Raw genomic sequence first — 72,089 nt, 5'->3', positions numbered from 1 at the left:
TTTTCTGGTGCTGTTGGCCGTAGTCAGGATTCTCGCTTAGCTCGTTGAATCAGGTGAGAGGACCAAAATGGAATCCTTGCTGGAAGTCAAATCCATCGCAGGTTTCCCAGCCCACTCCTCCTAGTGAGACCAGGTTCTCGCCCAGAAATGGCGATCACATGATCAGGCCTCATTAGTGAGATGTGAATGGAATGTTACGGCCTCCTGGAGGCTTCCAACCAGCGTCCACCCCACCCCCAAGTTGGATGTCCTGTGGGAGCAATTCGGCAATTCAAATCCATCGCAGGTTTCCCAGCTCCTGAGCAGTCCCACACAACAGTGAAACACCTGGTTAAAGGGTTAGAGGATGTGGAAAACCTATAATGATGATGTTCTGGTCTGGGAAGCTACATGAGAAAAACAAAACCACAGACTGAAGAAGGTGGTGACAAGAGCGAGAGAGAGGAACTTAAAGCTGAAGAAGGAAAAGTGCAAAATGAATCTTCAGGAAAACAAGTATTTGGGACATGCCCTAACATGTAAAGCTGGACCAGGGTCAAATTGAAGTTGCTGTGAACATTTTGCCCCCAGAATGTAAGAAAGACTGGGAGAGGTTTTTGGGAATGGTGACATATCTTGGGAAATTTATTCCGAACGTGTCAGACCTGACAGCACCTCTCAGTGAACTTCGACAAAATGATGTGGAATGGCTCCGGGAACAAGGTCACCAAAACGCCTTGATCCATCTGAAGAGAAAACTGACCCAGCCACCTGTGTTAACATATTACAATGTCTGTCAGCCTGTTAAAATTTCAGGCAAAACCTGAGAGTCCTGATAAATATTTAAGGGGTGAAAATGACACAAAGATGGGTAAGGTCCCTTGTCCTTCTGTCACCATGTGGAAAAATTGTGAAATTGTGAAAAAACAGAAGGGACAATTTTCTGGTGCTGTTGGCCGTAGTCAGGATTCTCGCTTAGCTCGTTGAATCAGGTGAGAGGACCAAAATGGAATCCTTGCTGGAAGTCAAATCCATCGCAGGTTTCCCAGCCCACTCCTCCTAGTGAGACCAGGTTCTCGCCCAGAAATGGCGATCACATGATCAGGCCTCATTAGTGAGATGTGAATGGAATGTTACGGCCTCCTGGAGGCTTCCAACCAGCGTCCACCCCACCCCCAAGTTGGATGTCCTGTGGGAGCAATTCGGCACTGATCCCTAAAAGCAGGGACGAGGTGCTAGGGAAACCGAAGAGTGAGCATCTTTTCTACACTTACCTCCAGGGTGCCAAGGGGCCTCCTTCAGGGTTGGGGGGACTGTTTGGGCTGGGCTAGAGTGGTACAGTTCAGGGGTCTTTCCCAACATGGGAGTCGCTTGGCAAGTCTTCCCTCTGTGGCCTTGAAAGCCTTTGAAATTGACATGCTGGGAGAGAGTTGTCATAATATACACAAAAGTATATGATGATGCACAGACAGACAGTGAGTGCCACAAAGGATGACCAATGAACATACAGAACACAGCAGCCAATCACCAGAAAGGACTCGGCCACTATATAACCAGGGGGCACTAGTTTTCCTGCTCTCTTGGGATGCAGCCTCTGAGACATTCAGAGCCTGTGAGCAACAACTAGAACATCCACCATGTAGTAGTAAAATAGTCTGGTCAGGTTAGCCTCAGGTCTCCAGTCAACTCAGCATCGTATCAACCCACAGATCAAGCATGTCAAATAGTTAAGAGTTTAATAAAATAGTGCTGCATTTCTTCAAGTGTTGGAAGCCTGTCTTTCTCTCTGCTACAGTAAACGCAGTCCTCACAGACCCAGCTTACCCAACACATCATGGTACCAGTGAGTTATGTTTGAGTTTGACGGACCCACCTTGAGATAGTCTGCCTTTGACCAGCGATCAGCCATCCGGTAGCATGGACAGCGTCCGCCCTCCCCCGCAGCTCCACATCGCCGGCAACCTCGGTGCGAACTGGAAGATTTTTAAGCAGAAGTTTCAGCTGTATCTTGAAGTCATCGACCTCGAGGCCACATTGGATAGCAGAAAGATTGCCCACTTCCTCTCTACAGCCGGGGACCACGCTATCCACATTTTTAACTCCCTCACCTTTGCTGAAGGTGAGGACAAGACAAAGTTCAAAACAGGCCTGCTGAAGTTCGACAGCCACTGTGACATCGAAGTCAACGAGAGCTTTGAACGCTTTGTGTTCCAGCAGAGGCTTCAGGGTAGGGATGAACCTTTTCAGTCCTTCTTAACCCATCTCCTTATCCTCGCGCAATCCTGCAATTACGGCTCCACTTCCGACTCCATGATCCGCGATCAGATCGCTTTCGGGGTCCATTCATAGAATCATAGAATTTACAGTGCAGAAGGAGGCTATTCGGCCCATCGAGTCTGCACCGGCTCTTGGAAAGAGCACCCTACCCAAGGCCAACACCGCCACCCTATCCCCATAACCCAGTAACCCCAACCAACACTAAGGGCAATTTTGGACACTAAGGGCAATTTATCATGGCCAATCCACCTAACCTGCACATCTTTGGACTGTGGGAGGAAACCGGAGCACCCGGAGGAAACCCACGCACACACGGGGAGGATGTGCAGACTCCGCGCAGACAGTGACCCAAGCTGGAATCGAACCTGGGACCCTGGAGCTGTGAAGCAATTGTGCTATCCACAAGGCTACCGTGCTGCCGTGCATTCCGATCCCCTTTGCCAGCAACTCCTCAAAGTCAAGCAGCTCACCCTCACCTTCGCCATCGAAACCTGCGTCCTACATGAGCACGCGAATAACCGGTACTCCCATATCAAGGCGGCAGAGATGTCGCAGCAATGCCCCCACGATGCGGAGTGGGTGCAAGCCGTAAAACAGCTCCACGGCCTGAGTCTGGATGAGGGCAGCCATTTCGCACGCTTTTCCCGGGCTCCTGCGCTTGCGCGCCACGACCGAGGGGATGGCGAAGCCGAGGATCGAACTGCGCAGGTGCGCACATCTTTCGACCACACCGCGCATGCGTGGTGGCACACGGAACGTCCTGATGTCGGCGTCATGACGTGCAACAACTGTGGGTCCGCCCACTTAAAGCGGCAATGTCCCGCGAAATCTCGACGCCAGTGTGGCAAGCTTGGCCACTACGCAGCCCTGTGCAGATCTGCTCAACTGCCCAGTACACAGCAATCCCAGCCACAGCACAGGAACGTCCGGTCAGTGCAGTAACCCGTTGCAGACTCCGACTCCGACTTGGTTCCAGATCCCGACACTGAGGATCTCACATCCCCATTCCGGGTGGGCATCATCACCAAGCATACGATGCTTTCCAACAAAAAGGCTAACCCACTCCCAGTGCTGAGCATTGGTCCGGACGACGAGTGGTGTGCCACCCTTACAGTCAACGAATCTCGCATACGCTTCAGGCTGGACACCGGCGCTTCAGTGAACCTCATTTTGAAGTCTGACCTGGATACCATCGACGTCAAGCCGAGCATTCTTCCATCGGCCTGCCAGCTTATCGACTACAATGGCAATGCCATTGCTGCCAGTGGCTCATGCCAGCTTGTGGTTTCTCATCGTTCCTCAGGAGCTACCCTGCGCTTTGAAATAGTAGCGTCCAACAACGTTTCCTTGCCAAGTGCTCAGGCCTGCAAAATCCTGAATCTTGTGCAGCAGGTTCACTCCATGTCACCCAGCCTCACCAGATGCCAACTTTCAAACCCAATTAGATGACATCATAGCACGATACCACATCGTCTTCGAGGGTATGGGCACACTCCCCTACACATACAAGATATTTCTGAAACCGAATGCCACACCCATGGTTCATGCACCGCGTCGGGTGCCAGCCTCCCTTAAGGACCGCCTCAAGCGGCAGCTGCAAGATCTCCAGGACCAGGGCGTCATTTCTAAGGTCACGGAACCCATGGACTGGGTTAGCTCCATGGTTTGGGTCAAAAAACCGTCAGGGGAACTTCGCATTTGTATCGACCCCAAAGATTTGAATCGTAACATCATGAAGGAACACTACCCCATCCCTAAGCGAGAAGATCTCACTAGCGAAATGGTTCACGCCAAGTTATTTACGAAACTGGATGCCTCCAAGAGGTTTTGGCAGATACAGCTAGATGCATCCAGTCGAAAGTTCTGCACTTTTAACACCCCTTTTGGTCGTTACTGTTACAACCGGATGCCCTTTGGCATCATCGCCGCCTTGGAGGTGTTCCACCGAATAATGGAGCAAATGATGGAGGGCATCGAGGGGGTGCGAGTGTACATCGATGACAACATTGTCTGTTCCACAACTCCTCAGGAACACATCGATCGCCTCAAGCAAGTGTTCCATAGGATCCACGAGCATGGCCTCCGACTCAACAGAGCCAAGTGATCGTTCAGTCAACCAGAATTCGTCGTCCGCCACAGAGACTGAACTTATAGACTGAATGTTGCATTGCCTTGTGCTTCATTTACACATCTGTACAGATTGTTTCTTCCTAATTTGTTGAATGCACTCTATCTGCACTAGACACCTTCCCATGTAAATACGTGCACGTATTTTGCATATAGTTCAGCTCCTACTCATGTAAATACTCTCACATACTTTGTACATAGTCAGGCTCATACACACACCCACTATTTATTGACACATACACACATTTTTTGAAAGGGGGGACATGTCATAATATACACACAAGTATATGATGGTGCACAGACAGACAGTGAGTGACACAAAGGATGAACATACAGAACACAGCAGCCAATCACCAGACAGTTGGCTGTGGGCGGGGTGTGGTGTGCTGCGTCAAGCATGACGTGGTGTGCGTGGTTCGACTGTGTTCCATAAACCTTCAGCTGGTTTATATGAAACCACGCAGTCTTACCATTGGGGTACTTTATTTTGTAAACGGAAGGGCTTACTTTATCCGCAATGGAATACGGACCCGAGTATTTAGGTGACAGAAATGTGCTGGGGTTATATACAGAAAGCAGACTTGCTGTCCGATATCGTACTCAGTTGCATGCACTGTCTTGTCGAAACAAGCCTCGCTCTGTTTCTTTCTGGTGCCGAATTTTACTGCGGCTGCTAACTGAGCCGTTTTAACATTTGCAACTAATTGCTCCACAGCTTTCTCGTGTGTGAGGGCCGTGACTTCGAGGCTGGTCAGGTCTAAACCTAATAAATATTCTGTGCCTTTCGTGGGGCGTCCGGTCATGAGAGTGTGCTGGGTGTAACCTGTGGATGTAGAAATAGTGTTATGCAAAAACATCAGCGCAAAAGGGAGGACTGAGTCCCAAGTGGTGTTGTTCTGCTGGATCATTTTTTTGAGGTTGGTTTTTAGGGTCCGATTCATGCGCTCCACGATACCACTCGACTGTGGGTGGTATGTTATGTGGAATTTTTGGGTGATGCCAAATATCGTGAGGACGTTCTGCATGACGCGTCCCGTAAAATGGGAACCTTGGTCAGACTCAATGCTGCGGGGGAGTCCCCATCTTGTAAAGATGTGGTGGGTTAAAATCTTGGCTGTGGTTTTTGCAGTGTTTGTGCGGGCTGCAAATGCTTCCACCCATTTTGTAAATGTGTCTATGACCACAAGTACATATTTATAGCCATTCCTGAAAGGGGGCAATGGACCTATAAAATCAATCTGGAGGTTAGTCCAGGGGCCATTAACGGGTCGGGTGTGGCTGAGTTGGGCCTTTTAGGCATATCTGTCGGGGTTATTCTGCGCACAGATAAGACAATTTTCTATGTAATGGCTTACATCTTCCTTTAAATTTGGCCACCAACAAAGCTGTTTGAGATGGTCTGCAGTGGGATTGATTCCCCGATGTCCATGACCGTCATGGAACAAACAAATCAATTGGTTCCTGTCCTGTTCAGGAACCACATAAAGGGTGTCCTTTAACACCACACCGTCATGTGTGGTCAGTGTATTTCTAAACCTCTCGTAGGAGGTGGGATACTTCCCTTTTACAATCTCTGTGACATTGCTGTCCTGCTTCTGGGCCTCCACTAGATCCTCGATTCTAGTCTGTGTGACCTGAACTGCACTCACTGGCGCGCTTTCCAAAAATACCCATGTCTGGAACCTGCCTTAGCCAGTGCGTCGGCTTTTGCATTTCCAGGGGGGGAGGAACGATGGTGGCTGCGGACTTTGATGATCCCAAAAGTCCTGTTCTGGGCTTTTTCTAAAATATGGTGGAGCAATGGGGCTGAGAGGAGGGGTTTTCCATCTGCGGAAACAAATCCTCTTGCTTCCCACAGGGGCAGAAATTCCGTAAGCTGTTACAGACATAGAGGCTGTCCGAGTATATGTCTGCTGGGCTGGGGAAGGAATCTGGGTGCTCAACTATATATGCAATGGCCGCAAGCTCTGCTGCCTGCGCGCTAAGTACCCGGGTAGTTTCAATGATATTTCCTCAAGGGCGCGTCCCTGCGCATCCTCGACATAGATCCCGCAACCTGTTATGCGCTTCCCATCCAAGACTGTGGAAGATCCATCCACATAAATCTTTATGGGCTCACACGTGTCCGTGTGCGGGGGGCTCGGAGTTGAATTGCCTATCTTTCTGGGGGGGGGTTTTAGCAATAAAGGGGCCTGTGTTGTGGTGTGGAGAGATAATCTCACATTCATGGGGGGTTCAGGGGTACTGTAAATTGTCGGTTAAGTAGGTGTGTGTCTTTGTCCTTTTCACAGTGATGTCCCGTCCCTGCAAGAGAAGGGTCTACCTGGCTGCTCTTATTTGGCTTACTGTGCCGTCCTTGAATCGTCCGTCCAGTAAAAGTTGGGTGGGGGTGTGTTCGGTCAGAATTGTGATGGGGTTCAGTCCGGTAATATACGAGAAGTACTGGACTGCCCAGAAAACTGCGAGCAGGTGCCTCTCACAGGCTGAAAATCCCTGCTCCACAGCATCTAAAAGTCAGGAGGCGTAAGCTACGGGTCGTAACTCGTCGTGCCGTTCCTGGAGGAGCACGGCTGAAAGGGTGCGGTCTGTGGTCGCTACCTCTATGGCGTAAGGGGGAAACGGGTCTGGAACTTGTAGTACGGGGCTGCTATGAGTGCCTGTTTTAAAGAGTCCACCGCATCCGTATGCTGCAGAAGCCATTCCCAGGGGGCTCCCTTCTTTAGGAGGTCTGAGAGGGGCCTGCTGGCGAAACCGTCAATGTGGTTTTGGCAGTAGTCAATCAGTCCTAAAAACGACCGGAGGGCTGAAACGTTCTGGGGAAGGGGCAATTTAGCAATCGAGTCAATCCTTTTATGCTTGATCTCCCGTTTACGGTGCGGGAGAATTGTTCCCAAATATACCACTTTTTCTTCCAAAATCTGGGCCTTTATGGAGTTGACTTTACAACCAATTGAATGTAATAGTTCTAGGAGTTCGGACAGAAGCTCAATGTGCTCTTCCTTGGTGTCTGTCTGCAGTAGTAGGTCGTCTACATACTGGACCAGACATTCGGGGCAAGAGAATTTTGCTAGTCCACTTGCCAGCTGTCGGTGGAAAATGGAGGGGGAGTTGTGGAAGCCTTGTGGCAGGCATGTCCATGTGTACTGATGTGCTTTAAAGGTGAAGGCAAATTTGTACTGGCACGCCTTTGCCAATGGAATGGACCAGAATCCATTACTGATGTCCAAAACCGTGAAGTAGCGGGAATTGAGTCCCTGCTTGAGCATGGTCTCGGGACTTGTTGCTACGGTGGGGGCTGCTGCGGGGGTGACTTTGCTGAGTTCCCGATAATCGATGGTCGGTCGCCATGATCCATCGGGCTTTCTCACTGGCCAAATTGGGGCATTATTAGTGGAGGCTACTGATCTAAGTACGCCCTGCTCTAATAAGCTCTCTATTACTTTTGAGATTTCTCCCTCTGCCTCTTGGGGAAATCCGTACTGTTTTTGGGGTCTAGGGTCAGGTCTTGTTACTTGTACGGAGCCAGTCATCTGTCCACAGTCGTGCTTGTGGGTCCCGAATGCTGCCCTGTTCTTTTGCAGGACTGCCCTAACCTGCTTGTCCGTACTAAGCGTGGTCGGGTTGAACCAAAATTCGCCTACAGCCCAAATTTTGTTCATATATTCGCCTATGTTGAGCGTTGCGGGGGCTCTAGCGGATTTCGCCATCTTCCAGACACACTGGTTGACTGGATTGAATGATAAGTTGTGGGAATTGATGAAATCAATTCCCAGAATGTGTTCTGCTGTGTGGGGCAGGTCAACTAAAACCACGGGGTGTTTGGTGGTGATGGTTCCGATTTGAATGGGTACAGGGGCTGTGATGTGTCCCTGCTGTGAGTGGCCTGTAAAGCCGCTGAGGGTGATAGTGGCTGTAGTGGGCCACGTGTCCTTTTGAAATAGGGTGGAGGAATTTATGGTGGTGCGGGACCCTCCTGTGACCCAAAGAAATTCGATAGGCTGTCCCCGAATTTTCGCTGCAACTACGGGTCGTCCTGACCTATCCCAAAGGGTGTCGCAGACCCAGCTGGGGGAGCCCGTACACCGTCAGTCCGTTCCGGTCAAGATCGTCTAATCTGAACGTGCGCTAATGCTGTGGATGGGCTCTGTTTTTTTCTTAATCAGAGTGCCTGTCTGTTGGGCTCTCTGTGGCTTTTTAGGGGCATTGCACACCTTCACGAAATGTTCCAACTGTCCGCAGTTGTATCACTCTAGTGACTTGGGTGGGGGGCTGTTCTTTCCCTCATTCACCCATGCGGGGTTCTGGTGTGTTGTTTTTACTGCCTGCATATCTTTTTCCTCGCTATTTTTAACGGTGGGTTTGCTCTGAACAAATTGCTCCCAAACGCGGGACAATCTTTTCACTACCCACTTCTCGTTATGGGCCTCCTCTGAGGGATCATAACTCGCGCAGGCTTTCTGTCCTGCATCTGTGGCATGGGAGATAAGGGTGCGGGTCCATTTGGCCATGTTGTCTGGGGACAAATGGGCACGGTCTACGTCTCCAAAGACTTCTGTGAAGTGAATCCACAGGCGTCCAGCGAACACTGTGGGGTGCTCAGATTTCTTCTGCCTACATTTATTGAGGCCATCTACGGGGTCACCCCGGTAATACCCGATCGCATCCAGGATCGCGTTATGCATTTCTGCAAGGGTGCCTCCTCCTACATTCTGTGGGTCGGGAAGGGCTGCTGCTATCGACGGATCTAAACTTAAAACCATGAGTTTTACATGCTTTCTCTCGTCCAGGCCGTACATGGTCGCCTGATGTTTAACTGTGGCAAAGAAATGGTGGGGGTCTGAGGTGGGGAGGAACGGTGTGATCTTATCGCACGCGTCCCGTAATTGGGTCACTGTTAAGGGGGTGGAATATCAATATTCCACATCGTCTGATGTGGCTGTGCGGTGGGTGGTTACAGGGTTCATTGGAGCCTGAACTATCTGCTGTGTGGGATTTGGGGTGCTTTTCTCTTTTGGGGCTTTCCCTGCACACATGTTCCCTGAACATATCTCTGCGCTGTTTTGTGTAACTATCACCAATCAGGGCCGCCTTCCTGGTCTAACTTTTCCCCAAAGGTTTCCTGAAAACCTTTTTGAACAGAAAGCAGTGATTGCAGCTCTGTAATCTGCTCCCGGCACTTTGCGTGATCTAAGGTGCTTTGTCTTTGTTCTGTGGTGGCAGCGTGGAGTGTTCTTAGTGCTGCCTTGAGATCACTACACTGTTTCTGTAATACCTCTACTTGTTTTTCTGTCTCTTCTCTTACCAGGACTGCACGTTGCGTGTCCTGATAGGCCTTTTCATATTGCGACTGGAGCTGCTTAAATGCGCCAGACAAGACTGGTGAGCCCGTTTGGCGTCAGCCACCTCTCCATCCTTTGCTGCCAATTTCCTCCTTAATTCTAAATTCTCTTTTTCAACTTCGCTTACATCGACTTTACTCATCCGATGTATGCCCTCAACTTCTTTGCGGAGCGTCTTGACGACCTCCTCTGTGCCTCGCAATTGTGCCAAACAGGACACGATTGCCATCAACTTGCGAGCTTTTCCCAAGCTCTTTTTGTGTATCTCGCTCAGGTTCCCCCACCAAGTATGCCCTGTCCTTCCGGGACATGATTCCTCATTATCGCAGAAATCATTCCACAGGGGCCATCCTTTGCTCTTGAAATATTTCCGGATTTCCTCCTCCCAAATGGGACACTGTCCCACTCTACTGCTGCTGGTCACTGCGACCGCAAATTCCTCAGAGTTCATGAGGCGCTGCATTGCCTGCATGGCCATCTTTCCTATCTGACTGCTTCTTCTAAATTTGGAACAGGGGAGCTAAGGCGGTGTTGTAAATGCAGGTACGGCTTTCGCTACTTTCCGAAAATACAGACTTCCGACAGTTTTGACGCAACAAAAATCTATCAGTTTTACCTTATAGCCCTGTTAGTTATGCATGCATACACACACTTCCGAATTATGACTATTGATCAGAACTGCTTGAACACTTGTGGTTTCCTGTTTCCAATTGGGTTTCTAATTCAAATTTGTTGGGTTCTCCCGGAGTGGTTTTCCACTTCTAGATCGGGCCCCATCAGGATGTCGCCAAAATGTTGCTCGTTTTAGCCTTAGTATAATTGCTCTTGTTCTATCACCTTTGCTCTTGAGTCGCCAGGTATCTTTCTGATACCGCGACGTAGTTCAAGTCCGAGTAATGATCAATAATCCAACACACCGCTTAGTAAGAGTTAAATCAACGCACATTTATTATATACAGAAGTCAATACTTATACATTAATTCTACTTCTAAGCTACTTCCTACAACTAACAGGCCAATACTTAACTTTGGAAATGGCCCACCAGGTCAGGGAAACGAATGGCCTTTCGTTTGGGTTCTGAGCCTGCGGGATTCAAAGCTGGTACAGGTCGATAGTCAGGAGTGCCTATCTCGTAGTGAGCGTTGGAGTAAGACTTACTGTTTCTTGCGGCTGTTGTAGAGGGTCAGCAGAAGGGTCTCGAAGGGTGCGGAGAGGAGAAGAAGGGTCGATTTGAACTTGGCCCCTATTCTTATAGTCCCCAGGGGCTTCCCGCCTCTCGGGGCGAGCCTTGTACCTGGTTCCAAGTGATTGGACTTGGTCCCAATCACTTGGTTCGATATTCTCCAATGCTGGAGCGATTCCTTGATCGATGGGCGGTTTTGAGATGTTCATTCACCTCTCTTTGTGTAAGCTTCTGCTGGCGCCGAAAAGTCTGGGTTGGCTTTGTGTGTCTAATTTGTAGCATATTGTTCCTGGGGATTGCTAATTAGTATGCAGATGGCTGGTGTGTTGTTATGTTGATGGCTGCAGGTATTGATTCTGTCTGGCCTCCCCAGAGGCGAATACACAGTTTTGCCTGCAGCTGCCTGTTTGAGTCCTGTTGGCTGATTTTCCCATCAGCCTCTTCCGTTTGCCATTTTAAATCGAGGTTTGGCCATTCTAATCGGGAGTTAGCTATTTTAACCGGCTACACCTCGCAGACCCAGCTTACCCAACACATCAAGAGTTACTTTGCATCAATCTTCACGGTGGAAGACACCAGTGGGATGCCAGAGCTGCAGGAGAACCAGGGGGCAGAGGTGAGTGCAGTAACCATTACTAAGGAGAAGGTTCTGGGGAAACGGAAAGGTCTGAAGGTGGATAAGCCACCTGGACCGTGATGGACTACACCCCAGGTTCCTAAAAGAGATAGCCAAGGAAATTGTGGAGGCATTAATGATGATCATTCAGGAATCACTGGAGGCAGGAAGGGTCCCAGAGGACTGGAAGGTGGCTAATGTAACACCAATGTTTAAGAAGGGAGGGAGGCAGAAGTTGGGCCATTATAGGCCGGTTAGCCTGACTTCGGTCATTGGTAAGATTTTAGTGTCTTTTATTAAAGATGAGATCGCGAAGCACTTGGAAGTGCATGGTAAAATAGGACTGAGTCAGCACGGCTTTGTCAAAGGGAGGTGGTGTCTGACAAATCTGTTAGAATTCTTTGAGGAGGTAACAAGCAAGGTAGACAAAGGAGAACCAGTGGACGTGATTTATTTAGATTTCCAGAAGGCCTTTGACATGGTGCCGCATAGGAGATTGTTAAATAAGTTAAGAGCTCATGGAGTTCAGGGTAAGATGCTGGCATGGATAAAGGATTGGCTGACTGGCAGAAGGCAGAAAGTGGGGATAAAGGGGTATTTTTCAGGATGGCAACTGGTGACTAGTGGTGTGCCTCAGGGGTCTGTGCTGGGATCACAACTTTTAACAATATACATTAATGATCTAGAAGAAGGTATTGAAGGCACTGTTGCTAACTTTGCAGATGATACAAAGATCTGTAGAGGGACAGGTAGTATTGAGGAAGCAAGGGGGCTGCAGAAGGACTTGGACAAGCTAGGAGAGTGGGCAATGAAGTGGCAGATGAAATACAATGTGGAAAAGTGTGAGGTTATGCACTTTGGAAGGAGGAATTTGGGCATGGACTCTTTTCTAAATGGGAAATGCTTCGGAAAGCAGAAGCACTAAGGGACTTGGGAGTCCTTGTTCACGATTCTCTTAAGGTTAATGTGCAGGTTCAGTCAGCAGTTAAGAAGTTAGCATTCATGTCAAGAGGGCTAGAATACAAGACCAGGGATGTACTTCTGAGGCTGTATAAGGCTCTGATCTTACCCCATTTGGAGTATTGTGAGCAGTTTTGGGCCCCATATCTAAGGAAGGATGTGCTGGCCTTGGAAAGGGTCCAGAGGAGGTTCACAAGAATGATCCCTGGAATGAAGAACTTGTTGTATGAGGAACGTTTGAGGACTCTGGGTCCGTACTCGTTGGAGTTTAGAAGGATGAAAGGGGATCTGATTGAAACTTACAAGATACTGCGAGGCCTGGGTAGAGTGGACGTTGAGTGGATGTTTCCACTTGCAGGAAAACATAGAACCAGAGGACACCAAAGATCTGTCGGCTGAAGGTGAAGTCTTCTCTTTGTAGCCCTCAAATCTTTGATGTATCATCCAGCATGACAAGTTCAAAGGTCTGTTAGATGATTGTAAAAGCTTATCCTTTGATGGGTTGGAAAGCTTTTAAGTGCTTTATTCACATTTAATTTCATTCTCCTTTAATGTTTTCAAGCCTCTGGGCTTGCTGAGAAGCCTAAAAGCTTTGAACTGCATTTTCTATATTCAATGGTCAATTACATTTTCCAAGTCTATTCATTGACAGGTCAAAATTATTTCAAAGGAGGTAGTAACTTTGTTTTTGTAGCTCTTCGCAGTCCATTAACTCTAAAGTACTTTATCTTTTGAGCAGATGTTGTTTATAACCACATTTAGAGGCATTGACTTTGTTCTGAAATGCTTCCTTGAAATAGCTGGTGCTCTGTCTGAGTGATGCCCCCTGCCTCAGTGTCAATCTGGCCAACTGAGAGAGAATATCTGCTCTTCCTAGGAAAGATTTCAGAACAAAGATACAGCCTCTTTAACTGCAGTTAGAAACAATACCTGGTCTCTCTAGGAAGCACTTCAGAACAAAGAAAAAATATTTTTCAAAAAAAGTTGGCACTGCCAAAGAATGGCGGCTGAATGGAGGGGGACTGGGGGGCTGAATGGGGAGGGGTCTGAAGTGGGGGGCCTGATGAGGGGGCATTTGACAAGCTCATAACAGGGTGGCTCACTTGGGGTGGATTGCTAGCGATTGGGGTGGCCTTGCCAGAAAATGAGGAGGGCCTTGTCAGCGATTGGATATGTTGCTATCTTTTGGTTGGTTCAATTGGCTCTGTTTTATAACCTTTGCTCTAGAGTCGCCAGGTATCTTTATGATACCGCCACAAGGTTCAAGTTCAAGTAATGATCAATAACTCAACACACCAATTAGTAAGGTTCAAATCAAAACGCAGTTATTATACAGAGTCAACCGCTACTCATGCATAAATTCTACTTAATAAACTATCTCTATAACTAACAGGCCTATACTTAGCTTTGGACTGGCCCACCAGGTCAGGGGAACAAATGGTCTTTCATTCAGGTCCTGAGTCTACGGGATTCAAAAGCTGGCATGGACTGGTAGCTAGGAGCGCCTATCTCGTAGCGAGCGTTGACTTGAGACTTACTTGCTTGGAGGCAGCTTGGACAGTTCACTCTCAAGGGTTGATTCGCTGCTGAGTGACCCTGCCAAGAAGGACGATTTGAACTTGTGGGCTTTACTTTGTAGTCCCCAGGGGCTTCCCGCCCTTCGGGGCGGAACCCGTACCTGGTTTCAAGTGATTGGACTTCGTTCCAATCACTTGGTTCGATTTCTCCAATGCTGGAACGGTTCCCTGATCGTTGGGTGGTCTTTAAGTGTCCATTAGCCTCTTTTGTGTTGGCTCCTGCTGGCGCCGAGGAGTCTGGCTTGGCTTTGTTTACCTGAAAATGTTTCGATTGTTCCCGGGGATCGCTCATTAATATGTAGATGACTGCGACATTCTTATGCAGATGGCTGCTGGTTTCAGTGCTATCTGGGTTCCTTACAGGTCTTAATACACATGATTTCTGTATTTGCTAGTCTTTGCCTGTGTTGGCTGAATTTCCCTTCAGCCTTTGCGGTTCTCCATTTTAAGTCGGGAAGTGGCCACCTCAGGTGGCTACTGGCCAAAGCAGGTTCCAGACACGGATATTTTTGGACACCCCCCGAAAGCGCACCAGTGAATGCAGTTCAGGTCTCGCAGACTAATATCGCGGATTTAGTGCAGGCCCAGAAGCAGAATAACAATCTCAGGGAGATTTTGAAAGGAACATTTACGGCACCTTACGATAGATTTAAAAATGCACTGACCACACATGACGGTGTGGTGTTAAAAGACACCCTTTATGTGGTTCCTGAACAGGACAGGAATCAGCTCATGTGTTTATTCCATGACAGTCATGGACATCAGGGAATTGATCCCACCTCAGGCAGCTCTGTTGGTGGCCAAGCTTAAAAGAAGACATAACACACTACGTTGAGAATTGCCTTATCTGTGCCCAGAACAATCTGGAAAGATACGCCAAGAAAGCTCAACTTAGTCACATCCGCCCAGTTAATGGCCCCTGGACTTACCTCCAGATTGATTTCATAGGACCATTGCCCCCTTGCAGGAATGGTTCTGAGTATGTACTTGTTGTGATAGACACGTTTACAAAATGGGTAGAGGCATTCCCATCCTGAATGAACATGGCAAAGACCACAGCCAAGATCCTAACCCACCACATCTTTACGAGATGGGGACTCCCCCGCAGCATTGAATCCGACCAAGGTTCCCATTTTACGGGACGTGTCATGAAGAACGTCCTCACGATATTTGGCATTACCCAAAACTTCCACATCGCATACCACCCCCAGTCAAGTGGTATCGTGGAGCGCATGAATCGGACCCTAAAATCAACCCTCAGAAAAATGGTCCAGCAAAGCAACACCACTTGGGACTCAGTCCTCCCTTTTGCGCTGATGTTTTTGAGAAATACGGTTTCAACATCTACAGGTTACACCCCACACACCCTCATGACCGGAAGCCCCATGAAAGGCACAGAATTTTTATTGGGATTAGATTTCACCAGCCCCAAAGTGACGGCCCTCACACACGAGAAAGCAGTAGAACATCTGGTAGAGAATGTTAAAACGGCTCAGCTAGCAGCCGAGGTACGATTAGGCACACGAAAGAAACAGAGCAAGGCCTGTTTCAATAAGACAGTACATGCGACTGAGTTCAGTGTAGGACAGCAAGTCATGCTCTCCGTATACAACCCCAGCACATTCCTGTCACCAAAGTATTCGGGTCCGTACTCCATTGCGGACAAAGTAAGCCCCTCCGTGTATAAAAGTAAGTACCCCAACGGAAAGACTGCGTGGTTCCATATTAACCAGCTTAAGGCATATGGCCCACAGTCCAACCACGCACACCACGTCATGCTCAATGCAGCAGACCACACCCCGCCCACACCCAACATATCCCTACCCTCCCTCAACATGTCCTGCCCAGCCACGGACTCAACCTCGACTCCACCCCCAAACTCTAGACTCCGCCCCAGAATGCCCACAGACTGCAGCAGTAGCGACAGCAACTGTGACACTGACAATAGCCACAGCACGCCTCCTTACTATCCCCAGGCAACAGGACCCACACCCAGCGAATCTGACCACGATTCAAGTGATCCATTCCTCATCACATTCCTCAATAAACCCCACCAAAGACCACCACCCTATGATTACGACCTCGATTCCGTCCCCACAGAACTAGACACCACCTTTTGGCACCGCAACAACTCATACAGGCTCGTCTGGAACGAGGAGATGGACCCCAAAATGCACCATGCAGCCTTATCAGCCCTTATACATTCGACAGTAATGCATCCGCGAGAAGACTTTGAGTCTGAGTCCCAAAGCGAGAATCCCTTTGCAACCCTGTTCGCAACTGATAACTGAGGTGTCCAGATGATGTTTTAAAAAGGAACCGCTTGGGAGAAACGGTGTCCTTTTTGATGGAACCTGCAGCATGTTGTTTAACGTTGTTTGTTAGTGGTATTGTTAAATGTTGTTTGTAAGATCAAAAAAATGTTCACGGCCCCACGCCACCACCCTTCTGACGCCCACTGGCAGTCAGAGAAACTAGTTTGCCCCGGACGCTAGTTCAGAGGAACTAGTTTGTCCACAGAGACTTGTTAATGTCCTGGACGCCAGTTCAGAGGAACTCGTCTGTCGACAGAAAAACAAACCGTTCATAACTGCCCTTCAGGTTTAAAGGTAGAACCTTTACGGCAGCCCCCCACGATGACTACATTTTTGCCCATTCTTGTCGGTTGCTCAGGCAGTGGAGAAACGGCATTGGGACCCGCCCTGCCTGAGGACCCCCTCCTTTGGTCAGCTACACTCGGGTAGAGCACACATGGCATTGGTCACCGTCCTACCCGGGGATTCCATCCAAATCTTCCCCGTCGCGGCCCATACGCACTTCATTTCGGCAATTTTGGTTCAAAAAGTTTTGTTTTGTTTCAGGCGACCCTTAAGTTGCCATCCCTATGCTATTTAATTCCTCAAACATTTGAATGGTAAATCGCACAGTCTGCGAGACGGCTCGCACTGTTTCAGTATTTTTAAGTGTGTCTTGTCCTGAATATTCGGTTTAATAAAAATAAAAAATGAGGGAGTCACACATGGTGACAAATTGTAAAGGGAGAATTGGCACAAAAGGACAGACATACTAACAGATGAGATATTAAACCAAGATAGTAACAGACACTATGCTTAATCCCACAGAACTGCAGAAGTTCCAGCGAAGAGAAGAGAAGAGAAAGAAAAAGAACCATGAGGACATCCTCCGTGTTGCTCATCATCCTAATGAACATTTGTTTGCGCACGAACGCGAACCCCCTGACCTCAACCCCCCCCCCAGCCATTAATGATTCACTTCCCCATAGCACCCAGAGCCCAGTCACAAGCGACACCACACCATCTTGGTGTGACAGGTTTATAACCTGGTACTCCCTGTCCTACTTGATAGAATCCCTATTAGTGTTGGCGATATTCTGCAGCATCGTGCAGACTATCCGCATGAGGAAATGGAGAAGGAGAGCCTACCACGCTCGCACCCCGGTATATAGGATAAGATCCCCTATTTTCGGTTATGACCAGACCACCGACCCCCGCGATCTATAATGAAGGACATTCGTTTGTGTTCCTTTTGTGAATAAAGAAATGTGTTTTATGAGCGATTGTACAATCCTGAGCTTGACTGCCAAGCCAGGGAAACTGTGAATAATGCTGCCATGATTTTGTGTGTATTGTTTAAGAAGGTAATATGATTGAATGTTTGAGTAAGTGTAGTTTATTGAGGACAGTTAGAGGTACCGTTTTTTTATTTTGTAATGCATGTCCCTGTTTTGACATAGCACCACTTAGAATGTTAGTTAAAATTTTTCTTGCATAGTTATGGTCAGTGTAGAGGCCATAGAAGAGTGCTCGCTGGGTCAGGGAATGAAGACAACGCAGTTATGTGATCCTTCACGCTTCGCATTAGGATCACAAGGAGGGCGTGTAGCCACCTGAGTTGGCCACTTCCCGACTTAAAATGGAGAACCGCAAAGGCTGAAGAGAAGATCAGCCAACACAGGCAAAGACTAGCAAATACAGAAATCATGTGTATTGAAACCTGTAAGGAACCAGGCAGCACTGAAACCAGCAGCCATCTGCATAGTAATGCAGCAGCCATCTGCATAGTAATGAGCGATTCCAGGGCACAATCGCAACAGTTAAGGTGAATAAAGCCAAGCCAGACTCCTCGGCGCCAGCAGGAGCCAAGACAAAGGAAGGCCAACGGACACTTAGGGACCTCCCAACGATCAGGGAACCGCTCCAGCATTGGAGAAATCGACCCAAGTGATCGGAAAGTAGTCCAATCACTTGGAACCAGGTACGGGGTCCGCCCCGAAGGGCGGGAAGCCCCTGGGGACTATAAAGTAAAGCCAACAAGTTCAAATCGTCCTTCTTGGCAGGGTCACTCAGCAGCGAATCAACCCTTGAGAGTGAACTGCCCAAGCTGCCTCCAAGCAAGTAAGTCTCAAGTCAACGCTCGCTACATGATAGGCGCTCCTAGATACCAGTCATCATAGAATTTACATAGAATTTACAGTGCAGAAGGAGGCCATTCAGCCCATCGAGTCTGCACCGGCTCTTGGAAAGAGCACCCTACCCAAGGTCAACACCTCCATTCAATCCCCATAACCCAGTAACCCCATCCAACACCAAGGGCAATCTTGGACACTAAGGGCAATTTATCATGGCCAATCCACCTAACCTGCACATCTTTGGACTGTGGGAGGAAACCGGAGCACCCGGAGGAAGCCCACACACACAGAGGGAGGATGTGCAGACTCCACACAGACAGTGACCCAAGCCGGAATCGAACCTGGGACCCTGGAGCTGTGAAGCAATTGTGCTTCCACAATGCTACCATGCAGTCCATGCCAGCTTTTGAATCCCGCAGATTCAGGACCTGAACGAAAGGCCATTTGTTCCCCTGACCTGGTGGGCCAGTCCAAAGCCAAGTATAGGCCTGCTAGTTATAGAGATAGTTTATTGAGTAGGATTTATGCATGAGTAGCGATTGACTGTGTATAATAAATGTGTTTTGATTTGAATCTTATTAATTGGTGTGTTGTGTTATTGATCATTACTTGAATTTGAACCTCGTGGCGGTATCATAAAGATACCTGGCGACTCTAGAGCAAAGGTTATAAAACAGAGCCAATTGAACCGACCAAAAGTTAGCAACAGGGGGCTTGCTACTGATTGGGGGTGGCCTTGCCAGAAAATGCGGGGAGCCTTGTCAGCGATTGGGGGGCAGGTATCAACAGCATTTTCGTGAGCACGAGGGCTGTAGGGTTGTTCTGAGATTGGGGTTCCCTTTAAAAATGACAAAGCTGGAGGGCCTCCAACTTGCGCCAGGCTTCACAGGAGCACTGCAGCAGGCCAAGGATGGACATGTGGGCATGAGGGAAAGGTGCTGAATTAAAATGGCAAGCAACAAGAAATTTGGGGTCGTGCTTGTGAACTGAGTGAAGGTGTTCCACAAAACTGTCACCCGGTCTGTGTTCAGTCTCCCAAACGCAGAGGAGACTGCTTTGGGAGTATTGAGTGCAAGAGACCAAATTGAAGGAAGCGGAAGTGAAATGCTGCTTAATCTGGAAGGGGTGTTTGGGGCCGCCTCGCCATTCAGGTTAGGCAATGTTTCACTTCCTGTTTCGCACCCTGAAGCACTCACACACAACGTTGAGTACGGAAGCTTTAGATTATGACCTTTCCCTCCATTTTAAACCTCCTTTTTAAATATCCCATACATAATAATAATCTTTATTGTCACAAATAGGCTTACATTAACACTGCAATGAAGTTACTTTGAAAAGCCCCTAGTCGCCACACTCCAGCGCCTATTCGGGTACTCAGAGGGAGAATTCAGAAAGTCCAATTCACCGAACAAGCACAACTTTTGGGACTTGTGGGAGGAAACCGGAGCACCCGGAAGAAACCCACGCAGACAAAGGGAGAACACGTAGACAATGACCCAAACCGGAAATCGAACCTGGGACCCTACCGCTGAGAAACAACAGTGCTAACACTGGCTACCGGCATGTATTGTCTCAGTGCAAACCTCATCCCCTCCCTCTCCCACACCCGGTCACCTGCCTTTTGTTGGTAAAGTTGCTAATTTCTGTTGCAATCTCTCATAGCTGGAATACATTTTCCCTCCCTTCAGTTCTGATGAAGAGCCAAAGGACTTGAATCTTAACTCTGATTTCTCTCCTAACAGATGCTGCCAGACCTGCTGAGTTTTTCCAGCATTCTTGGTTCTTGCTTTAGATGCCAGCATTTGCAGTATTTTGCTTCTTTCCTGGTTTCAAAGAAGTCTAGTGTCGCTTTTTCCTGATGTAACTAGCAGGGTAGTTAAAGGGAAATCACCAAATGTAATACACATTGATTTTTTAAAGGCGTTCGATAAGGTTGAGCTCAAGCACCTCAGGCACCAATGCTGCCTCTCTATTTAAAGGGACCTCGGCAGGACTCACAATGGCAGCACTAATTGTAGCATACAGTTTACCAGTGGGAAGTAGCAAAATCCTTTGAGACTGCATGGAAAACATGGAAAAACTGCTCCTTCCCCACCGATTTTACAGCCAAATTGCGGCATCAAGGAGCAGTGTGGGACAACATTGAATGATCTCTTTCAATCCAGCAAGCTAAACATCCTGCAAATTTCTGTCGCAGTTGGATCGCCAGATTATCTCTGTTCAATTTCATCCTCGTGAATGGAAAGAATAGGTGAGAAGGCTTGGTTGTAAATGTGATGGCTGACTGGCTGGCTGACTAGCAAGAGGAGGTTAGGTGAGGAGGGATGTTTGCACAGGGGTATTGATGGGAAGCTTATAATACTGTCGGCATACTTTTGAAATGAAGTGCACCTGGATGGAGCCATCCTGGGCTTCTCTGGCAGCTAGCTATACAGCTGCAAACACGTCAGAATTTCCTTCTCCTTATCGTCTGTGGATGCTGAGCGTTCCCCACCTTCCTCTGGTTCCAGCTCCACTCATTTCTTCAGCGTCATGTCATGTAGGACATAGCAGACAACTGCAATTCTGGAAACACTTCTGCTGCATACCGACAGGCACCTCCAGATCTGTCAAGGCAGGGGAATGTCATTTTGAGCAAGCCAATAGCTCCTGCTGTTTCTCTCCTCTGTCACCAGGGTTGAGCAAGTCTCTTATGGGGTGGGAACAATTAACTTCCCCATGAACCTGGCAGAATACGAGCTCCCTCATTAAGGGAGTGGGAGACCTCTAAACAATGTACAATTGTAGCTTCTCGAAACCGGCCAGTTCGGCACTAGCAAGGCAGAACCTTGTGATGTATATAAAAGTTACTGTAAATAAACTAAGTTTCTTTAGTGGGTGGATGTTCATTCACTGAACTCAATATGAGCCATGCGTATTTACAACTTTAGTTGGACATGACCTCTCGAAAATATGTTACAGTGAATACTCACAGAGGACTTTCCAAATACACCCGGTTACCTTTCGGGGTGGCCGCTGCTTGTGCGATATTTCAGCGAGTAATGGAGAACATCCTGAGGGGTTTGCCCCATGTGGCCATCTATTTAGATGATGTGCTGGTCACAGGAGTGAACGACCAAGAGTACCTGGAGAACCTTCAGGCAGTACTGAAATGTTACTCTGAGTCTAGTGTCTGCTTGCCATGGGTAAAATGTGTCTTGAATGCAAGGGAGGTGGCCTACCTTGGTCACCAGGTGGACTGCGAAAGCCTACACCTATCACAGACAAGGTGCGTATAATCCAGCAGGTCCCCACCCTGACGGACGCTTCGGAGCTTCGTTCATTTTTAAGGCTTGTCAACTATTACTGCATGTTCATCCCAAAGCTTGTGACCATGTTGGCCCCTTACACAGTAAGACGCAGTACATTAGCCAGGCATCAGTCAGGATATCGCCAACACGGTCCTCAATTGCCCAACGTGTCAAAGGTTCCAGCCTGCTCAGTGCACCTCTTTCATGCAAATTGCCGAGACTACATCCTCCTCGTGGACTACTTTTCCAACTGCCCCGAGATGGTCAGACTGACTGACCTCACATTAGCAACAGTCATCAAGGCATCCAAAGAGACTTTTGCCCGTCATGGCATTCCACTTACAGTTATGACTGATAATGGCCCTTGTTTCTTCAGCCAGCAATGAATGGATTTTGCCCGGCTGTACAATTTTACGCACGTCGCTTCAAGCCCCCACTACCCCCAGTCGAATGGGAAGACTGAAAAGAGAGTCCATATTGTTAAAAGACCGTTGTGCAAAGCTGCTGACTCGGGTTCGGATTTTAACCTGGCGCTGTTAGCCTACAGGGCGACTCCTTTGTCCGCTGGCCTGTCCCCTGCACAGCTGCTAATGAACCGCACACTACGGACGACGGTGCCGGCTATCCACATCCCGGACCTTGACAATTTTCTGGTCCTGCAGAGGATGCAACAGTCTCGGGCTCAATGCAAGTTGGCATACGACGCCCACGCCACAGATCTCCCTGCTCTGGCTCCTGCTGACCGAGTTCGTGTTCAGCTACCTGACGGTGGCTGGTCTGCCACAGCTGTGGTGGTCAAGCAAGTGGCCCCCAGATCGTTCCTCGTTCGCCTGCATGATGGCTCCTTTCTTCGGCGTCATAGGTGGGCACTGCGGCTACTTCCACGCCCGCCACCTGAACGTGATGTCCCACCTCGCATGCTGGTTCCTCAGGACGCGCCCTTCCACGAGGCCACCGATCTGCCAGTTCTTTTACCGATCTCTACGTTGGAGGCAGTTCTGCCCGTTCAAGTGCAGGCGGCCCCTAACCCACCCTTGAGGCGGTCAACCAGAATTTGTCGCCCGCCACAGAGACTGAATTGATAGGCTGAATGTTGCATTGCCTTGTGATCCGTTTACACATCTGTACAGATTGTTTCTTCCTAATTTGTTATCTGCCCTATATCTGCAATAGACACCTTCCCATGTAAATACGTTAACATACTTTGTATATAGTCAGGCTCCTGTACACACACACACTCACTATTTATTGACCTACACACATTTTTTAAATAAGTTAAAAAAAAGAAGGGGGGGAGATGTCATAATATACACACAGGTATATGATGGTGCACAGACAGGCAGTGATTGACACACACGATGACCAGTGAACATACAGAACACAGCAGCCAATCACCAGACAGGACACGACCACTGTAAAGCCAGGGGGCACTAGTTTTCCCGCTCACTTGGGATCCAGCCTCTGAGACCGTCAGAGCCCATGAGCAGCAACTAGAACATACACCATGTGGTAGTAAGATAGTCTGGTCAGGTTAGCCTCAGGTCTCCAGTCAGTCAGCATAGTGTCAACCCACACTTAAAGTATGTATGATAGTTAAGAGTTCAATAAAATCGAGTTGCTTTTCTTCAAGTGTTGGAAGCCTGTCTCACTGCTGCAGTAAACACAGTCCTCGCAGACCCGGCATACCCAACACATCAATCTCCACTTGATAGTCGATGCTAGAAGGCTGATTGTCCAGGCTAGAGAGTCTGGAATTTGCAGGCAAGATCTCAGAATAAGTGAAAATCCATTTGGACTGAAATGAGAAGACATTTTTTCACTTAGATGCCTCTGAAGCTTTGGAATTCGCTACCCCAGGGAGCTGTGGATGTTCAGTCATTGAGCACAATCGAGGCTGAGATCGAAAGATTTTATTGTTCTAATTAAGGTCATCAAAAGGATATGAGGAACAGGTGGAAAAGTGCAGTTGAAACTGAAGATCAGACATGGTCTTAATAAATGGTGGACAGCTTTAGGGGTCACATGACCAAATCATGCTTCCATTTCTTCAATATTTATGTTCTTGTGTCAGAAAGTGTTGAACATAAATGTGTGGAACTACTGTGTGTCATTGATCCAATTTAAAGCTCTCCGTATTATAATTAGTGCAACAAAAGAAATCCTTCCATATTTTTCAAACTAAATGCACAAGTGAATGATTTATAATATTAAGGGTAGTTATCACTTTAATTGGTCTCAACTGTATCAGTGCACTGTGTCACTGCAAATATTTGCACTGTGTCAGTGCAAATATTTTAATTGATCTGTTTAGTTGATCCAACACTGCTTATTCAAACATGCTTAAATCTATTTGTGAAGACTTGGATAGATGGATCGGAGTTTCCCATGGTCTTTTGGGAGAGTAAGTGTAATAAAGATTAATGGTTTCCGAAACTACTTCTGACAAAGCAGATCTGAAAGCTGCTATGTAAAATTATATTCCTGAGGATGTAGTGCTGTACAAAATGCCACCTGGGAACAAAGAAGCAACACTTTACTGATGTAGAGAGTTTAATCTTTTCTTATAGAACATCAAAACTTTCTTTTTAGAACGACAGACTAAATCTGCATTCCTCCACAATGCTTTGTTTTTTTCCCTGAATTGAGGAATTACAATATTCGACAGGCTTTTGACTTGTTTGTGAGGCCTCCGCATCAGTCACACTGAAGCTACTGAAGATGGACGGGGAGAGTGCCATGGAAATTTGCCCCAGTGTATTTTTGTACTGTGCTGTGATTATTCCATGTTGCAGTTATATGCCTGATAATTATTCTACTGGGATCCCATTATGTGATCATTTTGCTGCCCAGGGTTGTGTGATTGATTCACATTGCACCGATTAGAACATTATGAAGCAGAAGGCTCTGACTACTGGCATATATTTATGTTATTTGCAATGGAGCCCGTTCAAGGTACTCTCTGTAATTAATGTCAGTCAAGTGCCTCAGGATTCTCTATGTTAATGGGAAGGTTGATAATCCTAAAATTCTACTGGGCTTCATTCAGCCTCTTCCTCTCCACCCCACGTTCCAGCTGAATCTGCTCATGAGTTATCAGAGAACCATACAGCACAGTTATAAGCCATTCGGCTCATCGTCTCTGTGCCAGCTCTTGGAAGAAGCTGTCCAATTTGTCTCAGTCTCCTGCACTTTCCTCATTGCTTTGAGATTCTTCATGTCCAAGTCCACACCCAGCTCCACTTAAATGTTACTATTAAACCTGCTTCCTCCACCATTACAGTCAGTACTTTTCAAATCTTAACAGCTTTCAGCATAAAGAAAGAATTCTTCTCGTCCCATTTCGGTTTTGTTTTGCCAGTGATCTTAAATCCGCGGTCACAAACTCTCCTGCCCATTGAAACAGGTCTTCCTATTTATTCTGACAAAACTACTCATCGTTCTGAACATCTCTATTAAAGCGCCCTTTAACAATTCCATCTCCAACAATCCCAATTGTTGAATCATCCCAATCCCTTCTACTGGAAGACCAAGAGGAGGCTGTGGAATTTTGAGAATGAAGGTGTAACCACAAGGTTTCAGTTCCCTTTTTAAAAGAAGGTGGGAGCCTCTCAAGCACAAAAAAAAATGTATAATTGATTTATAACTGCCTGTCGGTCTGTCTGATAATTACACCAATATTTTAATAGCGGGGGTTTCACTGCACAATGATCAAAAATAAATTTGGAGTGGAATTTTCAACTCTTTGGGCTGAATTTTGCAGCTAGGCCTCAGGTCTTGCTGTCAGGATTGGAGCTGCAGGTGCTTTTCTGGTCAGACAGCTACTCAAAGGTCATCTGCTATGAAGCTGGAGGTGGGCAGAGAGGTCAAGCCATGGCAGGTGCTGGTGCCCTGTTTAAAGCACTTAGTATCATGAGAGTAACCAGGACATCTGCAGAAGGAAAGGGAATCTGCAGGGACAAGGGTGGAAGGGAGGCACTGGGAGGCCTCATGGTTCAGTGATGCTAGCAGAAAAGCATCAACAGCTGAAAGTGTTTTCAAAGCAGGAAACATTAGCCGACTGTCTCATATCATGTACGGTATCAGGGCAGCATGGTAGCATAGTGGTTAGCACAGTTGCTTCAGGGTCCCAGGTTCGATTCCCGGCTGGGTCACTGACTGTGCGGAGTCTGCACGCCCTCCCCGTGTCTGCGTGGGTTTCCTCCGGGTGCTCCGGTTTCCTCCCACAGCCCAAAGATGTGCGGGTTAGGTGGATTGGCCATGATAAATTGCCCTTAGTGTCCAAAAAATGTTGATGTGGAGATGCCGACGTTGGACTGGGGTGAGCACAGTAAGAAGTCTTACAACACCAGGTTAAAGTCCAACAGGTTTGTTTCGATGTCACGAGCTTTCGGAGCGCTGCTCCTTCCTCAGGTAAATGAAGAGGTATGTTCCAGAAACATATATATAGACAGATTCAAAGGTGCCAGACAATGCTTGGAATGCGAGCATTAGCAGGTGATTAAATCTTTACAGATCCAGAGATGGGGTAACCCCAGGTTAAAGAGGTGTGAATTATGTCAAGCCAGGACAGTTGGTAAGATTTCGCAGGCCAGATGGTGGGGGATGAATGTAATGCGACATGAATCCCAGGTCCCGGTTGAGGCTGCACTCATGTGTGCGGAACTTGGCTACAAGCTTCTGGTCGGCGATTCTGCGTTGCTGCGCGTCCTGAAGGCCGCCTTGGAGAACGCTAAGTGGGGGTTACTGGGTTGCGGGGATAGGGTAGATATGTGGGCTTCAGTAGGGTGCTCTTTATAAGGGCCGGTGCGGACTCGATGGGCCGGGTGGCCTCCTTCTGCACTGTGAATTCTATCATTCTATGTAGACCCATAGGATCATTGAATGGTTACGGCACAGAAGGAGACCATTTGGCCCATCACATCCATACCAGTTGCCTGTAAGAGGTATTCAGCTCACCCCACTCCCCTGCCTTTTCCCTGCAGCCCAGCAAAGCTCTTTCTCCTCAGGTAATTATTCAATTCCCTTTCCCCATCATGAAGTGATGGGTAATATTGTGCATGTTAGCAAAGTTAAAGAAACGAGCTTGCATCACTAACAAAAGTGATAACCCTGCATCGCATCATAAAAATGTGAAAGATTTCATTGGCTTGTTCCACTCGGCACGGATGTTAATCTCTACTGGGGGAGCAGTCACTGCTGGGATTGTCCATATGTCTAAGCAGCATGCCTTCACTTGTCTGGTCGTCAGCTTTCCCTATTTGTGCCTCCTTAGACTGGGAGAAATAATGATTCAGGCATCTCTTGCAGCTTTTAGCATTTGGTGCCACACAGAGAAATAAAAGGTTTTGAACCACCTGCCTCAGATTCCCCATCAACACTTTAAGATAACATCAGCCTTACGCAAAACCCAGGCTGCTATAACTAGCATTTGCTAATTCAGCTTTAGTCCTTCAGCTAGCCATTAGTCCCAGCAAATTGATTGACCAAAGTGCACCCAACTGGAGCTCCTCACAGACTGCATGGTTTGGATGGAGCAGCAGTTGGATGCACTTAGGAGCATGCAGGTGGCGGAAAGCGTCATAGATAGCAGTTATATAAATGTGGTCACACCCAAGGTGCAGGCAGAAATGAGTGACCACCAGAAGGGGCAGGCAGTCAGTGCAGGAATCCCCTGTGGTTGTCCCCTTCTCGAACAGGTATACCCTTTGGATACTGTCGAGGGGAATAGCCTATCAGGGGAAAACAGCAGCAGCCAGAGCAGTGGCATCACGGCTGACTCTGATGTTCAGCAGGGAGGGTCAAAGCGCAGAAGAGCAATAGTCATAGGGGCCTCTATAGTCAGGGGCACTGATAGGCGCTTCTGTGGACGTGAAAGAAACTCCAGGATGGTATGTTGCCTCCCTGGTGCCAGGATCCAGGATGTCTCAGAACGGGTAGCGGCATCCTGAAGCGGAGGGCAAACAGGCAGTGGTCATGGTACATATTGGTACTAATGACATAGGCAGGAAGGGGGATGAGGTCCTGCAGCAGACGTTCAGGGAGCGAGGCAGAAAGTTAAAAGACAGGACCTCAAGGATTGTAATCTCAGGATTACTCCGTGCGCCACGTGCCAGTGAGGCTACAAATAGGAAGATAGAGCAGCTAAACACGTGGCTAAACAGCTGGTGTAGGAGGGTGGGTTTCAGTTATCTGGACCACTGGGAGCTCTTCCGGGGCAGATGTGACCTCTATAAGAAGGACGGGTTGCATCTAAACTGCAGAGGCATAAATATCCTGGCCGCGAGGTTTGCTAGCGTCAGAAGGGAGGGTTTAAACTAGTATGGCAGGGGGGTGGGCACCGGAGCAATAGGTCAAAAGGTGAAAAAACTGAGGGAGAACTAGGAAATAGGGCCACTATGGCTCTGAGGCAGAGCAGACAGGGAAAAGTTGCTGAAAACAGCGGGTCTGGTGGCCTGAAGTGCATATGTTTTAATGCAAGAAGTATTACGGATAAGGCAGATGAACTTAGAGCTTGGATTAGTATTTGGAACTATGGGGCGAAATTCTCCCCCAACGGCGGGATGTCCGCCGACTGGCGCCAAAGACGGCGCCAATCAGACGGGCATCGCGCCGGCCCAAAGGTGCGGAATGCTCCGCATCTTTGGCGGCCTAGCCCCAACATTGAGGGGCTAGGCCGACGCCGGAGGGATTCCCGCCCCGCCAGCTGGCGGAAATGGCGTTTGTTGCCCCGCCAGCTGGCGCGGAAATGCGGCGCATGCGCGGGAGCGTCAGCGGCCGCTGTCAGTTTCCCGGCGCATGCGCGGGAGCGTCAGCGGCCGCTGTCAGTTTCCCGCGCATGCGCAGTGGGGAGAGTCTCTTCCGCCTCCGCCATGGTGGAGGCCGTAGCGGAGGCGGAAGGGAAAGAGTGCCCCCACGGCACAGGCCCGCCCGTGGATCGGTGGGCCCCGATCGCGGGCCAGGCCACCGTGGGGGCACCCTCCGGGGTCAGATCGCCCCGTGCCCCCCCCAGGACCCCGGAGCCCGCCCACGCCGCCTGGTCCCGCCGGTAAATACCAGCTTTGATTTACGTCGGCGGGACAGGCAATTCCTGGGCGGGACTTCGGCCCATCCGGGCCGGAGAATCCAGCGGGGGGTCCCGCCAGCCGGCACGGCCTGATTCCCGCCCCCGCCCAATCTCCGGTACCGGAGACTTCGGCGGGGGTGGGGTTCACGGCGGCCAACGGCCATTCTCCGACCCGGCCGGGGGGTCGGAGAATGACGCCCATGATGTTGTTGCCATTACAGAGATTGGCAGCTAAACATTCCAGGATTTAGATGTTTCAGGCGGGATAGAGGGGGAGGTAAAAGGGGTGGAGAAGTTGCGCTACTGGTTAGGGAGAATATCACAGCTGTACTGCGGGAGGACACCTGAGGGCAGCGAGGCTATATGGGCAGAGATCAGGAATAAGAAGGGTGCAGTCACAATGTTAGGGGTTTACTACAGGCCACCCAACAGCCAGCGGGGGATAGAGGAGCAGATAGGGAGACAGATTTTGGAAAGGAGTAAAAGCAACAGTGTTGTTGTGATGGGAGACTTTAACTTCCCCAATATTGACTCACTCAGTGCCGGGGGCTTAGACGGGGCGGAGTTTGTAAAGAGCATCCAGGAGGGCTTCTTAAAACAATATGTAGACAGTCCAACTAGGGAAGGGGCGGTACTGGACCTGATATTGGGAAATGAGCCCAGCCAGGTGGTAGATGTTTCAGTAGGGGAGCATTTCGGGAACAGTGGCCACAATTCAGTAAGTTTTAAAGTGCTGGTGGACAAGGATAAGAGTGGTCCTCATGCGAATGTGCTAAATTGGGGGAAGGCTGATTAGAACAATATCAGACGGGAACTGAAGAACATAGATTGGGGGTAGATGTTTGAGGGTAAATCAACATCTGACATGTGGGAGGCTTTCAAATGTCAGTTGAAAGGAATTCAGGACCGGCATGTTCCTGTGAGGAAGGATAAATATGACAAATTTTGTGATCCTTGGATAACGAGGGATATTGTAGGTCTCGCGAAAAAGAAAAAGGAGGCAATTGTCAGGGCTAGAAGGCTGGGAACCGACTAAGCCTGTGTGGAATATAAGGAAAGTAGGAAGGAACTTAAGCAAGAGGTCAGGAGAGCTAAAAGGGGTCACGAAAAGTAATTGGCAGATAGGGTTAAGGAAAATCCCAAGGCTTTTTACACATACATAAAAAGAAAGAGGGTAGCCAGGAAAAGGGTTGACCCACTGAAGGACAGGGGAGGGAAACTGTGTGTGGAGCCAGAGGAAATGGGTGAGGTACTAAATTAATACTTTGCATCAGTATTCACCAAAGAGAAGGAACTGGTGGATGTTGAGTCTGGCGAAGGGTGTGTAGATAGCCTGGGTCACATTGAGATCCAAAAAGACGAGGTGTTGGGCGTCTTGAAAAATATTATGGTGGATAAGTCCCCAGGGCCTGATGGGATCTACCCCAGAATACTGAAGGAGGCTAGAGAGGAAATTGCTGAGGCCTTGACAGAAATCTTTGGATCCTCACTATCTTCAGGTGACGTCCTGGGGGACTGGAGAATAGCCAATGTTGTTCCTTTGTTTAAGAAGGGTAGCAAGGATAATCCAGGGAACTAAAGGCCGGTGAGCCTTACGTCAGTGGTAGGGAAATTACTGGAGAGAATTCTTCGAGACAAGATCTACTCCCATTTGGAAGCAAGGGGTTGTATTAGCGAGAGGCAGCACAGTTTTGTGACGGGGTGGTCGTGTCTCACGAATTTGATAGAGTTTTTCGAGGAGGTCACAAAGATGATTGATGCAGGTAGGGCAGTGGATGTTGTCTATATGGACTTCAGTAAGGCCTTTGACAAGGTCCCTCATGGCAGACTGGTACAAAAGGTGAAGTCACATGGGATCAGAGGTGAGCTGGCAAGATGGATACAGAACTGACTATGTCATCGAAGGCAGAGAGTAGCAAAGGAAGGGTGCTTTTCTGATTGGAGGGCTGTGACTAGTGGTGTTCCGCAGGGATCAGTGCTGGGACCTTTGCTGTTTGTAGTATACATAAATGATTTGGAGGAAAATGCAACTAGTCTGATTAGTAAGTTTGCGGACGACACAAAGGTTGGTGGAATTGCAGATAGCGATGAGGACTGTCAGAGGATACAGCAGGATTTAGATCGTTTGGAGTCTTGGGCGGCGACATGGCAGATGGAGTTTAATTCGGACAAATGTGAGGTGATGCATTTTGGAAGGTCTAATGCAGGTAGGGAATATACAGCGAATGGTAGAACTCTCAAGACTATTGACAGTCAGAGAGATCTTGGTGTACAGGTCCACAGGTCACTGAAAGGGGCAACACAGGCGGAGAAGGTAGTCAAGAAGGCATACGGCATGCTTGCCTTCTTTGGCCGGGGCATTGAGAATAAAAATTGGCAAGTCATGTTGCAGCTGTATAGAACTTTAGTTAGGCCACACTTGGAGTATAGTGTTCAATTCTGGTCGCCACACTACCAGGAGGATGTGGAGGCTTTAGAGAGAGTGCAGAAGAGATTTACCTGGATGTTGCCTGGTATGGAGGGCATTAGCTATGAGGAGAGGTTGAATAAACTTGGTTTGCTCTCACTGGAACGAAGAAGGTTGAGGGGCGACCTGATAGAGGTCTACAAAATTATGAGGGGCATAGACAGAGTGGATAGTCAGAGACTTTTCCCCAGGGTAGAGGGGTCAATTACTAGGGGGCATAGGTTTAAGGTGAGAGGGGCAAGGTTTAGAGTAGATGTACGAGGCAAGTTTTTTTACACAGAGGGTAGTGAGTGCCTGGAACTCGCTGCCGGAGGAGGTGGTGGAAGCATGGACGATAGTGACATTTATGGGTCATCTTGACAAATACATGAATAGGATGGGAATAGAGGGATACGGACCCAGGAAGTGTAGAAAATTTTAGTTTAGACGTGCAGCATGGTCGGCACAGGCCTGGAGGACCGAAGGGCCTGTTCCTGTGCTGTACTTTACTTTGTTCTTTGTAATATTTGCTTACAGGAATCAGATCATTTGGCCATAATAGGGAAGCCTAAGCAAAGCTACAGTGAGGTCGTAAAATTCAACTCTGTGTCCTGGTCGAAACCAATCCTTTGACCAAAAGGGATTTACTACAGTATAAAAGTGAAATGATGGTATATGGTGGGATTTTTTTTACCCGAATGAAAGTCAATGAACTTTTGGTTGAATCTCCTGCGGTGGGTCCCACCATGACAAGATCAGAAAATCCCAGCCATAGTCTCAATGTACAAAGAAATTCTCTTCTATCTTTGATGGGCTGATGAATTGATTGGCTTATGTGTCTATCTCTCTCTCTATCTTTTTCTATCTCCTTCTCAGTCCATCAAGCTTGCCTGTCAATCCTTTTTGCTACGTTCGTTAAGATGCTCTGTATGTCAGAATTACCAGTTTATTCCTAGCTTGCCTGCAGATCTATGATTGATCCATGTTGATTGACTTGTCAGGAAGTATATGAACATCTTTGCTTTGTTTCTGGTTGGCTCTTCAACAACAAAGGGATTGACATGTGCTTCCCCCGTGAGTGCTGAGTGATCTCAAGCTCACAGAAGGGCATTTAGCATTTCTACCCATCAAACGTCAAGACACTGGAGAAGTAGGTTCAGTATTCATCGACCTGGGGATACGCTCTGCCTGAAGGACTAGCCATGCTGCAGTCAGGCATGTCGACCAGAAATATTGTGAATGTCATGTCTATTTACTCTGACAGCATGAAACATAAAACAACCAGCGCAATTGTCATCTACAAATCATTGACCTCATCAAGCATGCTCAAAGCCATCAGCATTATTTTATAAGGTAAGAGTTAGGACATGATTGTCCATCATTCAGAAAGATAAATAGCTATGCAAAAAGAATACATTTTCAATACGAAATTAATCCTTTATTCAGACATTCCGAATGTGGCTTTGTTTCTAGGCTGTAATTTTTAACCTGAAAGTTTTATTATTTTTTGTGCAAAGAAGTACTTAGCATTCGGAAACTTCCGTTACAGGGAGAGGGCGAACGACAGAACTTCCGTCGGTATTGTGCCTCGGCAACCGAGGGAAGTCCTAATATGCACAAATGCTTACAGCGGAGAGTTTAAACTTCTGCTGACCAGTTTGATCTTACCAGGACTTCTGCACAATTCTCTCTGACTACAGGGTTAGATGACCAAGACCATGGCGACATGGGCTCTTTGTCCTATATTTCTGTGTTCTTTACAGATTTACTTCGGATTTTTTTCCTCGCAGGTGTGTAGATCTCCAAATTTCTTTCTCTGTCAGTCTGGCCTCAATAAAAGTTGAGACGGATTCGCACGTAAACAGAAGTTATTTATTTAGCTTGCAAGCTTGAATCATCTTACGGAAATGTAAGAGACATCCAGCCTCTTTCATTCCAGAAAACGACTGAACTAACAGACAAAGGGATCTCTGCAAAATCAATTCAAATGGTATCAAGTTTCACATACTCGACGGACATAGGTCAGCCTATGTCCCTCCTGACCTGTTCGATCTATTCTGATTGGCTCACTTCCAATCCCTTTCTCTGTCCCCTATCAATGAAGCATCACTCTCATAGACACACCTCTTCCTGCTTTTTCCATGCGGTCTCAAATTCCTTTGTCCCTAACTGCAAGAATCAAAGTGGCTTATTTCTACATTACATTAACTAGTAACTCTAAAGTAACTATTTTATATCACATTCGTCATTCCCTCCTTTTATCATTCCATGATAACCGAACTATCCAATCTATAGCTACGGTACCTCATCTAAAAAGATCCGTCGCTGCATTTCCAATTCCTGTCTTAGCCCCCCTTCATCTGCTTCACCCTCATGGATTTTAACAGTTAAATTTTTTTTCTCGGTGATTGGGGCGGTGATCTGATCCAGTGCACCCCGCATTCTACCCGTCACACATTTAAGGATGGCCAGGCCCACAAAGATGCAGCCGATAGCTACCACTAGATACATGGCCATATTTATCAACCAGTCCTTCCATCCTCCAGATCCCCAGTTACCCCAAGAGTCAGGATCCTGCATCCCGTCCAAGTGATCCCGTATGCGATCCATAAATGTAGTAATGTTAGCGGTCAAGTCCTGAACACCCATGATCCACTTGCCCTGTACTATGGCGCATACCCCACCCTCACGGGCCAGAAGATAGTCAAGAGCATACCGGTTCTGCATTGCAAACAACCGTAGCTGAGACAACTCCTTAGTTATTGCCCCGAGGGCTCCCAAGGTTTCATTTCCCAAGATGGTAAGGCCGCAAATAAAATAATTCCGATCACTAACAGCCAAGGAACCCCCCACACCTCCCAGTGTCAATACGCTCAGAATGCCCCACCCGGCTGAGTGGCCCCGGTTGGGTGCGAGAACCTGAAGTTTTTTCCAGTTCTCGCAAAATTCAGCAGAGACTGCCCGGCGTGCTAACTGATTATGCAGGTTCCACGCCGAAGGGCAGGGGACTGTGGTAGGGACTAGAGTCCCAATAGCAATTCGGCGGGGAAATGGGGTGACAAAACGTTGGTCGCCGTACCATTAAATAAAAAGTAGTATCCTTGTTCCGTGTGGAGACTAGCATCACAATCAGCAAATCGGTTGCGTAAGGACCTCCCAGTAGCCCAGTTTATCCAATTTTGAAATGCCCATTCGGGCCGCCCAGCAATGCAGAAAGCCCTATTCCCAACAGTGATATGAGAGACATTCGCCCAGCCACAAAGGAGCTGGAGGCCAGCGTTCAATGGAATGCAAGTGGTGTTATAACAAACGCATTGGCCAGACGCCTGGGTGATATGGCACCTCCTGTCCGTACAGGTGGGAAACAGACATGTTATATTTGTGTCCACCTCTACCAGCAAACAGCCGTACCCTTCACTGCTGAAGCAATTCTCGTACGACCGGGAATCCCTATTGGGAGTGAAGTGGCTAGGTATGTACGCCCTCCACCGTCGCAGCCTATCGTACTGTGAGTGGGGATTACCCCGAGGAAGGGGAAGGCAAATAGCCGGTGGTGCTGAATCCGGATCGTAAGGAAGAGTGACTTGCTCGGGCAATGGCTCGGAACGCTGACAATGAACCACCGTTTGGGGAGTGCCCCAAAGCGGTGAAACAGAAAATAACCTAGACACAGCTGCGGGGTTTGGGTAGCAGACAACCCGTCCCTGGCCATACAGACGGTGGTAAATCTGGTAGAAGAGATTCATACTACCCGGGTTTTCCTCAGTTTGGCCTTTAATTAACTTAAGTGCATCTCCCGGTAACCTACGTTCTAGCTGTACTTCCCTTCTCACACGCCCCGTCCTCTCTCTAGTCCCTTTCTCTTTCTCATGGTCTCTTCCTACACTCTTCTGACAGCCTGATGTTACCTTTATTGTACCACTTTTAACACATCCAAAATCAAATTTACATGTATTCCAAAAACAAGGCAATGTCCATATAATGTTCCCTTCCCATCGCCGGGACCGGTGCAGCTGCTTCATGACTCCCGCATTCTCCTTAACTTTGATGACCTTCCATGAGTCGATACCATGTCCTCGTATATGGGGGCAGTGAAGAACATCACCTTTGCATAGGTGATGTATCCTTGTAGATTGGTTGGGGCTACACAGATACATAATATTCCCCTTTTCCATGTCCATCGCCAATAACACGCCAAGCGAAGTGAGGCCAAATATCAGACAGACGATGCGTAGCCACTCCATCATGCTCCACACCTGTAAAATAGCACTGGAGAAGGGAGGCAGGTTAGTATCCGACCTTTTACAGTAGTGGAGATGGACTCAATTTACAGTGATGTAGGTGGAACCAAGCACTTCGCCCCTCCACTTTAACTGCTGTGGGGGTGGTAAGGAGAACTTGGAAGGGCCCGTCCCATCGCGGCTCCGACCCCTTCCTAGTCCAATTTTTGACCATGACATAACTACCGGGCTGGACTGAAAGTGAGCTAGGTACTGGGGCAATGGCTGGTGAGCCGCACGGACTGGGCCATGGAGTTCCTTGAGCACTTGCGTAAGGGCTAGAACATAGGTGGTCATTTCTTCAGTCATCTGATGAAACTGAACCCGTCTGGGAACCTGCAGGCTCCAAGGAATTCTAAGAGGCCTGCCATAAAGAATCTCGGCGCGAGAGAGCCGGGCTGGTCCCGCAGGTGTAACCCGCAGCTGGAAGAGGGCAACGGGGAGCAACTTAAGCCATGTCAGTCCCGTGTCTGCTCTTAATTTAGCCAATTTAGTTTTGAGGGTCTGATTGTGTCTCTCAACCACCCCGGCTGCCTGCAGTCTGTAAGCACAGTGTAACTGCTGGCGTTTGCCCAACTGGGAGCAAAACTCCTTGTTAATTTGTCCAATAAAATGAGGCCCATTATCAGAACTTAACTGAGCTGGTATACCGTACCGGGGAATGATTTCCCTCATCAAGACTTTAACCACAGGAGCAGCTTTACTATAGATAGTCGGATACGCCTCGACCCATCTGCTGAACACATCCACAATGACCAAAACATATTTGTAACATTGACACCTTTCCAACTCAATGTAATCCATTTGGAGCGTCTCAAAGGGACCACTGGGCAACGGGGTTTGCCCCTTCCCACAAGGGATACCTTTTCCGGTGTTATATTGCTGACAAATCAAACACCGATTACTGATACTTTGGGCCAACCCCTGCATTTTAGGGTGCCACCAAGTGTCCAGCAACAAATCACTAGTCCCTCGAGCCCCACAATGAGTTGCAAAGTGTACACATTCGATGACCCATAAAGCCAGTACATCAGACATACAAGTCTGATGTGCAGGCGTGGTCCATAAAGAGGAAACAGAATCATATGTACAACCTAACCGTTTCCACATTTGTTTATCACTCTCAGGAGCGTCCTCCTGTAACCTTATGACGTCTGGCATTGGCTTGTCAGAAGCAGACACATTCATAGTAGATCGTTTAGTCTGACTTAACATTTTAGGCACCATCACTTGCTGAATTTGTGCGGCTGTGCGCGCTGCACGATCTGCTCGTTCATTACCAACGTCAACTGGGGTTGTACCATTCGTGTGGGCAGCGCATTTAATAACGGAAATCTGCGCTGGCAGAAGGGGGGCCTGCAGTAGGTCATTAACTAAACCCCGGTGGGATATTTGACCACACATAATCATGTCAGGTTGTTCTGACGAAATGTCACTCAAATCGCCCCTTATTGTGGTAGTTTCCTGAATCAAGGCTAAACAGTCGTGGCCAGGTGCGTCTTCATGGACAGGGGGACCACTAAGAAAACAGGCTGGATTGATAGTGGTACAGTGTTTAAATGTCAGACGTGGATTGTTCAAAAGGTATATCTCATACCTATTCTGACGAGCTGCGGTAAGATGCTGACCATTCGCCCCATATCCCTGGCATGGTACTGGTCATGGACCTGACGTGTAATATGAGGGCATACCGAAGCTGACTGTGGCCATAAATGTGGTGATATTGTAACAAAATCGGCTGTACCTTCTTTTCCCGTTACTGTGGCTGTAACCTTGACTGGCCATTCGGTCTCAAGTAATGGCCGGTATTTGTCCTCCAACTCCCTGTTTCGTCCAGTTCTGTCATAGGCCAGGGTAACGTGATGCAGTGATAGTGGCTGTTCAATGTCTAACGTCCACCACTGGGGGGTGATAGAAATATAGCACTGTTGTCTCATCCTCCTCTTCGCTGATCCACCCACCCAAAGTCATTATATTGGAGCTCCTGCTGGTAAACTACCATTTCTGCCGCTTGTTGGGATCGCAGATCATCCTTTTTCATTACATACTCAGTCTTAACCTTTGTAACTGAGCCTCCTTCTTGGCCTACACCCTCCTTCCAGTAAAATCTGACTGCCCTTGCCATCTGGGAAGGGTCGTTCTCTGTCCAATTCATGTTATTACATTTCACAGCAGTAACCACAGAAGGTGGTAGGCAATGCATTAACATAGCACAGTATTGAGGGGAATTCTGACCATTTTGATACAGCAAATCGCCTGACTGCCCCCGGTAGATTTCATTAAAACGCCCCAGACATTCCTATGGCTCGTCAATCTTCCTAGGTTTTAGGTCTAAGATAACAGAAAGATTTATGGGCCTTTGAAATGTGCTATTCAACGCATTCAAGATCTGTGTCCTTCTTTTCTCTATTTGCTCTCTTTTTTTTTTTTAAACTTAAAAATGTTTGAAAATTCAAATTGAATTACTGCAACTTGCAAGCTTAGCTCTGATCTCAACTCAGAACTAAATTTACAATTTGCTTAACACAAACTTGTATAACATTTACAACTTAATTATTTCTTTATCTTAACAATTTTTCTTTTAACAAGTTTTTTTTCTGTTACATACACATAAGTATTAGCAAAATCAACTATCATAAGTATTAGCAAAATCAACTATCATCTCCAGATTGACACTTTTTAAAATGGTGTCCATGATCTTCTTTAAGTTTCTATTAATCTCCAGATAAAATGAGATAAACCTTATTTCAAGTAAGTAAAATTTAAGATTCTGGCAATTTCAATCAATTGCTTTCGAAAATAATAACTTTTATCAAAGAGGTGGAGAAACCCACTGGTTTCCTTTAATTAATTCAAAACGTAACTTTGCTGGTGTTCACTGACTCAAAGGAAAGGTATCCGATTACACTGCAGACTGGTGCTGTTATCTCAAGGCCTGAGTGAGAAGCACTGTCTGTTTTCAACTCCGCCTGCTGCTGTTAACCCTTTGAGAGACTTCTGCTTCAATCAATATGCAGCATTCCTCACAATCTCAACTAGACCTCGGAACTTTACAGTCCAAGGAGACAATTTTAGCTTAATCAACTATATATTTAAAACACTCACACATAGAGTTGAACCATCTTCAGATTTAAAAACAGTTATACTGGACTGAACCTCCATCTATTGAAGTCCCATCAGCCCCTGAACCCATATAATAGACTGAACCTTTATTATTTAAAGTCCCATCAGCCTCTGAACCCTGATAATAGACTGAACCTTCATTAATTAAGTCACATCAGCCTCTGAACCCTGATAATAGACTGAACCTTTATTATTTAAGTCACATCAGCCTCTGAACCCTGATAATAGACTGAACCTTTATTATTTAAAGTCCCATCAGCCCAAAACCCTAACCCAAGCCGAAACAACAATATGAAATCCCATCAATTAAAGTGCTAATCCCCAGACTGACCTGTGATTTCGTCGAGGCGGTCTTTCTGTGCCAACCGCGAGTGACCAGACTAATCAGACGATAAGAAGAGGGGAACAATCAATGCTGGTCGTTTTCCATTTCTACATTGAGGGCCCTTTGTTCCCGTCCTCCTGTTCATAATCAGTCTAATTCTGATTTCGCAGTTGGATCAGGATCGCCCAGAGAAATCCCGGGTTTCGGCACCAAATGTAGATCTCCAAATTTCTTTCTCTGTCAGTCTGGCCTCAATAAAAGTTGAGACGGATTCGCACGTAAACAGAAGTTATTTATTTAGCTTGCAAGCTTGAATCATCTTACAGAAATGTAAGAGACATCCAGCTTCTTACATTCCAGAAAACGACTGAACTAAAAGACAAAGGGATCTCTGCAAAATCAATTCAAATGGTATCAAGTTTCACATACTCGACGGACATAGGTCAGCCTATGTCCCTCCTGACCTGTTCGATCTATTCTGATTGGCTCACTTCCAATCCCTTTCTCTGGCCCCTATCAATGAAGCATCACTCTCATAGACACACCTCTTCCTGCTTTTTCCATGCGGTCTCAAATTCCTTTGTCCCTAACTGCAAGAATCAAAGTGGCTTATTTCTACATTACATTAACTAGTAACTCTAAAGTAACTATTTTATATCACATTCGTCAGGTGTAAAGTCTGTTCAGGATCTCAGCTCGAAGTAAACCAGCTGGGGTGTCAAAGTACTCCCAACACCCACAGCAACCCCCAGAGAGCTCACCAACCCCCCCCCCCACCCACTTCCTGGCAGTGTTCACCCTCTCCCCAACCCTGTCGAAAATACTCATCCATAATCAAAGACCCCTCCCACCCATAATCAAAGACTCCTCCCACCCGGTTTACTCACTCTTCCAACTTCTTCCATCGGGCAGGAGATACAAAAGTCTGAGAACACACACTAACAGACTCAAAAAACAGCTTCTTCCCCACTGTGACCAGACTTCTAAACGACCCTCTTATGGACTGACCTGATTAACACTACACCCCTGTATGCTTCACCCGATGCCGGTGTTTATGTCGTTACATTGTGTACCTTTTGTTGCCCTATTAGGTATTTTCTTTTCTTTTATTTTCATGTAGTTAATGATCTGTTGAGCTGCTCGCAGAAAAATATTTTTCACTGTACCTCGGTACACGTTTACAATAAACCAATCCAATCCAATCCATCCTGAGAATGTTTATACCCACGTCGACAATGTTCACAATTCACCCCTGACAATGCACACCATCCCCCCGACAACGCTCATCCTCTCCTGACATTGTTCGGCCTCTGCCAACAATGTTTACACCCACACCGGCAATGTTCACATCAGTCTCTCTGTAGTCCAATGCATCATTTAAATTGTGTTGCTTTTCATCAGGCAACTGTGCTTGTACTCCTTTCATTCCAATGAATGTAAGCTAGTTGTGGTGGAGTCCTGTGGGCAGAGTTTGTGGGCAGAGTTTGTCCCACGGTGGTAAGAAGATGGAGTGACAGGGAAAGGTGTTAGACCGAAGACATATTGAAATTCTAAAAATTAAAGACAGTTTCAACTAAACGCACACATGCTGTGACCACACCCATTGTTAGTACACACCAAGGTGGTCCTGGAGGATCAAGGTGGGGTTAATAATCCAATCGGATGATCCAATTTAAGGTATTACTTCATATGCCAAAGGCTAGGTTCAGCAAGGAGGTGTATAAAGGCTCAGAACTCAGGGACATTGTTGCTGGTGTCTGTAGAGTAGCCTGGTCAGGCATGTCAAAATCGCGCCTGGGAGATCTGTTGAAGGACTGGTCACCTAAGATGGTCCCTAGCTCCTGGGGTTGATAAGCAAGCAGTGTCACTGTTGTCATGTGAGAGTACCTTAAATAAATGGGTGTTTATAAATGGGTGTGTATATTAATATCTGTAGTGAGAGTACCTTTAAGAAATGGGTGCTTACTACTGCAGTGATGTCAGAATGTGGGTGGAGCTGGGCTGTCTGTCGGTGTTTTAATTTAATTTTAGGCTGTTTGCTGCAGGGTGTGTTTCAGTTTCGTTTTCAGTGTTGGAGCTGAAGCCAGACCAAGCAGGTGTACTGCTGTTCTCTCTGCCATCAATAGACTATCTCTTGCTCATTTGGTGAATTCAGAATTATAAATGTTTTCAGTAGTGGTTTTAACCTGATGTGCTTCTGATAAAGGTTTTGTTTTTAAGTCGTATGGATGTTAAAAAGGAAAGCTTATAGGTTTACTTAGTGTTGTAGTCTTTGGGGGTTGTATTTGAATTAATGGTTGCTAAGATGTTCACTGTATGTTAACTTGAGTCCATAGAATAAACATTGTTTTGCTTTAAAAAATACTTTTCCATTTCTGCTGTACCACACCTATAGAGTGGACCGTGAGCTCCCCATACCACAATCTATTAAAAGTTGCGGGTCAGGTGAACTCCATGATACACTTTTGGGTTCTTGAAACCCTGGTCCATAACACTGTGAGTACGTACTATTGCTTAGAGATTTAAGAAAGGTGTTTCACTTTAGGTGAAACAATATCTAAATTGTTGTGTGCCATCGATATTGAGAGCAGAGACAAGAGCCCCGAGACCAGAGAGAAGGTGGCCTTATAAGTGTCGAGCCAGCCAGTGGTCTTGAAGATAAAGAAATGACAGAACAGACTGTGGATGGGTTAGTCACAGAATACGTGGCAGGGAAATAACTTCATAATCAGGGTGGGCTCAAGTTATCCTGGAAGGGGTGGGGTGATCCGCCTGATGAGGCAGAACAATGGACTTCACCTGTAAGCGGGCTTTGACAAAGGCAATTTAGCTGATGGCATATTAGCAGCAGCATAAGAAAGATGAGGCTGAGGCAAGACAATTGAAATAGGAACTGAAGGCAGGAGATAAGGGGGACAGTGAATGGGATGTGGTTATTAATGGGTGATGCACTATCAATTACGACGCGATGAGAGTAGAATGTAATCGAGGCGTTATCATATTGTATCTTTGGGTATTACGGTAAGGCCCCTGTTCTACAGGTACGGGGGTAGATCCCTGCCTGCTGGCTCCGCCCAGGAGGCGGAGTATAATTGTGTGTGCTCTCCGAACAGCAGCCATTTCGTAAGCTGCTGTAGGAGGCCACACATCTCTGTGTAATAAAGCCTTGATTACATTCTACTCTCGTCTCGTCGTAATTCATAGTGCACATTACACAGAGATGTGTGGCCTCCTACAGCAGCTTATGAAATGGCTGCTGTTCGGAGAGCACACACATTCTCCCCTGCCTACTGGGCGGAGCCAGCAGGCAGGGATCTATCGTACAGGGGCCTTACCGTAATACCCATACATACAATATAATACAACAGTGGGTTATTTTCTGAGTGGAGTGTATACGTTCTCCCCGTGTCTGAGTGGGTTTCCTTTGGGTGCCCCGGTTTCCTCCCACAGTGCAAAAATGTGCAGTTCAGGTAGATTGGCCATGCTAAACAAATGTCCCTTTATGTCCAAAGGTGTGCAGGCTACGTGGGGTTACGGGGATAGGGCGGAGGAGTAGCTTAGGTAGGGTGCTCTTTCGGAGGGTCAGTGCAAACTTGATAGGCAGTTTAGGTGGGATTTCGGGGATCAGGTGGGGGAGTGGGCCAAGGTAGCCTGCTCTTTCGGAGGGTTGGTGCCGACTCAATGGACTGAATGACCTCCTCCTGCACTTTCTCTGAGTTGCAGGTTGACAGTGGTGTTATCTGTGTGATGGGTGGCAGAAAGATTACATAAATAAAGGAGGGGACGGATTCTGGCACCGATGGGGAAAATTTGCCGGCCCTGGATAGGCAGGAGGATGGCGAGCCAGAAGGTCACTCATGGCCCCTGTGGGACAATAGAGGTTTCTTCCTCCAGCTAATGACCAGCAGGTTATTTTCAGATACCAGGGAAGGACATTGGGAATTATTAGAGGGATTGTTGGGACTGCTGGGTAACCTGAAAGTAAATCGTAAAAAGGCCCAAGTGGACCTTGGGGCACAATTCTTTCTCCACCACATAGTCAGGGACTAAGAAAATAAAACTTCAAACGATGGGTCCCACAATGGATCACTGTTGGGGCGGCCCGTGATTCGCCTGCCCCGCCAGAAACTTTGAAACTCAAGGATCTGGGGCTCCAATTTTAAAGGACGCCCGAGCGCACAGCGAGCAAACCAGCTCACCCTGTCACTTTCCCCTGGACTCCACCGGGCACCATCTTGGCGCTACCTGGGCACCCCTAGCACTACCTGGGCACTGCTTGGGAATGACCTGCTACCCCCTGACACTACCTGGGCACTGCCTGGGCACCCCGGCTTTGCTCAGGCAGCGTCCGCCCACTACCCAGGAAGTACCCAGGCATGTGCCTCTCCCCTCTGAGCGCTGCACTCACCTAGCTCCCCTGGGAGTCTGCTCACCAGGTGCGCGCCTTCTGAAACCAGTCGGGCTTCATAGCATTCTGCCATCACGCCCCCATAAAACATTTTTTAGTTTCATTTGGAGATTTTTGTGAGATGGGTTCTGGAAAGTTTGGACCTCTGTTCCTGTAGACGCATTTTTAATAAGGTTTGACAACTCGGAAGTGAAAAGATTGGTTACCATGGGGTTAATAATTTAATGAAGTTTAAAAAAAAGAAAAAACTATGCTGTTGCCTGGTGACAGGCGTCCAGGGACATCGAAAGAGGGAAACACAAAAGGGTGGTCAGTTACTGTGTGTATAGAGTGCAGGCAGAAGGTCTCATCTCTCGATTAAGAAATCCTGAAAACCTGCTGGCGAACTGAGTTAAGGGGGCCGATTCTCCGACCCCCCCATCGGGTCGGAGAATCGCCGGGGGCCGGCGTGAATCCCGCACCCGCCGTGTCCCGAATTCTCCGCCACCGGATATTCAGCGGGGGCGGGAATCACACCGCGCCTGTCGGCGTAAATCCCCCGGCGATTCTCCGGTCCGCGATGGGCCGAAATCCCGCCGCTGTCAACCTACGCCAGCCGGCGTGGATTGAACCACCTTTTGAACGGCAGGACAAGGCGGTGCCAGCGGGCTCCTGGGTTCTGGGGGGGACGCGGGGCGATCTGGCCCCGGGGGGTGTCCCCACGGTGGCCTGGCCCGCGATCGGGGCCCACCGATCTGCAGGCGGGCCTGTGCCGAGGGGGCACTTTTTTCCTTCCGCCTTCGCCATGGTCTCCACTATGGCGGAGGCGGAAGAGACCCCCTCCACTGCGCATGCGCGGGGATGCCGTGAGCGGCCGCTGACGCTCCCGCGCATGCGCCGCACGGCAAAGTCATTTCCGCGCCCGCTGGCGTGGCACCAAAGGCCTTTCCCGCCAGCTGGCGGGGCGGAAATCAGTCCGGCACGGGCCTAGCCCCTCAAGGTGAGGGCTCGGCCCCCCCAAGATGCAGAGAATTCCGCACCTTTGGGGCGGCGCGATGCCGGACTGATTCGCGCCGTTTTTGGCGGCGGTCGGCGGACATCGCGCCGATTGCGGAGAATCCCGCCCCGGGAACGCATCTCGTCGCTGTGAAGTTGAAGTAGTAGTGAGTTTAAATTGGGGATTTTGGGCGTCTCAGGGAGAGATACAGCTTAGGAAAAATGTCTGGTGAATGCTCAGAAGTCCAGCAGAAGAAAACTGTTTGAAACTGAGCTAAGCCGAGCAAGAAACCTTGGTGTTGAGAAAGTGGTAAATCTTCACTGGGGTGTTTATGTCTGTCGTGATTTCTGGGATAAAAGAAATAGTGTGAACTTTAATAATTCTGCGGTATTTGTATTAAAACCTTTCCAACTTTATGCTCGTTCATTTGTTCTTGCTTGATAAACCTTTTTTGTGTTAACATTATACTGGCACACTCCTGTGAATGTGTTCAGTAACTGACCTGCAAGGTTTCGATGAAAGCAAAGTTAGGATCTACCAATCCAGGTTTCAATCTAGGACCAGGCGTGTCCAATATTAACATCAGCTGGGATCATAACACATGATGTTCAGCGGTAAAACAGCTTGGCAGGAACATGAAGTCTGACATGGTGAACAGCCTCGGGCTACGTGGCATGAGATGACTGTTGAAATTTAGTCAGACCGCAACTCGTTCACAGCAATGGAGGTTATTGAAACCATAGCATCGTGACTGCACAGAAAAATTTTCAAGGCACAGTGCTGAGATAGTGCTCAAATGAAGAGTTAGCAAGCAGACAGATCATTCGCGGTGAGATTGCGCCTGTCAGTTCCATGAGTGGGACAGGGTGTTGAGCGAACCTGTACTATGTTAACTCAGTCGAGAAAGGTGAGCGACCAGGGTGTGAGCCGGACTGATGGCAAGCAAGGGAGAGTGAAACAAACTACAAACAAACAACGCCGTTACAAAAATTGGGCCAGGGAAGGTTGTGATTTTAATGGGTAGTTTCGGGAGTTGCTGAACAATAAACTGAATCAAACAAGGAAGGTAGGTCAAAGTGATGCTGTGAATATGTCCACAAAATTCCCCAGTTTGAATTGGGATGCAGCTGAGCAACTTCCCGAATTCAGATTGTTTAAGCAGCTTACAGCCCGCTCGCTGGCGGCGCCATTCTCTGGATCTGGCGACAGCCGCCCTCACCTGCGGTTTCCGGTCGGTGTGGGGTGGCACGATTTAACCGAGACAAATAAGTGTCCCATTTTGGGCATGTTTAGCAGGGGGTTTCGCAGAGGCTGCAACCCTGTGAAACCCAGTATTCAACGGCACTTTGCCGGGTTTTTTTTGGCCTTGGGGCGTTTCTCTCTGCCGTGGCCATAGTTAGTCACTTCCTGCAGACGGGTCCAGCAGGAAATATCCCTCACAGATTGAGCGCCATTGTGTCTGGCTGCGCTGATTTCCCCCCTCCTCTTTCAGGCCCACCCCAGTTTCTGACCTCTCCCCTGTCTCCCCGGAAACTCAGGGAGCTCCCCGGGGATATCCCCTCACCCCCCTCCAACTACTAAAGCCCTCACGAGACCAATCTCTGGCACTGCCAACCTGGAACCTGGGCACCCTGGCACTGCCACCCTGGCACAGTGGTAGTGGCCCTACTGTCCTAGCAGTGCGAACCTGACACTGCCAGGGTACCTAAGTATCACTTACAGGGCACCAGGTTAGCAGTACCAAGGTGCCAGAGGATGTGCCAGGGTGCCACCCTGCCTTGTCTCCGACCACATGAGGGCCTCTAATCGACTGGGAGACCCTTTCCCAGGTGCCATTACGACTGGTCCACATTTGTGGAAACCAGTACTAAACAGCTCCCTGTGGAGGTCTCGCAGGCACAGCCATTAGCTCCCAGGCACAGGGAGAATAATAATAATAATCTTTATTAGTGTCACAAATAGGCTTACATTAACACTGCAGTGAAGTTACTATGAAAATCCTCCAGTCGCCACATTCCAGCGCCTGTTCGGTTACACTTGAAGGAGAATTCAGAATGTCCAATTCACCTAACAAGCACATCTTTCCGAACTTGTGGGAGGAAACCAGAGCAGCTGATCCTGTGAACACATATTTAAATTGCCAAATGACTCTTTAAATATGCTGAACTGGATCATGTTCAGTGAGGGCGAGATTCAGATCGGGACGTCAAGCGAGACTGTCATTTCTCGCGAGGGTTTTCAAGCGTCACAAATCCTGCAAGATGTCTCTCGCGAGATTCAACAACCTGGGGCGTCATTCTCCGACCCCCCGCCGGGTTGGAGAATCGCCGGGGGCTGCCGTGAATCCCGCCCCCGCCGGTTGCCGAAGTCTCCGGTACCGGATATTCGGCGGGGGCAGGAATCGGGCCGCGCCAGTTGGCGGGCCCCCCCGCTGGAATCTCCGGCCCGGATGGGCCGAAGTCCCGCCGATAAATAGCCTGTCCCGCCGGCGTGGATTAAACCACCTTTTGAACGGCGGGACAAGGCGGCGTGGGCGGACTCCGGGGTCCTGGGGGGGACGCGGGGCGATCTGGCCCCGGGGGGTGCCCCCACGGTGGCCTGGCCCGCGATCGGGGCCCACCGATCGGCGGGCGGGCCTGTGCCGTGGGGGCACTCTTTCCCTTCCGCCTCCGCCACGGTCTCCACCATGGCGGAGGTGGAAGAGACTCCCTCCACTGCGCATGCGTGGGAAACTGTCAGCGGCCGCTGACGCTCCCGCGCATGCGCCGCCCGGGGATGTCATTTCCGCGCCAGCTGGCGGGGCAACAAAGGCCGTTTCCGCCAGCTGGCGGGGCGGAAATTCCTCCGGCGTCGGCCTAGCCCCTCAATGTTGGGGCTCGGCCCCCAAAGGTGCGGAGCATTCCGCACCTTTGGGGCGGCGCGGTGCCCGTCTGATTGGCGCCGTTTTGGGCGCCATTCGGCGGACATCGCGCCGTTTCGGGAGAATTTCGCCCCTCGTCCTGACAATAAATTAGGCATGACAAAGCCGTTAAATCATGCCTGCTAAGGGCTATTGTCAGATTATTTGGTGTACCGAGAGTGACCATTATGGACAACAAACCATAATTTATTGGTTATTCATTTCAGGCTGTGTGTGACAAGTGAAATATTGATCATGCTTCTTCTTCAGCCCATTACCCGAGGTCTAATGGCCGAGCTAAATGAATGATTCACAGAGTGAAATCCATAATTCTCAAATTTAGACAGAGCAAACAAGATCTACACATTGCAATGTTATATTTGATAACTTTTAAGTGCAACTATTCCATCATTGGCAGAGGTATGTTCGGCAGACCTGTATGTAGCAGTGTTCCTACTCTTCCTCATTCTACTCTCTCAGGGTGAGGGAGGGGGAATGAGCATCATTCAGGGTGAAGGAGGGAATGAATTTTGATCAGGGTGAGTAGTGGGTATGTGCTTTGTTTGGGGTGAGGGAGGGGAAATGAGCATTGTTTGGGGTGAGGGAGGGGAAATGAGCATTGTTTGGGGTGAGGGAGGTGGAATGAATATTGTTTGGGGTGATGGAGGGGAAATAAATGTTGTTTAGGGTGAGGGGGAATGAGCATTGTTTGGGGTGAATAAGGGGGAATTGGCATTGTTGGGGGTGAGGAAGGGGGAAATGAATATTGTTTGGTGTGAGGGAACCTAAGTATATTTGGTGAAACTTCATGCACATGCTAAATCCCAGCACTCACGTTAATAAATTAATGTGAGTCATGAAGCTCAGTTTATTTGGACAGATTTCTTGTGTGTAACCTTTTGAAGATGCAAGAGTTGAACATTTTCAATGGCAACTTCCAGCTGAAAAGCATATCTTTTCACAGTATTTCCACTGAATGTTTTTAGATGGGGAAGCAATCAATGTCTGATCTGTTGGAAGGAAGCGTGCATAATTCAACCACCTAAAGTGGATGTGTAAAATTGGTTAGTGGTTGAAAAACTCACACTGCACCCGTTTCCATGTGTCTTGTATTTCAAAGACAGAACTGACCTTCTTCCGGGCACTGCTCCACACTCCAGTGGGGAACGTGGCTTACAGCGTTAAACAGGAGAACTCGCCTTTCATTCGCTTTTTGAAGCAGCGGTTCTACACCTGCATTGGTAAAGTTGCCTGTTCTTTGTGGAGGAAGGTGCTTGAGTTAAATCTTCCCTGTCAAAAACAGACACGAAAGGCTGCTATTGTGCCTTAGATAGCTTCAGTGACTGAAATGTCACCAGACCACTGCAAACATCTGTATAAGCAGAACAAATACTGAATCTTGCAAAATGCAATAAATAAGAAACTCTGAACTGGATGTTGCAGTGCTATTGATAGGAGAATGCACAATTTATGTTGCACCATTTTCACAGCAGGGAAACCCACGTCACAAAATCTATCCTCTGGTGTCTACGTAAAAAATGGTTATTGCGTATATGTGACTGATTTTGTAACTAGGATATATCATCTGTCATAATGCTTCAGTCAGTATTATCTATAATCTTAGCATGAGTCAACCATTGATGCTGCAGGGGCAATAAGCACTGAGATTAAAAATTCAATTGGACCTGTCAGCAAATGCGGGGATGGCTATATATGATTACCCCATGCCTGGTCGAGCCGAGGCAGGCAAATGTTGTGCTGCCTGCTTAGCTCATTGACTGTGGTGTGCGGCCTGGCACAAAATGCCCTGCTGACTGGCTGCACGCTCAGCAGGCGGATAGGAGAAGGGAGGGTGGGGGTGTGGTGAATGTATCATACCAATAATCCACCACTGTATCAGTACAATGCTTTGCCTTTGTATTTGCATCTATGCTATGCTGTTACCCTTGTGCGCTCCACCTATGGGCCATTGTATGGCATCATCCATCGGGGAACATGTTGGGACACGTATGGGCTCTGCCCATGGCTCCTCCCCTTGAGGGGGGTGTCTAAAGAGCAGTCGACCTGTAGGCGGCGCACAGTATTGTTTCAGTCGCAGGCAGGCACTGTTATAAGTTGATTAAAGCCACGGTTTACTTTTACTCTTGTCTCGAGTGAATTGATGGTCGCATCAATTTAATCAACTTCAACGCAACTATGGAATCGGCCCTCAACCTGACCGACTGGAACTCGATCCGCAGGCCGCGGAGGTGAAAGAAATGTTTTCGCACTGGCTTCGATGCTTCAAGGCTTATCTCGCAGCCGCCTCCACGCCTTCCGTCACTGACGAACAGAAGCTGAGCCTCCTCCACGCATGGGTGAGCCATCGAATCTCTGTTCAACTCGACGAGGCCTCCTCCTACGCAGATGCCCTTGCGATGCTCGAACGCCTCTATGTACGGCCTGTGAACGAGGTCTACGCACGACACATCCTCACCACTCGCCGCCAGCGTCCCGGGGAGTCGTTAGATGACTACCTACGCGACCTCAAAGCCCTCGCCCGCAACTGCAATTACCAGGCCGTTACGGCCACTCAGCAGATGGAACACGCCATCTGAGACGTCTACATGGCGGGAGTCTGGTCTAATTAAGTGAGACTGCGCCTACTTGAAAAGGGGGCCCTGGACCTGGATGAGATGGTAAAGTTAGCCTCCTCTCTGGAAGTAGCGTTCAAGAGCCTTACCGCGTTCCCGGCTGACCACGCGACTCCCTCGTGGACCCTCGACCACAGACTACCCAGGCCTGTCCCGCGGCACATACGCCAGCATGCAAGATGACCGATTACGGGCTATCCACGATGACCTCTGCCACCCGGGGGTCACCCAGCTTATCCGTTATATCAAGGTCCACAACCTGCCGTACTCCACCGAGGAGGTCAGAGCCATGACCAGGGACTGCCAGATCTGTGCGGAGTGTAAACCGCATTTCTATCGACCAGATAAGGCCCACCTGGTAAAGGCATCCCGGCCCTTTGAGCGCCTCAGTATCGATTTCAAAGGGCCCCTCCCCTCCAGTAACCGCAATACATATTTCCTCAATATTATTGATGAGTTCTCCCGCTTCCCCTTTGCAATTCCTTGCCCCGATATGACCACGTCCACCGCTATTAAAGCCCTACATAGTGTCTTCACCCTGTTTGGTTTCCCCAATTTTGTCCACAGTGACCGGGGCTCGTCGTTCATGAGCGACAAACTGCATCAGTACCTGCTCAGTTAGGGCATTGCCTCGAGCAGGACTACCAGTTATAACCCCAGGGGAAACGGGCAGGTGGAGAGGGAGAACGCGACAGTCTGGAAGACCGTCCTACTGACCCTGCGGTACAGGAATCTCCCAGTTTCTCACTGGCAGGAGGTCCTCCCCGATGCGCTCCACTCTATTAGGTCCCTACTTTGCACGGCCACAAACGAGACCCCTCATGACCGCCTATTCGTTTTCCCTAGGAGATCTACCTCAGGGGCCTCGCTTCCGTCCTGGCTGAAGACACCGGGGCCAGTCCTGCTCAGAAAACACGTCAGGAGCCATAAGGCCGATTCTCTGGTAGAGAGATTCCAGCTCCTACACTCCAACCCCCAGAATGCTTATATCGAACACCCCGATGGCCGACAGGATACGGTCTTCCTCCGGGTCCTGGCGCCCGCCGGTTCCACCACCACCACCACAGCCGCCCCCCCACCATATCCCGCCCAACCTACCATGACCAGCGCCCCCGCCCCTTTATGGTCCCTGCCCACCATTCCCCCTTCACCGGTCCACAGGAATGAAGCTCCAGAAGAGATGCTCCCGGAGTCCATGCCTGTACCCGCACCAGCGTCCCCACTACCGATGCCAGCACGGATGAGCTCGACACCCGGGCCAGCACCGATGCCAAAGCTTCGGCGATCACAGCGCACAATCTGTGCGCCGGACCGGCTGATCTTATGAACCCGTCACCCACTCCGGACTTCATTTTTTTTAACAGGGGGTGAATGTGGTGAATGTATCATATCAATAATCCACCATTGTATCAGTACCATGCTTTGTCTGCTCTTGTGCGCTCCACTATGGGCCATTGTATGGCATCATCCATCGGGGAACATGTTGGGACATGTATGGGCTCTGCCCATGGCTCCTCCCCTTGAAGGGGGTATAAAGAGCAGTCAACCTGCAGGCGGCGCACAGTATTGTATCAGTCACAGGCAGGCACTGTTCTAAGTTGATTAAAGCCACGGTTTACTTTTACTCTTGTCTCAAGTGAATTGATCGTCGCATCAGGGGGGTGGTGTTGGTGTGCATCGAGGTGAGTCTGTGGTTGATGTGGCGTACAGCTAGCCTGCAGTTCGTAAACGCAAGCTACCCCTCTTAAAGGGGAGGTGCACTATTGCTACTGTATCTTCTGGAACTATGTCAGCAAGGCTTTGAGTACTGTAAATGGAGTGAGAGACCAGAGAGGGGTTTCCCAGGTTTTCCAATAGGGGGGGTGGGGGAGAGGTGTGCTGGATGCCTTAGTACTCTAGGAGAGAGTGGAACTTGAGATTCTCCAACTTCCCAGTGTTGAGCTTGATGGCCAACACCACTTGTCAGCCATGATGAGACGTTTGGTGGAAATGTTTCAGCTTCCATTACAGCACAAACACAGGTTCCCCCAAATCTGTGGTGTAGCGGTGGGGGCTCAGATCGAGATCAATGTGTTTTGTCGTGGTTACCCATTTTGGTGCCTTGCAGGCTCAGACTGCCACCATCATGGCTGCAGATGGCAGTGCTGTCACAGAGGTATAGCAATCTGGCCTCCAGAACATCACTAGGATTGCTGAGGCCCCATTTTGGGATGGAGGGACAGAGAACAAACCTGATACCCCCTCTCAGGGTGACAGCGTTCATGTTCCCCTAATTGTCACTTTGTCTTCACCCTTGCTGTTGTGTTTCAGCCAGCCTGCCCTGGATCCCTGTGGTCCATGCGGAGGTGGTACAATCCGAAGCTCAGCCCTTGTGGCCCAGAGCCATTCACGGTCATCCTGGAAGGCCATCTGCCATGATCCCCAGTGAAAGTCAGCAGCCTTCCACTAGCCATGCTGCAGCTACGTGGGTAGCATTAGAACAGACAAAGGACAACCACAAATCAGGTTCTTTGGCAATGCACAAGAGTGAAAAGTTCAGGTTAGTCTGTATTACTGGAAGCCTTGTTGGATAAACTTGTTTGGTATGTTGTTATTGCGGTGTCTTTTACTTCAGTATTCTTTGCCAAGAGAATGTTGAGACATTCTGTAGCAGAGTGTGGGGAACTCTGCTGCAGCAGTAATATGGAGATGAGATTTTAGGGGAACCAGAGTCTGAGTAAATGGTCACTAAAAGCCGCTGCAGATCAGAGGGGTCCAAGATAGCTTCCCCCTTACTCCTTCTCTTCCTCTTCCTCCATCCAGGGTCCCTTCCAAAGGCTTGGTGCAAGGGCTACAACCTCATGAGAGCAAGGTTATGTTGGAAGCAACAGATCTTCTCCAATTCGAAGAGAAATGGTTCAGGCAGTGGGACCGTTGTTTCAGAATGCTGATGGTTTATTCCATGACATTCCTGGTGGCAGCATGGCTCCCACTGTGGGTGCATGGTCCACGCACGTGCGAGTGACAGAGGACTGTGGTCAGTCAGGTCTCGTGTTGATCGCTTTTCTCACCAAGCAGGCAGCCTACAGTTGAATAGGCGGTCATGAGGAAGGAGCAGTGCTCCGAAGGCTAGTGACATCAAAACAAACCTGTTGGACTTTAACCTGGTGTTGTAAGACTTCTTACTGTGCTCACCCCAGTCCAACGCCGGCATCTCCACTTCAAATATTTTTGTGATGGAATACCGCCTGAATCATGAATGAACATTCGTACGTCAACCATTACAATCCTGGGTTATCCTCATTGCAAATAAGAAGCTGTGAAGACTCCAGTCTTTGGTGTCAGACATGGCTCGTGTTAGCATTCCTGCCTTGAAATTAGGGCTGTGGTTTTGGAGACTTGAGCACAGAATCTCAGCAGAGATCAGTGCCTTGCTCGGGGAGGAATGAACTTTCAGACTCTTTCACATGAGATGTTAAACTATCTGCTCGCTCAGGAGAATTTATAAGATCCCATTGCACAATTTTGACAAAGAGCAGAGGAGTTCTCCCAGTTGTCCTGGACAATACATTTTATCACTGACGTAGAGGGAGCTGAATAGGGCAGACTGTGCAAATGGGCACGGGAATTGCAATGGATGATAACTCCATGTCTATTCAATGTAATGTTGGCAGCATCCCATCTTTGTGCTGCCAGCTCATAAAGGTAAGTTTTGCATGGAACCATTGCTAGCCTTGCTGTTCATTGGCTTCTTCGATCAGCAGAGAGCTCAATACCCTTACCAGCTAACGCTACTTAAAGCTATCCTTAAAAATAGTCTGGGCATCTTAAATGACAGGCGCATTGTGGCTCTAGACATGTTGACATCATTTGGGACAGGCTGCTATGTAACAATAATCAATGACTGACCCCATGGAGAGTGCATGAGTGATGCGCAATCAATTACTCTCAAGACAAGGTGAGGCATAACTAATAGGCTTTAATCTGCTAGAACTCTTCCCCAGCAGCTTCGATACAGAAAATGAACGCTGCTGGGACGGCATTGGTTCTTATACTCCGCCTCTCAGGGCGGAGCTATGTACATCAGCCAATGGTAGACTCCTGGGCCTAACCAATGGTCATCCACCTCTCAGGTACCGCAATACCTGGTATTACCACATTGAGCAAATATTTCTGAAGGTCTTAGTGGAGGATGTGGAATGGGGGAGTGATGTCCTGTGTCTGCAGGGCCAGGTGGGCTAGCAAACACAGCGAGAAGCTAGTGGAAATGAATAATCATGGATGTAATTGCAGGGGTATAGTCATGATGACTTGAATATAAAGTGGCAAGAAGTTTAATGACCTCACAGTGGTCAATATCAATGAATGTATCTTCAATTGAATTCAAGTGGCAGCACAGTAACACAGTGGTTAGCACTGTTGCTTCACAGCTCCAGGGTCCCAGGTTCGCTTCCCGGCTTGGGTCACTGTCTGTGCGGAGTCTGCACGTTATCCATGTGTCTGTGTGGGTTTCCTCCGGGTGCTCCGGTTTCCTCCCACAGTCCAAAGATGGATAGGTTAGGTGGGTTGGCCATGATAAATTGCCCTTAGTGACCAAAACGGTTATGTTGGTTTACGGGGATAGGGTGGAGGTATGAGCTTGGGTGGGGTGCTCTTTCCAAGGGCTGGTGCGGACTCGATGGGACACTGCACTGTAAATTCTATGATTCTAATTGCCATATCCTACCAACTGCACCATTATCTTCGGACAATGTTCAATTCATCACACCCACATCACTTAGCTACCAACTGTCGTATGAGGCAACATTGGGTTCATGACATTATATTCTCATAGATGCTTGTGAAGAAGGTGGCACCTTTGCACAAAGATGGAAGACAAGCCTTGGCCACCTAGCTGAAGGAGCATTGAATCAAAGCTTCCCTGGTGCCCCTGCCTCCCTGAAGGTTCCTCACATCTGGATCCTCACCCTCATCCTGTGTCTGTCAGGGCTCCTCATCAGATCCAACAACACAGTCTTCCTCTGAAACATGTGGAGCTGCCTCAGTATCCTCATCTGCAAGTGGGTCCTTCCTTGCCACTGCCAGGTTGTGCAGAGCACAGCAGACCATAACAATAAGCACACTCGCTCTGGAGAGCTTTGCAGGGCACTCCCAGAATGATCCAGTCCTGTGGAACCTCATATCAGTCGGCTTATTGTCCTCTTATCCATGGAGGCATGACTCCAATTATATCACATTTCTGCACATGTCCTCGGTTCCAGAGTGGCGTCATGAGCCACCTTTTCAATGGACACCCTTTGTCACCTGGCAACCAACCATCCAGCTGAGCTGGAGCTATGAACAGCCGTGGCACCTGGCAGTGTCATGGAATGTATTAATCATGGGAGTCACCTGGCTAACTTGCACAAACTTGCTGAATCTGTGTCCTGTGGTACCATACTATCTGTATGTTTGTGGAGTGGTAACTGTTCCTAATCACAAAGGGTCCCGGCTGACCCACTGTGGTGGTATGTATTAAAGGTAGTATGGTACCTGTGAAGCCAAGAGGCTATTGGCTGACAGGTCCCGGGTCCTGGTTGGATCTGCCGCCTGCTGGCTCCGCCCTGAAGGCGGAGTATAAGAGCTCGAGTTATCCCAGCAGCCGCATTCTGTAACTGAGCTGCTGGGGAACAAGTCTTGCTTAATAAAGCCTCGATTGATTTCATCTCTTCTCGACTTGAGTGAGTAATTGTTGCGCTACAATTTATTAAGCAAGCTTAAAAGACTATAGAGCTCCGGATCGCCCCGCAGTGTCTGCGAATCAGCCCCCATGCAGCAAACTCGGCGACCGTGTTTAAACACTGGCTAGCATGCTTCGAAGGTTGCCTTCGAACGGCCCCCGGCCGGACCACGGAAGATCAGAAAATGCAGGTCCTGCATTCCAGGGTGAGCCCGGAGATCTACACGCTCATCGAAGACGCGGAGGATTTCCCGACGCCGCTCGCCATGCTGAAAGGAGTCTACATTCGGCCCATAAACCAGGTTTACGCACGCCACCAACTCGCGACGAGAGGGCAAATCCCCGGAGAATCGCTCGACGAATTCTACAGCACGCTCTTGATTTTGGGGAGGAACTGCAACTGCCCGTCGGTGAGCGAGATCGAGCACACGGAGCTACTAATCAGAGTTGCGTTTGTGGCAGGTATGACTTCTTCTCAAATTTGCCAAAGACTGTTAGAGAGAGACTCGTTAGGATTCACAGAGGCACGGGCCCTTGCGGCCTCCCTCGACGTGGCCTCACAAAATGCCCTCGCCTACGGCCCCGACTGCGCGGCAGCCCCTTGGGCTCCATGGACCCCCGTTGCGACCAACTCCTCGGCACCCCCCAACCCCCCGCAAGCCTGTGCGGCTAGAGCACCAGACCATCCCAGTGGGCCCCGCTGCTATTTTTGCGGGCAGGCAAAACACCCCCGGCAGCGCTGCCCGGCCCGCTCAGCTATTTGTAAAAGCTGCAGCAAAAATGGGCATTACGCAGTGGTGTGCCCGTCCCGGGGGGTCGCCGCAATCCCTGGGGGAGAACGGGGACAGCAGACACAGCCCCCCCAACGATCCATGTGCAGCCCGCGGGCGCCGCCATTTTGGGTCCCGGACACCACGCGGGGAGGATGGGCACTGCCATCTTGTGACTCCCCGGCCATGTGCGATTCATGGGGGTGGCCATTTTGTCCACCCCCGACCGCGTGTGATCCATGGACGCCGCCATCTTGGCTGATAGCCAAGGACCCCAGCATAGACGGCTCCATGGGGTCTGAAGAAAACGCTGCGACGCAACAACTACGACTGGCTTTGGTGACCCTGGACCAATCGCGGCCCGGACGCTCCAGACGGCATCAACAATGGTGCTGATCAACGGGTACGAGACGCCATGCTTGATCGACTCTGGGAGCACGGAAAGTTTTATCCACCCGGATACGGTAAGACGCTGTTTTCTTTCCATTCGTCTGAGCACCCAAAAGATTTTCCTGGCAGCGGGGTCCAATTCAGTAGAGATCAAAGGGTTCTGCATCACGAACCTAACGGTGCAAGGGAGGGAGTTTAGAAATTATAGGCTTTACGTCCTCCCCCAACTCTGCGCTCCCACTCTATTGGGGTTAGATTTCCAGTGTAACCTCCAGAGCCTAACGTTCCAATTCGGCGGCCCAATACCCCCACTCACTATCTGCAGCCTCTCAACCCTCAAGGTTGAACCGCCTTCCTTGTTTGCGAACCTCACCCCAGATTGCAAACCCATCGCCACGAGGAGCAGACGATACAGCGCCCAGGATCGGACGTTTATTCGGTCCGAAGTCCAGCGGCTGCTGAAGGAAGGCATAATCCAGGCCAGCAATAGTCCCTGGAGAGCCCAGGTGGTAGTTGTGAAGACCGGGGAGAAGCAGAGGATGGTCGTAGACAATAGTCAGACCATCAATAGGTACACGCAGCTCGATGCGTACCCTCACCCCCGCATATCCGACATGGTCAATCGGATTGCACATTACAAGGTCTTTTCCACTGTGGACCTCAAGTCCGCATACCACCAGCTCCCCATCCGCCCGAGTGACCGCAAGTACATGGCCTTCGAGGCAGACGGGCGGCTGTACCATTTTTTAAGGGTCCCATTTGGCGTCACGAACGGAGTCTCGGTCTTCCAACGGGAGATGGACTGAATGGTTGACCAGCACGGTTTGCGGGCCACGTTCCCATACCTCGACAACGTAACCATCTGAGGCCATGACAGCAAGACCACGACGCCAACCGCCGCAAATTCCTCCAGACCGCTAACGCCCTGAACCTCACCTATAATGAGGAAAAATGCGTTTTTAGCACCAACCGTCTGGCCATCCTGGGATATGTAGTGCGCAATGGAGTTATAGACCCCGACCCCGAGCGCATGCGCCCCCTCATGGAATTTCCCTTCCCCCACTGCTCCAAAGCCCTGAAATGCTGCCTGGGCTTCTTTTCGTATTACGCCTGTTAATCCAGTCCACTACCTTCCCCCTGTCGACAGAAGCCCGCCAGGCCTTCAGCCGCATCAAAGCGGATATCGCAAAGGCCACGATGCGCGCCATCGACGAGTCCCTCCCCTTCCAGGTCGAGAGCGACGCATCCGATGTAGCTTTGGCGGCCACTCTCAACCAAGCGGGCAGACCCGTGGCCTTTTTCTCCCGGACCCTCCACACCTCAGAAATCCACCACTCCTCAGTGGAAAAGGAAGCCCAAGCCATAGTGGAAGCTGTGCGACATTGGAGGCATTACCTGGCCGGCAGGAGATTCACTCTCCTCACTGACCAATGGTCGGTAGCCTTTATGTTCGATAATGCACAGCGGGGCAAAATCAAGAATGACAAGATCTTGAGGTGGAGGATTGAGCTCTCCACCTACAACAATGAGATCTTGTATCGTCCCGGAAAGCTGAACGAGCCGTCCGATGCCCTATCCCGCGGCACATGTGCCAACGCACAAGTAGACCGCCTCCAATCCCTCCACGAGGACCTCTGCCACCTGGGGGTCACTCGATTCTACCTTTTTGTGAAGCCCGCCACCTCCCCTACTCGGTTGAGGAGGTCCGTACAGCCACCAGGAACTGCCAAATCTGCACAGAGTGCAAACCTGACTTTTTCAGGCCGGATAGGGCGCACCTGATAAAGGCCTCCCGTCCCTTTGAACGCCTCAGTTTGGATTTCAAAGGCCCCCTCCCCTCCACCGACTGCAACGTATACTTCCTGAAAGTGGTGGACGAGTACTCCCGTTCGCCATCCCCTGCCCCGATATGACAGCGGCCACAGTCATTAAAGCCCCCAGCACCATCTTTACACTGTTCGGTTTCCCCGCGTACATCCATAGCGACAGGGGGGTCCTCCTTCATGAGTCACGAGCTGCGTCAGTTCCTGCTAAGCAAGGGCATTGCCTCGAGCAAGACGACCAGCTACAACCCCTGGGGTAATAGTCAGGTAGAGAGGGAGAACGGTACGGTCTGGAAGACCGTCCTACTGGCCCTAAGGTCGAGAAATCTCCCAGTTTCCCGGTGGCAGGAAGTCCTCCCGGATGCCCTCCACTCCATCCGGTCGCTGCTGTGTACCACCACTAACCAAACATCTCACGAGCGTCGCCTTGTCTTCCCTAGGAAGTCCTCCTCCGGAACGTCGCTGCCGACCTGGCTGGCAGCCCCAGGACCCATCTTGCTCCGAAAACATGTGCGGGCGCACAAATCGGACCCGTTGGTCGAGAGGTTTCACCTTCTCCACGCAAACCCCCAGTACGCCTACATGGCGTACCCTGACGGCCGACAGGACACGGTCTCCCTGCGGGACCTGGCGCCCGCCGGAAACACACACACACCCCCAATACCGAGCACCCCCTCCCTGGCACCGACGCACCCCGCGACCCTTCTCGGGTGGATCGGTCCTCCTCCCGTGCCCGCCCAGGAGTAAAGAAACAGGGACGAACACTCCCAGATACGACAGTGCCCGAGCCAGCACCTGCACCACCACCGGGGCTGAGTCGATCGACAAGAACGACCAGGGCACCGCTCGACTCGTGGAATCCGCATGACACAACAAGAAAAGGAAAACGAACTTGTAAATAATTCTGACAACCTGTACATAATTAACTGTTGGGCTAAATGTATAGCCACTGTGCGAAATCAGTTCCAGGACCAGCCTTGTAAACCCCTACCACCATGTGAACCACCACCCCGCCGGGTTCTTTTTTAACAAGTGGTGGATGTGGTGGTATGTATTAGGGGTAGCATGGTACCTGTGAAGCCGAGAGGCTATTGGCTGACAGGTCCCGGGTCCTGGTTGGATCTGCCGCCTGCTGGCTCCGCCCTGAAGGCGGAGTACAAGAGTTCGAGTTCTCCCAGCAGCCGCATTCTGTAACTGAGCTGCTGGGGAACAAGTCTTGCTTAATAAAGCCTCGATTGATTTCATCTCTTCCTCGACTTGAGTGAGTAATTGTTGCGCTACAGGCACTTCAGCCTGGATGGCCACAGGAGTGCGTTCTATGGTTCCCTGGGTACAGGGGGAACTCAGCAATAGCTGCGAAGCCTCTGGCTTGTTCAGCCTGACTGGCTTGTTACACTCGGTGATGGACCACTGTACGGACCAGTCTGAACAGTGTGTCAGTTACGACCTTGATGCAGCTATGGACAGCTGATTGGGACAGCCCACATGGATCGCCCACTGATCTTTGCAATCATCTGGATGCAAAACAATTGGCGGCTACTGTGACTTTCAGAGGAGGGTGCCCAACCTGACAGTTGGAGGCAATCTTGGGCCCAATCATGTGGGACAATGATGTCATGGCGTCGCTCAAGAGGCAGAGCCTCCTGCGTCACTGGACCTCGGACATGTTGGGTGGGTTTCACCGGCCATTCGCTGGCGGCAGTATTCTCTGGTCCTGCTCGTAGCGCACCACCACCAGCGAGTTTCCCAGCGGCGTGGGGTGGTTTCAATGGGAAATCCCATTGACAAGCTGCGGGAGTAGAGAATCCAGCAGCCAGCGGAAGACGTGCCAAAATCTCCGTCCTCGCTAGCAACGGTAGCGGGGCGGACTCGCAAAGGAGGATCCCGCCCGTTGAGGCAGCTACTAGTGCACCAGAGCCTGGTAGTAACTGCTTTGTCTCTGAGCCTTGAGATCAGCAAGAATTCCTTCAGCACCACCGCGCCACTATTTGAAACTTAAAAAGAATAACAGAAAGTGCCAAAAACGTGTTCAATGGTAGCAGCGGCCAGAAAAACGCAACCAGCAAGTTGTTCATGTTCTCTTTAAATATCAATGGTCAGGTGTCCTTCATGCTGCTTGGTGTATGTCCAGCTGCACAGGTTGAGGAGAGGGCATTGGCTTGAGTATAAAACTCCACAATAGCATCTCTGACATCAAATCACATTGCACACCGATTAATCTGCCTGCTCTGCATATTTGTGACAGCTGTTAAGCGAGCGTACTAGCCGGTTTGTCAAGAGCTTGTCTGGTGCACTTCGGATCAGAAGCGTGCTCATGCCGCAGTTGTCATTTTGGAACCCAAAGGACACTCATACCAAAATCCACTTCACGCCCCTGTAGCTAGAAATTGGCTGGAATTTTAGCCAGCCCCTCCCCGGGGTGCGGGCTTGGACGTGGATGCGGATAAATCCATGTGGCATGGTGTTTTAACATTGCCATCATCCACAGAGCTTCACTGGGATTTTACTAGCAATGGGGAGGTATTAGGAACCTGCCCGGCCTTTACCGAATTCAAGTCCTCAAGAGGCTAAACACCCATTGATTCTAGAAAGGGCCCCACCCCACCGTCCCATCATCCCGCCTCCCAAACCCTCCCCCACTGATTCGAGTACGAAGTTTTACAACACCAGGTTAAAGTCCAACAGGTTTGTTTCGATGTCACTAGCTTTCGGAGCGCTGCTCCTTCCTCAGGTGAATGAAGAGGTCTGTTCCAGAAACACATATATAGACAAATTCAAAGATGACAAACAATGCTTGGAATGCGAGCATTAGCAGGTGATTAAATCTTTACAGATCCAGAGATGGGGTAACCCCAGGTTAAAGAGGTGTGAATTGTACCAAGCCAGGACAGTTGGTAGGATTTTGCAGGCCAGATGGTGGGGGATGAAGGTAATGCGACATGAATCCCAGGTCCCGGTTGAGGCCGCACTCATGTGTGCGGAACTTGGCTATAAGTTTCTGCTCGGCGATTCTGCGTTGTCGCGGGTCCTGAAGGCCGCCTTGGAGAACGCTTACCGGAGATCAGAGGCTGAATGCCCTTGACTGCTGAAGTGTTCCCCGACTGGAAGGGAACATTCCTGCCTGGTGATTGTTGCGCGATGTCCGTTCATTCGTTGTCGCAGCGTCTGCATGGTCTCGCCAATGTACCACGCTTCGGGACATCCTTTCCTGCAGCGTATGAGGTAGACAACGTTGGCCGAGTCGCACGAGTATGTACCGTGTACCTGGTGGGTGGTGTTCTCACGTGTAATAGTGGTATCCATGTCGATGATCTGGCACGTCTTGCAGAGATTGCCATGACAGGGTTGTGTGGTGTCGTGGTCACTGTTCTGAAGACTGGGTAGTTTGCTGCAAACAATGGTTCGTTTGAGGTTGCGCGGTTGTTTGAAGGCAAGTAGTGGGGGTGTGTGGATGGCCTTGGCAAGATGTTCATCGTCATCAATGACGTGTTGAAGGCTGTGAAGAAGATGACGTAGTTTCTCCGCTCCGGGGAAGTACTGGACGACGAAGGGTATTCTGTCGGTTGTGTCCCATGTTTGTCTTCTGAGGAGGTCGGTCCGGTTTTTCGCTGTGGCGCGTTGGAACTGTCGATCGATGAGTCGAGTGCCATATCCCGTTCGTACGAGGGCATCTTTCAACGTCTGTAGATGTCTGTTACGCTCCTCCTCGTCTGAGCAGACCCTGTGTATACGGAGCGCTTGTCCATAGGGGATGGCTTCTTTAATGTGTTTAGGGTGGAAGCTGGAGAAGTGGAGCATCATGAGGTTATCCGTAGGTTTGCGGTAAAGCGAAGTGCTGAGGTGACCGTCCTTGATGGAGACGAGTGTGTCCAAGAATGCAACTGATTTTGGAGAGTAGTCCATGGTGAGTCTGATGGTTGGATGGAACTTATTAATGTCATCGTGTAGTCGTTTCTGTGATTCTTCGCCGTGGGTCCAAAGGAAAAAAATGTCATCGATGTATCTGGTGTATAACATCGGTTGAAGGTCCTGTGCGGTGAGTAGGTCCTGTTCAAACTTGTGCATGAAGATGTTGGCGTATTGGGGTGCGAATTTGGTCCCCATGGCTGCTCCGTGCGTCTGGATGAAGAACTTGTTGTCGAAGGTGAAGACGTTGTGATCCAGAATGAAGCGGATGAGTTGCAGAATTGCGTCTGGAGATTGGCAGTTGTCGGTGTTGAGTACTGAGGCTGTTGCAGCAATGCCGTCGTCATGGGGGATGCTGGTATAGAGTGCCGAGACGTCCATTGTGACGAGGAATGTTCCTGGTTCAACTGGTCCATGGGTGCTGAGTTTCTGTAGGAAGTCCGTTGTGTCGCGACAGAAGCTGGGTGTACCTTGTACGATGGGTTTCAAGATGCCCTCGATGTAGCCAGAGAGGTTCTCACACAGGGTCCCATTGCCTGAAACGATAGGGCGGCCTGGTGTGTTGGCCTTATGTATTTTCGGGAGGCAGTAGAGATCTCCAATGCGGGGAGTACGTGGGATGAGAGCACATAGGGTGCTCTGAAGATCTGGATCCAAGGTCTTGATCAGTCTGTTAAGTTGGCGGATGTGTTCCTTGGTCGGATCTGCGGGTAACTGTCTGTAGTGTTCTTGGTTGTTCAGTTGTTGGTATACTTCTTTGCAGTAGTCCGTTCTGTTCAGTACGACAGTGGCCCCCCCTTTGTCTGCTGGTTTGATGACGATGCTGTGGTTGGTCTTGAGAGCGCGGATGGCATTGCGTTGTGCTTGGGTGACGTTCGGGGCTGTCTTGTGAATGCGACTGATGAATCTGGCATTGACGCGACTCCTGACGGCTTGAGCATACATGTCGAGTCTAAGGCAGCGGCCTTCCGGAGGAGTCCAATTCGACTCTTTCCTCTTCAGTTGCCGCACCGCAGATCTCTCGGTCTGCTGTTCCGGTTCATTGGTAGTCTGCTTGGGTTCGCTGTTGGCCTCTTGGGGTCTGTGGAAGACCCCAAGCATTCGATTCGAGGAAGGGTCTTATGGGCCTGAGACATTAACTGTGTTTCTCTCTCTGCAGATTTTGCCAGGCCGGCTGCATTTATCCTGCATTTTCTGTTTTTCTTTATCAAAGTACCTCATTGGCTGTCAGAAACCCTTCTGGAATTTCTGAGGCCATGAAAGGTGCATTTTAACTGTAAGATTTCCCTTTCTTCTTAAAAGCAGCCAGTCCAAACAGGGTAATACATTGCTCCTCCTTTTTTAGTGTCCGTTACAGTTTACAGAATGACACTGGTCCGTACAGTAAAATGCCATGGGCTGCATTCTCCGATTCTGGGGCTATATCCCCACGCCGTCAAAGGAACGGTGGCGTTTTATGCAAGAAAATCCGGCGCAAAATGGCCACCGGTTCCCCATTTTGCTGGGGGCTAGCAGTACGGCAACGTAGAGTACTGGGCTCTAGCTGCCGATATGCCCGGAAAATTGCCGGGTATATGGTTGCGCATGCGCACGGCAGCAGCCTGCAGCGGCCGCGCCGGGCTTCATGGCGGAGGCAGCTCGTGGACCCGGCCCACAAAATAGTCCACCCCTTCAGCCGGCTGGTGCGCCCCGGCCCCCCCCCCCCCCACACAGTGCCTCCAGCCCCGAATAATGTCCCTCCCTGCCCATGGATCGGCCCTCCGCCCGCCTGTGGCAGCGTTGCACTGAGTCCGCAGCCGCCATGCTGAGTTCCCGATGGATGAGACCCCACGTGTCCTGCACCGTCGGAAACACGGCTGGTCAGGGCTGAGCATCGGAGGGCAATGGCTTGAGGCTGTCGATACGTGGTGTAGGAGTACTCCGCTTTGGAGGGGGCGGAGCATCGCAAAAGCAGCGCCGTCCCTGATTCGGTCGGGAACTGTGATTCTCCAGCCGTTTGCCAAACGCGATTTTGGTGTCGGCGACCGGAGAATCCAGTCCCATCTCTTGGAGTTACAAAGGGTGTTAGGTGTTAGCAATGCTTCTCAATAATCAGACTGTAATGCGTGATGACAGAAACAGAAACGTGTCGATAGTCAGGCCTTTGAGCAGGAGGAATCATGTTTGAAGCAGGTTGGTAATGTAAGAAATTGTCATACTTTATAGTTTGTATTTTTACAGTAATGTTATTAAAAATCTTAGTTAAAATGCTTGCAGAGAGCATGTCTGTTACTGCTGTTAATAAAAGAAAGGTAATCAGTGATTTTGCAGGGGAAGTGTTACTAGATATTAAAAAGCCATTTTACCTTTTTGCAGACAGAGAGCTAATGTAGTATTACAACATTTTAAGGCTGGCTAAACAAACCAAGGCACATCTTGTAACAAGAGATGAAAGAATGCCGTGTGCTTTGAGTGCAGCTGGTGTAGCCAATGGAAGGCCCAGGTCTGTCTGGACAAAGTAGGTTTTTCCAGGACTCTCTGCTGAGCAGAAGGTCTTCAGCTTGATCTGAAAACAAAGGTTTCTCTCTCCAATGACTCTGCACCAAGAGAAGCAAGTAAAACCTGGTTGTTAGCTTTATACATAAGTGGTATCTGAAGTATATGGATTGCTGAATTAGAATGTACGGGAAGTTTTAAGAAAAAATTTAAGATGTTGTACCTATTAACTGTCACGATATTTCTTTGTTGCTAATGTGCTTAATTTTGTGTTCAAATTAAAGTTGGTTTTAACATTAAAACTATCTACTTGTCAGTATTATCACTCCGGTGGTTCAGTAACGTTTCCTCACAGTTTCACCAAATGCAAATAGTTGGGTTCGACTCCGAGATCTTAACCAAAATGGGGGTTCTGGTCCAGACCTATAACAGGAGCATAAACACAGCATTGATTATTTGGGTTAAATGGCCTGTTTACGCAAAGTAGATTCAATATGATTCGATGCAGCATCATGTAAATTATTAGCTATGTTGAAGAATGCTGAGGTGGATCTGGCACACCATGGAGATCTGGCTTGAGCACATGCCAATCTTGAAATGCTGCTGTGCAGCTCATGTGGAGAACTTGACAGTCTTCCATGATTCCAACCACAAATGGCAATCTGCTGCTCAGAGGGAGGCCATTGTAATGATAGCAAATGTATGACATGCGCATGTGTCTTATCAGCTTATGCTGAAGTCTTAAGAATGAAGTTGACCATCCTCGTGTGTTCCACTGTTTTCAGCAATGCTGAGTTGCACTGAGTCCAGGAACAGGAAATCATTTTTCCTGCTCCCTGCCAATATATTATCAAGGGGTTGGATATATCATTAACTCTGTAAAGCATCAATTTTGCTGATTGCAGTAAATAGGGATGAGCTCCCTGGGCAGGGTAAATACTTAATTATAAGAACAAAATAGTAATGCTAAGCTTGTGTTGTGTATATTGTGAACATACTATATAAGGTAGATGTTCTAACTTCAAAAGCCTAATATAATAGTCCCACAGGCTAGGATTGGGCATGTTTAACTGTGGTTGGAAATCTGGCAGGGAATTCCACCAGTCAGCAATTCCACTTGTCCCTGCAGCCCTCCCCACCCCACTACCTAACCCTCACCCAAATTGTTTTAGTGGAAAGGAAAATCTCAGTGTTCTTTCCAATCCTTTGTTCCTTCTTCTGCTGCTTTGCAATAAATGGCCAGTGCACCCCTCTCCTCGAGGCAGAGATTAGAACAATGGCACACAGTTTAAAAATAAGGGGCCTCCCATTTCTGACATGAGAGGAAACTCTTTCTCTCAGAGGGTCGTGAATCTTTGGAACTCTCTTTCCCGCTAGCGGTAGAGGTAGGGCCATTGAATATTTTGAAGGCCGAGGTAATGAGATTCATGTCTAAAGGGGGGTCAAAGGCGGGGGAGGGGGGGGGGGTCGCATGGGCAGAATGTGAGTTTGAGACCACGGTCAGATCAATCACAATCTAAATGAATTGGGCAGTAGGCTCGAGGGACTGAATGGCCTATCCATGCTCTGAATTTGCATGGTCCTACATTCATGGGAGGGTGGCGTGGGGTGATTCACTTGCAATGGTGGTGGAAAACAGATGGCAGTGGATCAATCAACTGTGGTAGTACCGCCTGTGGTAGTATGTATTAGGGGCCATGTGGGACTGGAAGCCCTAATGTCATTGGCTGACAGATCCCGGGTCCTGGTTGGCCGTTGACCTCTAGCTCCGCCCTGAAGGCGGAGTATAAGAAGCCGGAGTCCTCCCCCGCAGGCGATTCTACTATTGAGCTGCGGGGGAACAGACACGCTTAATAAAGCCTCATCAACTTCACTCTATTCGTCTCACGGAGTCTTTGTGCGCTACAATTTATTAAGCGTGACTAAAAAGGACTATGGAGCTCAGGATCATCCCGTAATGCCTGAGGATCAGCCCCCACGCAGTGAATGCGGCAGCAGCCTTCAAACACTGGCAGACTTGTTTCAAGGCCTACCTCAGAACGGCCACCGGCCGGGTCACAGAAGACCAAAAACTACAGGTCCTGCACTCGAGGGTGAGCACGGAGATTTTCTCCCTCATCGAAGACGCGGAGGATTTCCAGACGGCGTTCGCAGCACTGAAAAGTCTCTATGTCCGCCCAGTTAACCAAATCTACGCTCGCTACCAGCTCGCGACGAGACGGCAAGGTCCCGGAGAATCAATGGACGAATTCTACGCCGCGCTGCTGATTTTGGGACGAGCCTGCAGCTGCCCTTCGGTGAACGCAAATGAACACACGGACATGTTAATGCGCGATGCTTTTGTGGCAGGTATTAATTCCTCCCAAATCTGCCAAAGACCTCTAGAAAGAGAGTCGCTAGGACTTTCAGAGGCCCGGGCCCTAGCAGCCTCCCTAGACGTGGCCACGCGTAATACCCGCGCCTACGGCCCCAACCGTGCGGCAGCCCATTGGGCTCCGTACGTACCCGTCGCGACAAACCCCCCCCCCCCCCCCGGACACCCCACAGGCTTGCGCGGGCCAAACGCCAAGTCGCACCCGGGGCGCCCGCTGCTATTTCTGCGGCCAGGCGAAACACCCCCGGCAGCGCTGCCCGGCCCGCGCAGCAATCTGCAAGAGCTGCGGGAAAAAGGGCCATTTCGCGGTTGTGTGCCGGTCCCGCGAGGTCGCCGCTGTCCCGGGAGAACAGGGAGCCCTGCAAGCCGTTTACGCTCCCCAACCCCCCCCCCAGCGCCCCATGTACGACCCGCAGGCGCAGCCGCTCTGGGTTCTGGGTCCCGACCACCGCGGTCCCGGGAGAACAGGGAGCCCTGCACGCCGCTTACGCTCCCCAACCCCCCCCCCCGCGCCCCATGTATGACCCGCCGGCGCTACCACTTTGAATCCCGACCACCGCTCTCCCCGGAGAAGAGGGAGTTCTGCGCGTCTCTAACGCCCCCCAACCGCCCCCCCCCGCGCCCCACGTCTGACCCGCAGACGCCGCCATTTTGGGTCCCGGCCACCACGAGGGGAGGAAGGGTGCCGCCATCTTGGACCACCCCAGACCTGTACGACGCGTGGGGGCAGCCATTTTGTCCACCCCCGCCGCCGTCTTGTGACCACCCAGCCATGTGCGATGTATGGGGGCAGCCATTTTGTTCATCCCGACGCCACCTTGGACGGCAACAACGGACCCCACTCCACTACTACAACCATGTCTCACTTCAATTACGCTCGATCAAGCTCGGCCCCGGACACTCCAGACGACGATGACAACGGTGCTAATAAACGGCCACGAGACACCATGCCTAGTCGACTCCGGGAGCACGGAGAGCTTTATCCACCCCGACACGGTAAGACGCTGTTCCTTGACCACCTATCCCAGCGCACAAAAGATTTCCCTAGCTGCAGGATCCCACTCCGTACAGATCCAAGGTTTCTGCATAGTTACCCTAACGGTGCAGGGGAGGGAGTTCAAAAACTACAAACCACACATCCTTCCCCAACTCTGCGCCCCTACTTTACTGGGATTAGATTTCCAGTGCAATCTACAGAGCCTTACGTTCAAATTCGCCGGCCCAATACTCCCACTCACTATCTGCGGCCTCGCTACCCTCAAGGTGCAACCCCCGTCCTTGTTTGCGAACCTCACCCCGGATTGCAAACCCGTCGCCACTAGGAGCAGACGGTACAGCGCCCAGGACCGGACCTTCATTCGGTCCGAAGTCCAGCGGCTACTAAAGGAAGGCATAATCCAGGCCAGCAATAGTCCCTGGAGAGCACAGGTGGTAGTAGTGAAGACAGGGGAGAAACAAAGGATGGTCATAGATTATAGCCAGACCATCAACAGGTACACACAACTAGACGCGTACCCTCTCCCCCGCATATCCGACATGGTCAATCGGATTGCCCAATATAAAGTCTTCTCCACCGTGGACCTCAAGTCCGCCTACCATCAGCTCCCCATCCGCCCAAGTGACCGCAAGTACACAGCCTTCGAGGCAGACGGGCGATTATACCATTTCCTAAGGGTCCCATTTGGCGTCACAAACGGGGTCTCGGTCTTCCAACGGGAGATGGACCGAATGGTTGACCAACATGGGTTGCGGGCCACGTTCCCGTATCTCGACAATGTAACCATCTGCGGCCACGACCAGCAGGACCACGACGCCAACCTCCAAAAATTCCTCCAGACCGCCAAAGCCTTGAACCTCACGTACAACGAGGACAAGTGCGTTTTTAGCACCAACCGGCTTGCCATTCTGGGCTACGTAGTGCGCAATGGGATAATAGGCCCCGACCCCGAACGTATGCGCGCCCTCATGGAATTTCCCCTCCCGCACTGCTCAAAAGCCCTGAAACGCTGCCTGGGTTTTTTTTCATACTACGCCCAGTGGGTCCCCCAGTACACAGACAAGGCCCGCCCCCTAATACAGACCACGACCTTCCCTCTGTCGACAGAGGCTTGCCAGGCCTTCAGCCGCATCAAAGCGGATATCGCAAAGGCCACGATGCGCGCCATCGACGAGTCCCTCCCCTTCCAGGTCGAGAGCGACGCCTCCGACGTAGCTCTAGCGGCCACCCTTAACCAAGCGGGCAGACCCGTGGCCTTTTTCTCTCGAACCCTCCACGCTTCAGAAATCCGCCACTCCTCAGTGGAAAAGGAAGCCCAAGCCATAGTGGAAGCTGTGCGACATTGGAGGCATTACCTGGCCGGCAGGAGATTCACTCTCCTCACCGACCAACGGTCGGTAGCCTTCATGTTCGATAATGCACTGCGGGGCAAAATCAAAAACGACAAGATCTTAAGGTGGAGGATCAAGCTCTCCACCTTCAACTACGAGATTTTGTATCGTCCCGGAAAGCTGAACGAGCCGTCCGATGCCCTATCCCGCGGCACATGTGCCAACGCACAAATTAACCGCCTCCAAACCCTCCACGAGGACCTCTGCCACCCGGGGGTCACTCGGTTTTTCCACTTTATCAAGTCCCGCAATCTCCCATACTCTTTAGAGGAGGTCCGTACAGTCACAAGGGACTGCCACATCTGCGCGGAATGCAAACCGCACTTTTTCAGGCCGGATGGTGCGCACCTGATTAAGGCTTCCCGCCCCTTTGAACGCCTTAGTCTCGATTTCAAAGGGCCCCTCCCCTCCATTGACCGCAACACATACTTTCTTAATGTGGTGGACGAATACTCCCGCTTCCCATTCGCCATTCCCTGCTCTGACATGACCGCGGCCACAGTCATTAAAGCCCTGAACACCATCTTCACACTGTTCGGTTGCCCCGCATACGTCCACAGCGACAGGGGGTCCTCTTTCATGAGTGACGAGCTGCGCCAGTTCCTGCTCAGCAAGGGCATAGCCTCAAGCAGGACGACCAGCTACAACCCCCGGGGGAACGGGCAAGTAGAGAGGGAGAACGGCACGGTCTGGAAGACCGTCCTACTGGCCCTACGGTCCAGGGACCTCCCAGTTTCACGGTGGCAGGAGGTCCTCCCGGACGCTCTCCACTCCATCCGGTCGCTATTATGTACGAGCACTAATCAAACGCCTCATGAGCATCTCCTTGTCTTCCCTAGGAGGTCCTCCTCTGGAACGTCGCTGCCGACCTGGCTGGCGGCCCCAGGACCCATCTTGCTCCGAAAGCATGTGCGGGCACACAAGGCGGACCAGTTGGTCGAAAGGGTTCACCTCCTCCACGCGAACCCGCAGTATGCGTACGTGGAGTACCCCGACGGCCGACAGGACACGGTCTCCCTGCGGGATCCGGCGCCCGCCGGCAACACACACACCCCCCCGACACCATTCACCCAACCCCCCCCCCTTCCTGTCACCACCGCACCCCGTGACCGCCCCCTTCCCAGGAGGATCGGTTCCCCTCCCCTCAGGCCCGACCAAGAATAAAGCCCAAGCTGAAACCATAAGGCTCCCGGAGACGACAACACCGGTACAAGCACCACCACCACCGCCGGGGCCGAGGCGATCGACACGGACGACTAGACCGCCCGACCGACTCGTGGCGTCGATCTAAATCAATATATGGACTTTTCACAAGAACATTTTGCTTTTCTCCCGATACCTTCTGTAAATAGTTGAAACAGGACAAAATTGTACATACTGTATTGCCATGTGAATGTTTTCTTCCCAGGACCAGCCCTGTAAACCCTTACCACCATGCGAAGCATCACCCCACCGGGTTCATTTTTGACAAGGGGTGAATGTGGTAGTATGTATTAGGGGTCATGTGGGACTGGAAGCCCTAATGTCATTGGCTGACAGATCCCGGGTCCTGGTTGGCCGTTGACCTCTAGCTCCGCCCTGAAGGCGGAGTATAAGAAGCCGGAGTCCTCCCCCGCAGGCCATTCTACTATCGAGCTGCGGGGGAACAGACACACTTAATAAAGCCTCATCGACTTCACTCTATTCGTCTCACGGAGTCTTTGTGCGCTACACCGCCCTGCCTGAATTTTCTTTCCATTACTTCAATTAACGCCATGTGGATGGTTCTCCCTCATCAGTTTTCCATCAGCCTTGAAAATCAGTCCCATGCTGTCCGACATAAAGTTCACATTTCCGTCACTGTAATGGCGATTGTTCGGAAACTTTCAAGTCTGCAATCTGTAATTTCGCACTTTTACCTGGAGTGAAACTTTTACTTTTTAAGCTGAGCTACACAACTCAGAAATGCTTCATAGATTCCTCATTGATTTAAAGAAGTTTTTTTCCAATTAAGGGGCAATTTAGCGTGGCCAATCCACCTACCCTGAACATCTTTGGGCTGTGGGGCTGAGTCCCACGCAGACATGAGGAGATTGGGCAAACTCCACATGGACAGTGACCCAGGGCCAGGGTCGAACCCGGGTCCTCAGTGATGTGAGGCAGCAGTGCTAACCACTGTGCTACCGTGCTGCCGTAGTTTCCTCATTGTTGAGCTTAAACCTGGCCGTAACAAATTTTAAAAATCAATTTACGTTGTGGCTTCAACTCTCACCTCATCACTATGTACAGAGGTTCTGGTAATTCCACCAACCAGCAAGTCCCCTTGTCCCTCGCAGCCCTTCCCACTACCTGACCC

The sequence above is a fragment of the Scyliorhinus torazame genome, chromosome 11 (assembly GCF_047496885.1).
Source record: "Scyliorhinus torazame isolate Kashiwa2021f chromosome 11, sScyTor2.1, whole genome shotgun sequence".
NCBI lineage: Eukaryota > Metazoa > Chordata > Chondrichthyes > Carcharhiniformes > Scyliorhinidae > Scyliorhinus > Scyliorhinus torazame.
This window is presented reverse-complemented; position numbering follows the sequence as displayed.